The 72,089-nt window shown below is 42.8% G+C and overlaps 1 protein-coding gene across 1 annotated transcript; it reads left to right on the forward strand.

The window, feature by feature from the left end:
• Positions 1-7,680: 7,680 nt before the first annotated feature.
• Positions 7,681-40,733, forward strand: ctsl.1 (cathepsin L.1). Its single transcript, XM_052036413.1, has 9 exons — positions 7,681-7,797; positions 17,051-17,148; positions 22,246-22,388; positions 27,235-27,426; positions 29,647-29,838; positions 33,095-33,260; positions 35,442-35,547; positions 38,899-38,994; positions 40,492-40,733. Exons 1-9 carry the CDS (start codon positions 7,736-7,738, stop codon positions 40,496-40,498), a joined length of 1,062 nt encoding a protein of 353 aa, XP_051892373.1. The 5' UTR covers positions 7,681-7,735; the 3' UTR covers positions 40,499-40,733.
• The last annotated feature ends 31,356 nt before the right edge of the window (positions 40,734-72,089 follow it).

Below are 72,089 nucleotides of genomic sequence, written 5' to 3' on the forward strand. Positions count from 1 at the left end.
CCGTAATTGCTGATTTTCTGAAAATGTTGTAGTCCCGAGAGCTGTCATGTGCCTTGTTGGAAGATGAGGTGCTGTTCCTTAAGCTTATGGCAGGCTTTGTTGGAACGATGCTTTCATGGCACTTCTCATATTATCATTTATTAAAAAGATAAATATATTCTGCTGCTTAATGTTTTCTTCATAAAATGCTATTAAATCATACCCTTTACATTTCGTGAAGAAAGGCAGCCTCAGGTTGATTAACAACTGAATTGGCTATAGCCTTCAGCTGGGGGTCTATTCAAGCATAAAGTCTTTGTTTTGTGTTTCAGTTATATAACAATTCCATAAATGAAAATACAGACTAATTAGGAGAGGTGAATGAAGTGCTGCCATCGAGGCTGTGCATATACATGCTCACTCTGCCATTTACTCATTCATTGGAAATTCTTTTCCTTTGCACAAATGGTTTAATGTCATCAAGGTTGCCAGGAAAACATGTGAGAATTCGCAATAATGACCCTCAGGATCCCTGAATGAGACAGAGGTTAGATGTAGCTGGAAGATTTGTGTTATGTTCTACTTGTGGCTGGCGAGGAGGGGGTGGTAGAGGCTGATAAATGCAAGTGTGTCCGGGAGAGACATAAACAGGACGACATGAATGAGTTTACTAGAGGGGAATAAAAACTCTCAGTGCTGGAAATGTGAAATTCAAAAGCTGGAGTCGTTGCTGAAACTGAAGTTTTTAATCCTGAGGGCTGCTATGTTACTTAGCCAGATCTTGTGCTGTTGTTCCCTTAGCTTATGTTGGAACAGTGTCTTCAGAATACTTCTCTTCATTTATTGAAGAAATAAAGATAAATAATTGTGATCTTGTGAATTTTTGCTGTTTACAGCTTTCCTTTTAACCATAGTACTAAATCAATCCCTTTACATTTTAGAAACAAAACTAATACCTACACTTAATTACTGTTATCTTACTAATCACTCACCCAGGGTTTAATCTACATCTTCTGATAACATCCCTGCTGTAGTACTGAAGACCTGCACCCCAGAACTAGCTGTGCCTCTAGCCAGCTGTATCCATTCTGTTACAACATTGGCATTTACCTAGCAATGTAGAAAAAATGCCCAGGTATGTTCAGTTCAGCCTTCTGCTGCCTGAGTGGTCTACTCTCAACCATCAGCAGGGTGATAGAAGCTGTCACTGACAGTGCTAACAAGTATTGGTATTGGTTTATTATTGACACTTGTACCGAGGTACAGTGAAAAACTTGTCTTGCATACCGGTCGTACAGATCAATTCATTACACTGTGCATTGAGGTAGTACAGGGTGTAAACAATAACAGAATAGCATTCACCAACCAATATTCCACTCACCAATGCACCAGTTAGGTTTCACCAGGACCACTTGGCTCCATTGCTTGCCATAATTTTCGTCCAAATTTGGGAAAACCCTCTGATGGTTGGAGTCATATTGTGCACTAGCAAAGACGGTTGTTGTTGTTGGACATCGATAGTTTCAACCCTGAGACATCAGTGCAGGAGTCTCTCAGGCCAGTGTCCTTTGCCCAACCATATTCAACTGCTTCATCACAAGGTTGAAGTGGGGATGTTTGCTGATGATTACACAACGTTCAATTCCATTTGCAAATCCTCGGCAAATGAAGCGATCGATGCTCAGTTTGACCCCGACAACATGGGACGATGAGTGTCAAATAACATCATCCGGCATTTCTGTGGCATGAATGATCCTTGTCAACAAGAAAAAGTCTAAACACCATATCAAATTCCATTACCATTGCTGGATGCCCTTCATTGACATCTTGAGGGTCATATAGTCCAATTTCAAGTTGAGTTTATTGTCATCTGCACAAGTACGCCTAGGTACAGGTACAATGAAAAACTTGCTTGCAGCAGTATCACAGGCACATAGATTCAGACAACGCACAGAATATAAATTAAACATAAATTATACAAGTGAAGAGGGGAAAAAAAGAGCAAAACAAGACATTAGTGCAAAAAAAACAATCAGAGTCAATGGTAGTGCAAGAGCTGATCCATAGAGTTCCATTGCTGAGGTAGGGCTAAAGTTCAAGAACCTGATGGTTTCAGGAAAGTAGCTGTTCTTGAACCTGGTGGTGTGAGACTTCAGGCTTCTGTACCTCTTGCCCGATGGTAGGAGGCATATCACTGGTCTTTCGTGGTTGCTGGGTCTAAATTCTCAAACTCCAGCCCCAGCGGTACTGTGGGTGCACCTGCACTACTGCCTCAAGAAGGCTGTTCACCAGCAGCTTCTCAAGGGCAATTAGTGCTGGACAATCAATGCTGGTCTTACCAGCAGTGTCCACAACCATTAATGAATAAATCACAAAAAATATTGATGGGTTCGACAATTCACACAAGCCGAGGTTGTGGTTTTGCCAGCTGAAAGCTTTTTCAGTCATTTTGTTCTCTTCAATTCCTCCACCAAAGACACCCCCAGTATCAGGCAAGGCACATTGTTGAGGATCAGGAGTGCTTGGAAGTGCAAGTTGGCCAATGCAGATCCACAAAAGGTAGATACATATTTACCAGAGGTGATTGTGGGGAACTTGCCATTGGCAGAAATACATGGTCCTTCATTACTGGGCTCCTGCACTTTGTACAAGCAGAAAATTCCACCTTAACTCAAGTTTTGCAATTGGGATAACTGCAGCTTACTCAGAACAGCATATAAACACACAATATAATTTAACACACAGTGTACGCAGTCTCAATGGCTCTCCACTTGGATTTGGAGCACCGAGACAACAGCAAAACATATGTCAGGCTTCTATTTATCGATTGCAGCTCGGGGTTCAACGCCATCATCCCCTCAATACTAATCAACAAGCTTCGAAACCTGGACCTCTGTACCTCCCTCTGCAACTGGATCCTCGACTTCCTTATCAGACCACAGTCATTGCGGATCAGTAACAACATCTCCTCGCTGACAATCAACACAGGTGTACCTCAAGGATGCGTGCTTAGCCCACTGCTCTACTCTCTCTACACTCATGACTGTGTGGCTAGGCACAGCTCAAATGCCATTGATAAATTTGCTGATGACACCGCTGTTGTTGGCAGAATCTCAGATGGCGAAGAGGAGGTGTACAGGAGTGAGATATATCGGCTGGTTGAGTGTTGTCACAACAACAACCTCGCACTCAACATTAGCAAGACCAAGGAATTGACTGTTTACTTCAGGAAGGGGAAGCCAGGTGAACACACACCAGTCTTCATCAAGGGGTCAGTGGTGGAAAGGGTGAGCAGCTTCAAGTTCTTGGATGTTAGCATCTCAGAGGACCTCTCTTGGGCCCAACACATTGATACAATCACGAAGAAGGCACGCCAGCAGCTCTACTTCATTAGGAGTTTGAGGAGATTTGGTATGTCAGCAAAGACTCTTGCAAATTTCTACAGATGTACGGTGGAGAGCATTCTGACTGGTTGCATCACAGCCTGGTATGGAGGCTCCAATGCGCAGGATCGCATGATACTGCAGAGGGATGTAGACTCAGCCAGCTCCATCAGGGGCATAACCCTCCCCGCCATCGAGGACATCTTCAAGGGCCGGTGCCTCAAGGAGGCGGCATCCATCACTAAGAACCCTCACCACACAGGACATGCCATCTTCACATTACTACCATCGGGTAGGAGATACAGGAGCTTGAAGACCCACACTCAGCATTTTAGGAACAGCTTTTTCCCGTCCGCCATCAGATTTCTGAACAGTCCATGAACCCATGAACACTACCTCGTTATTCCTCTTTTGCACTATTTACTTATTTTTGAAACTTATAATAACTTTTATGTTGTGTGCTGTACTGCTGCCGCAAAACAATACATTTCACAATATATGTCAGTGATAAACTGGATTCTGATTCTGAACACAATGTAATCCTCCGTGATATAATCTTGGTGCTTTCCATTAAATTTTTTGTTATGTAGTGTGGAAGTTGAAAATATAAAGTAAAGTTTCATTGCTATCTAGATGCACACATAATGAGTCTCGAGATTAACAGCATTGACAAGTGTTATGAGAGCTAGTTCTATTAGTTTGCAGCTTCAAGTGCAACATGGATTTCTGTTGTGAAACTGAAACGATGGTGCCCTCTGGTGTCAAAACCTTGTTTAAACTACTCACAAAGCCAGATTTATCAATGTTCAAGGGCTCCACAATGCACAAAGTGGTGACCACCATTACAAGTAATTATGTTTACAAGCTAAGATTATAAGTAGGATGTGAATCTCTTCAAAAAGTATCTGAATATTACCATGCATTAAGTACACATAATTCATTATAACCCACGTTAACAGACCTCTTATTAGTGACAATAGTCACAGAGAGTCATAGAGTACTACAGCATGGAAACAGGCCCGTCGGCCCAACTTGTCCATGCTGACCATGGTGCCCACCAAGCTGGTCCCATTTGCATATAGAGTGTTAATCTTGCGTAAACAATAATCTTGTGTTTGGCTTCATTCTAGGAAAGGACTAAGAACTTTTAGGACCTAATAATGTCCCAACGGACAAGACTACTTCACATTCCCATTGTTGAGGATATTTTAACTAAGGGCTATATAAACACTTGTTTTCCATGAAGTGTCGTAATCTTCCTTTCTCTGGTTTATTCATTCATAAACCATGCATCATTCCTAGCAGGGCAGCCAAGTGTCATTCTGTAAGCACAGAAGAATGAAGTCGGAGTGGGTGTGTTTCATAAAGTCCTTTGAGCCTGCCCTGCAGTTCCATAAGATCACGGCTGATTCTGCACCTCGCCTACTTTCTCGACTGAACCCCATTTATGCAAATTCCCTTTGTGACCAAAAACTCATCAGTCTCAGTCTTCACTGGGCTCTTTTCTCTGGAGCGGCAGAGGCTGAGGGGTGATCTGTTGGAAGTGTATAAAGTTATGAGGGACATAGATAGGGTGGACAAGCAATATCTTTTTCCCATTATTAAGTGATCCAATACCAGAGGGCGTGCATTTAAGGTGAGAAGGGGTAGGATCAGAACAGACGTGAGGAGTAAGTTTTTGACTCAAAGAGTGGTGGATGCCTGGAATGTGTTTCCTGATAGGGCGGTGGAGGCAAATTCATTGGGGGATGGGCACATGAATGAGAGGAAAGTGGAGGGATATGGGTATTCTGTAGGTAGAAGGGATTAGCTATGTTGGCACAACATTGTGGGCTGAAGGGCCTGTTCTGTGATGTATTGTTCTATGTTCTATGTTCACTGGAGTCTGTAGGCTGGACAGCACTGGATCCAGCCAGTGCCTCGTTGTCGCACTTCCCATCTTCCACTGAGGGCAGCCCCACTAACCTTGTGTGAACATGTGGCTCCTGGGGTCCTACTGGCCTTGTTGCCTGGGGTGACCCATGTAGTAGACTGCATGTAGTGACTGGGCTTCAGGCAGCTTAAACAGAGGTCTAGCCCCAGACCACCCTGATGGTCTTCTGAGAGCCCAAATCCCCAAAAATCTTATTACAGTTTCTAAATGGAAGACGTGGAAACATTGAATATTACTCACATGATTAACCATGTTGGAAATTACTAATAAAATAATTAAAATTATTAGTAAAAATATAATAAATCTGCTGAACAGATTTATTATCAGACAAGTTAATTTAAAATCATTGATTGTAATTGAAATAAAGTGAAAAAATAAACAAACCACTTACTTCTATTTACCTTCCTAATGAAGGCTAGTGATCCTTTCAAATATTTCTCTAACTCCCCGAGCTGAAACATTAGTTTTAAATCATTATATTCACATCAACATAATTCACTTTTCAACTAGCTGATTAGTAAAGATACCATGCTCATTGTTCCGGAGGAATATTATACGCATCTCGTTTAAAAAGCTAAAATACACCATGGATCCCAATGGCACGGTTATGTAAAGGCACTAATCTGCATTGAATCATGCCTTGAAGGGCAGGATTTGGGACTGGGATTGGGATTGGGATTCCTGATCTGAATTTCACTGGATAATCTCATCTGATGGAGGTAGGAGCTGTTTTCTCTATCTCCAGACCTCCACTTTGGTCAAGGCTCAAATGACCTCTGGTGGAAGCAGTGGGTTTTCAGTAAAACTGGAAGATGCCTGAGACATTAGCCTTCAATGGTCCATCAACATAAGATCTAGGCAGAGCAGCCATTGGATTAGATGGTGAAAGGCAACCGCTCTATGCAGAACCAAACTCAAACGTTTTCAGGGTAAGTAATTGCATCTAATCTTTCAAAGAATAAAGCAAGACTAATGGTAATATGATAACAACTTTACAGAGGATTATGTAGGATGCATAGCACAGAACCAGGCCATTTGGCCCAACCAGTCATGCTATTATTTTTGCTCCACTCACACCTCCTCCAATATTTCCTCATTTAAATCTATCCGCATGACCCTCTTTCCAATGTCTCTCATATGCTTGTCCAGCTTCCCTGAAATGCCTCTGGATTTCTGGATTTTAATAGAATCAAGGGCTCTAAGGATATTGCAGGAAAATGGGACTGAGCTGAGAGATCAGTCATGATCTTGATAAACAGCAGAGTGGGCTCAAAGGAACAGAGGGCTAACTCCTGCTCCTAATTCTTACATTCTCATGTCATATTCGTGCCTCACTCACTCCATGGGGAGAGTGGCTTCCACAGTCACTCTGCTCTTTGGATAAAGACATCTGTTCTGAATTCCTTGGATTTCTTGGCTTCTAACTAGATCTTTATAAAATCAAATGAAATAAATTAACATTGGATTTTGAAAAGCAGAACTGAATGGGCTGAATTTTAACTCAGTCATGAATGAGTTTTAAGCAGGCCAATGAGATTTCTTAAATCTGTTGCTATAAATGTACAGGAAGCCAAAAAGGAAAGAGATGATTTCAGCCCATCTTCGTAACATGTTGTATTGTAAAACTGTCATTTAGAAAAAAAATTGTGATCAACACAAGTAAAAACATTAATTCCTCCACAACTTGCAATAATTAGGAATGAGTGCATGGGCAATACACCACCTTGTTTAATATTTGTAAGAAATGATGGTTTTAGACTTAGCTTTTAATTTGGAAAGCAAAAACTGTTATTGAATAATTATGTGATGACTTTGAACTTGTGCAAACTGAAACGGATTGTGCAAGATAGGCTGTTCAAAACATGTCACAGACTAGCTAGTAGACAACAACACTTTATGTTTGACCACCTTGTTGGTTATCTGATCCGGTTACACTGGAATCATGGGCCACTGGAACACCAATTCTCAGGAGTGTTGATGAAATGTCTACCTACTGCAGCAAGGAACAAACTGTCTTCTTGCTTGAGGTAACACACACAAAATGCTGGAGGAAGTCAGCAGGTCAGGCAGCATCTATGGAGGGAAATAAACCTGCTGAGTTCCTCCAGCATTGTGTGTGTGTGTTGCTCCAAATTCCAGCATCTGCAGAATCTTTTGTGTCTTCTTCTTGCTTGAGGTGTTCTGCATCAAATGTAATCACTTCCAGGAACTGAAGGATGGTCATCAGACAGTCAGAATCTGGGTCTGCTTCAAGGGTTGTGTAAAAGAAAAAGGAACAAGAATGACAAATTAAGTTCAAGAATTCTTGCTGAGGCACAGCGATGAGCAACAGTGTAACTTGATCAAGAATCAAGTTACAAAAGAAAGATTAGGGGAAATAACCTTCCACGATAAAAGAGGAAACTAAAATGAGGGAGTGAAAGTGGAAGCTGAATAGAAAATGCTAACAACACTCAACAGGTCAGGAAGCGTCCGTGGAGAGATAAACAGAGAACGTTTCAGGTTGGTGATCCTTCATCAGAACTAGGAATATGAGAAAGCATTAGTTTTAAGTTGCAGATTGGGTCAGGGGAATGAATGAGACAGAGGGAATATCTCCTAATAGGGTGGGCTAGGGTTGCCCGGGTGATCCAGTTATTACTGAGCCATTTGGTAAATAAAGTAGAGCTAGTTAGGTGGATTCAAAATTGGCTCGGACGTAGGAAGCAGAGGGTGGTGGTTGAAGGTTGTCTGTCTGATGAAGCCGGTGGCTTGTGGTGTGCCGCAGGGGTCGGCGTCCGGACCCTTGTTGTTCGTTATTTATATAAATGATTTGGATGTGAATGCACAAGGCTTGATCAGTGAGTTTGCGGATGACACCAAATTAGGAGGTGTTGTTGATAGTGAAGAAGGTTATCGTAGATTACAGGGGGACCTTGATCAGTTAGGGAAGTGGGCCGAGGAGTGGCAAATTGATTTCATACAGATAAGTGTGAGGTGATCCATTTTGGAACATCAAATCAGCGTAGGACTTATACTATGAATGGTTGGGTACTCGGGAGTGTAATAGAACAGAGGAACTTAGGAGTACAAGTGCATAGTTCATTGAAAGTGGCATCACAGGTAGACAGGGTGGTGAAAAACACATTTAGAATGCTGGTCTTCATCAGTCAAGGGATTGAGTATAGGAATTGGGACGTTATGTTGCAGTTGTATAAGTCGTTGGTGAGGCCGCACTTGGAGTACTTTGTACAGTTTTGGTCACCCTGTTATAGGAAAGACGTGGTTAAACTGGAAAGAGTGCAGAGAAGATTTACAAGGATGTTACCAGGACTCGAGGGCCTGAGTTATAGGGAGAGGTTGGCCAGGCTGGGTCTTTATTCCTTGGAACGTAGGAGAATGAGGGGCGACCTTATAGAAATGCTTAAAATTATGAGAGGTGGACGGTAACAGTCTTTTCTCTAGGGTAGGGGTGCCCAAAACTAGGGCGCATAGATTTAGAGCGAGAGGGGAAAGATTTAAAAGGGACCTGAGGGGCAACTTTTTCACACAGAAAGTGGTGAGTATATGGAACGAGCTGCCAGAGGAAGTGGGTGAGGCAGGTACAATAGTGTCATTTAAGAAGCGCTTGGATAGGTACATGGAGGGGCGGGGCTTGGAGGGATATGGGCCGAACGCAGGAAATTGGGACCAGCTGGGGGGGCACCGTGGTCGGCACGGACTGGTTGGGCTGAAGGGTCTGTATCTGTGCGGTATTACTCGATGACTCTATGACTATAAACTAATGAGGGCAGTAATGGAGAGAGAAGATATACAAAGGGACGTGTTAATGCTTTGAAAAGCAGGTCAGAGCTTGTGCTGAAACTCTGAAACCCAAAGGAGAATCTGGAACTGCAGAGCAGATCAGGAAGTATCTGTAGAGGAGTTCATGTTACAGATGGTAACCTTACAGCAGGACTGGGAAGTTCAGACACCAAAAGCAAAAGCAAAATTATCTGAAATTGTTGAACTCGATATTAACTCCCAAAGACTTCAACTTGCTGAGTTTGAAGATAATGTGTTGTTCCTTGGGCTTATGCCAGGCTTTGGAGACATGGGAGACTGCAGGTGCTGGAATCTGGAGCAAGAAACAAAGTGCTGGAGGAACTCAGTAGGTCAGGCAGCATCTGCGGAGGAAAAGGGATAGTCGATGTTTCGGGTCAGGACCCTGCATCACGACTTGTGTCGGATTTTGTTGGATCAGTGCAGCAGTCCTTGGACAATTGGCTGAGTGGGAGTGGGATGAGAGTTGAAGTTACAGGAAACTGGGAGCTCGGGGATAGGAGTTAAAATGGTTTCAGCCAATCCACTCCCTACAGTAAACATTCAAAACTCAAATTGCCTAAATTGAAGCTGGTACATTAATATCGAGGCAGAATTTACTTTTATAGAAGATCATTCACTGATTAGATTTGTAACCGGTGAATGCCGTTGAAGTAGATAAGCAGATATTTGAGGTGTAACATTAAAGACTTCTGGAGAGAGAAAGCAATGACTATGACAAGGTAGCATTCATTTCTCAATACAGTAACAAACTGACGAATGGCTTCTCTATATTTCTACAATGTCCTATCTCTGAATCAGAACAGTCAAAGAAAACATATACAGTATGTTTCCAGACTAATGTCTTGTTTCCTTTTAAGCAATTTCTCACTTTTTGATGCAAAATAGAGGAACCATTTCAGTATGAATAAGTCAATTATAAGAACAGTTTGCAGACCTTTCCACTGGTACCTCTGTGTACATCAAAGTGGTGAGTCAGATTTAGATATGGCTCTTTTGAAGTTTCCTGCACCATATCTGAAAGGTATTCTACAAATTTTTTCTCAAAATTTGGTAAGCACTTCAAATATCTTCCTCAAACTGACACACTAGCATATAGAGACAGGACAAGAGACCTCCTATATATCAGAACTTAAGGTGACCAAAGCTGCCAAATAATTATTAAAGAAACTATTCTTCAGACATGACCCACAGGAAGACTGCTCCAGATGGCCCTGAAGTAGAGGTTTCTTTCAACATGTTTTGGAGTTTCTTTTGCACTCAGACATGCCTCATGGTTAACTCGAGGGTCATTCCTAGAGACTGCAGATATGTTGTTTTAAGGCAAACATTGAGAGTCCAAACCCCCAGCACTATTGGGCACAGGATGGAAAAGTTTGACTCTTCTACTGTTATTTTTAATTCTCCTTTTGTTTCTTTCTCGGCCTATATACTACCCTCTGCATGTGCTCCAATAATACATGAACATTGAAATCCCATTAATTTGCTCCAGTACTCGGCATTTTAAACCAGGTCCATCAATGAAGAGACCCACTGGGGGTCTCCGTCATAAAATAATATTGTTAAAACGAGAAGGGGGTTATACGACCCACTGTGTATTTGCCATAACTCCGGTCCAATTTCAAAAATTCATGGGAAAATGTTAATTTCACAGAATCACAGCACAGAAGAAATCCATTCAGCCCTCTGAGCTTGTACTGTCTCTAATGTGAGACCAATCCAACCAGACCCTTCTCCCAACTTCTCCTCATTACCCCTGCAAGTTTCTTTTCCTTTTGATACTCGTCCACCCTCCCCTTTGAAAACCACAATTGAACCTGCTTCCACTATTTCCCCTGGCAGTGCATTCCAACTTGCTGAATAGTAAAGTATTCTCTTCATATCACTTTTGTTCTTTTGCCAATCACCTTCGCTCCATGTCCCCTGGTTCTAGGCCCTTTCTATCAATGTGCACTGCTTCTCTCTCAAGTTATGCAGAATTATTTTAGTAAACCTCTTCTCCAACTTTGACAAAGCTTTCACATCTTTCCTTAGCAGTGATCCCCAAGAACCAGACACAGTCCACCAAATGTGGCTGAAGCAATGTGGCAAAGTTGTTGGTGACCTTTAATTGTGCATGTCAGTCCTTTAAGATGAACTTAGCTAGCAAGAGTCTTTCAATTTTAGGTCAAATGACCCTGCACCCACAGCCTTTGGGAGAGAGAGTTCCTGATTACTGCTGCACATTATGTGGCAAAGAACTTGTAACTTTTACTCTTGCAATGGTATGGCTGTAATTCCAAGGTCATGTCCACTTATTTTGGATCCCTTTTCAGGGGAGAGTATATTTTATTTAACTTACTCCCTCAAATAGTTTTGTCATTTTCATTGCCTTAATTAAATCATCTGAACTCAATCAAATAAAAGTCTAGTTTGCGCTAAAGAAGAAAAATGCCTTTATGTAACCCCTGTGGCAGGTCATAGGTCTGCTGCCTCACAGCGCCAGAGATCCAGGATCGATCCTGACCTCGGGTGCAGTCTGTGTGGAGTTTCCGCGTTCTCCCTGTGACTACATGGGTTTCCTCCAACATCCCAGTGATGTGCGGGTCGGTTGGTATATTGCCCCTAGTGTGTAGGTGAGTGGCAGAATCTGGGGGAGGGGGGGGAGCTGATGAGAATGTGGGGAGAATAAAAAAAAATGAGATTAATGCAGGATTAGTGTAAGTGGGTCATTGATGGACTCGATGGGCTGAATGGCCTGTTTCCATGCTGTATCACTCTATGACTTTAGGCACTTACAAAATGGGCATACGGGAAGCTGGGCCCCCCAACTCTGATCATCTCAAAATTTAGTATAAAGTGAGGTTATGGACATACATGTATGTTGACACTAACAGTAAAGATGTGCATGTATGCCCTTCCAAAGTCTATTGTCTTTCATGACCTCTGGTCATGCCAGACTACTTTATCGTATGGTACATTTAAAATTAAGTCACTATTGCCGAACGTTTTATACATGGCAAGTTCCCACTAACAGCAATCGATCACATACTCTGCATCGTCTTGCTGATTGATGGATAACCCCCGCACTCCTTTTCAAAGATGATCTACCAAATTCTTTATGCCCATCTGAGAAAGGAGACAGTGCCTTGGTTTAAAATCTTATCTGAAAGATAGTAGCTCAGACAGTACAACTCTCGCTCAGTACTGCGCTGGAAGATCAGGCTAGATTATGCTGCTCTAAATCACAACAGCAGCCAAACCATGGAGGAAGTGTGCAGAAATTTAAACAAAAAGTGTACTGGCTTTGCAGAATAATATGTGTTGGCTGTATATTTAACAGCCCAAAGGCAAAATACTGCAGGTGCTGGAAATCTGAAATAAAAATAGAGCATTGCCGGAAATGTTTAACAGCATCTGCAGAGAGAGAGAGAAAGAGGCAACGTTTAATCTGATGGATGTTTAACAACCCTACTGCCCCATGACCGGACTACCCATTCAGACTTATATTACCTCAGAAAGTTTTTTTCAGTGGACCATTTCAATAACTCCCTGAACATGGAAAAGTGTTAAACAGTAAATCCTATTTCACCATGCTGAAAGTTTCTGGGTTTGATGGTTAACCATGGATTATTCATCAGTATACACCTGTCACATTCATCAAACAGTGGTGTCATTACTCTTCTTTAGGCTTCCTTTGGAGTTGCAGTCATCATGAGATAATACTTATGAGTGCTTGATGAATACTGAGGAGCGTTTGATGTTTCTGGGACTTTACTTGATAGAGTTCAGCAGGATGAGGGGGGACCTCATCAAGACCTACCAGATACTGAAAGGCCTGGATAGAGTGGACGTGGAAAGATGTTTCTATCAGTGGGAGAGTCTAGGATCCAAGGGCACAGCCTCAGAATAAAGGGACGTCCCTTTGGAACTGAGATGACAAGGAATTCCTTCAGCCAGAGGGTGGTGAATCTGTGGAATTCATTGCCACGGAGGGCTGTGGAGGCCAAGTCATTGGGTGTATTTAGGGCAGAAGTTGATAGTTTCTTGATTGCTAAGGGGGTTAAGGGTTATGGGAAGAAGGCAGGAAAGTGGGGTTGAAAAAAAAATCAGCCATGATTGAATGGCAGAGCAGACTCAATGGGGAGAATGGCCTAATTCTGCTCCTTTATCTTGTAGTCTTATGGTCTTATCTGAACTGTTGGACAAAGATCCCAGAATATCTATTTTTCATGAAAGTCACAAACCTTTGGAGGGACACTTGTGCACATCCTTACTAACAATGGCAAACAATTAATGTATGTCTGTAACCAAAATGATAGCCCTGTCTTAGACTAATGTTTTGTGCTGACCACTAAGGCCCACCTTTCTGCCTGCCACTGAAAGGTATTTTATTCATTATCATAAACATGTGTTGCCTTGTGTATGGGTGATTTAATTTAATGAAAATGATAAAGTATTTGATGGGATCGATAAAGGACATTCATGAAAATTCATTAAAAAACAAAGATAAATGTTCAATTCAAATTTTACTGTGTTTGAATCCTTTCTGCAAATGAAATTGGGAAATAGAAAAAGAATACTGGAGATATTCATCAGGTCAGGCAACATCTATGGATAAAGAAACAGAGTTAACCTTTCTGGCTGATGACTAGTGATTGAGACATGCAGAAAATAATAGAGAGCAAAATGGGAAAGCTTTAATATGGATTTCTTAAACATAAGATTTCATGACTGGATGCCTGTGATTATGTTTAGTTCATATTGTAATTGTGATGTGATTCACATAAACTTGGGACAGTTTGCTGGATGACCCCCAATTACAGAAGTTCTTGTGAAATCTCAGTGTGACAATCAGAATCAGAATCAGAATCAGATCTATTATCACTGACTTAAATGACATGAAATTTGTTGTTCTGCAGCAGCAGTATGGTGCAAAGACATAAAATTACTATAAATTACAAAAAATAAATATATATTGCGAAAAAAGGAATAATGAGGTAGTGTTCATGGGTTCACGGACTGTTCAGAAATCTGATGACGGAGGAGAAGAAGCTGCTTCTGAATCGTTGAGTGTGGGTCTTCAGGTTCCTGTACCTCCTCCCTGATGGCAGTAATGAGAAGAGGGCATGTCCCAGATGGTGTGGGTCCTTAGTGATGGATGCCACCTTCTTGAGGCAGCGCCTCTTGAAAATGTCCTCGATGGTGGGGAGGGCTGTGCCCTTGACGGAGCTGGCTGAATCTACAACCATCTGCAGATATTTCCTTCACACTTGGTGAGCAAAGCATTTCAAATAAAATTTGAAAGCTTTGGCCAAGGACCAATAGGATGTTATTTTGTCTCAGCATTTGAAAAGTCCACTAAGGTTGTACCCATGTGGGGAAAATTGGATCTCACTTCAGCACCAAGTGACGGGTGAATCATCTTCCACTGTAGATATCTGACCACCACTGTGGCAAACTCTCACATCCATCAAACCTGAAAAAAGTGAAAAGTGCAAACCAAGTAACCACAAGCCAATGAAGTTATTCATCCACGAACCTCTATGAAAAGGGTATAGACACTGGAGGGGTTGCCTGGAAGATTTACAAAAGTGAAACAAGAAATGTGAGGATGCACATTTCAGGAAAAGATGAACGGGTATGCAATGAGCATTCATTAGACTGGTTTCAGGGATGGCAGGTTTGTCTTATGAGGAGACTAGGTCTGTATAGTCTGGAGTTTAGGATGAAAGAGATCCCATTGAAACTTCCAAATTTCTCAGAACTCTTGACATGGTGGGTTGCAGGGACAATGCTTCCCCTGCCGGACGTGTCTAGAACCAAGGGTCACAGTCTCAGAATAGGGGTGAGCCATTCAGGTCAGAGATGAGGAGAGGTCTCGCCACACAGGGTGGTGAATCTTTGGAGTTTTCTATCTCCAAGGCCTGTGGAGGCTCATTTGTTGAATGGAATTCACACTGATAATTTAAGGTGAGGAAGACAGGGGAAACTCAAGTGTAGCTTAAACCCCAACATAGACTGGTTGGTTGCAATGGCCTGTTTCTGAGCTGCAATCCTATGTAAGCCAGCGTAGTGTGAAAATTGCTGGAATCCATTATCTATCACACCAAGTCAATATCTGGAAAAGAAAGTAGTTGGATTTCTTGTGGGCTGTTGTTTGGGATGGATTTTGCAGAAATCATTGTAAATTCCATGGGGTAATTTCTCACCCATCTTCCTTTATTTAATGAACAATGTAGTTGATTCGGAGGAAGTTCAGGAAAGGTTCACTGTGCCCATTGCCGGGATGAAGGAGTTGTCTTATTGGGAACAATTAAAAAGGTTGTGTTAATATTAAATGAAGCGGATATGGATGAGATGTGACCTTATTGAAAGATATACGATTCTGAGGGGATTTGACAGGGTGGATGCTGAGACCTTGTTCCACAATTCAGGAATGTAGAGATATATTTTTGGATTATAGGGCAACTAGAGGTTATATGGGCCAACTGGAGGTTATATCAAGCAAGGACTTGGAATTGCCAAAGGTCGGATCAGCCATGATGTTGTCGAATTGTGAAGCAGGCATGGAGGGGGTCATATGGCCATCATCTGCTCATACTTCGATGTGTTAATCTACTTGACATCAAGAAAAACATCAGGGACTTCACATTCAGCAATAGCTTCAATTTTCTCATAAACCGTTGTCGTGGAAAAGGATACTTTGGTTAGCCAAGTGTGAAATTCAGCTGCTCCTTGCTCGTAACAACAGACAAACGAAACTGCTTAAATCAGCAAAAGTAATTTCCTGGATTATGAGTTCTCGTGTTGTTTTCTCTAACCTCTTTCATGGGTTTTATTCTTGTGACTTTTTAATCTGTGAATAGTTTTGCTTTTGATATTATGACATGATTCATATATTTTTAATGCCCAAGGAATACAAGGTAGAAGTACAATGGAACATAAGAGTAAGAGGCCACTTAGCCCCTCATCACTATGACTGAAATGTGATCTAACTTCACAGAGCAATTAATCTCAATGATTTGACTAACAGTCTGGAGCACAGGTTCGAATCCCAGCATAGCAACGAGGGATTTAAATTCAATTAAATAATCTCTGGAGCTCCTCAGTCCTGATGAGGGTCTTGATCTGAAACGTCAACTGTTCATTTCCCTCCATAGATGCTGTCTGACCTGCTGAGTTCCTCCAGCTTTTTGTGTACTGCTCCAGACTTCCACATTTGCAGTCTCTTGTGTCTCCTAAATAATCTCTGGTTTTCTTTCTTAGTTTGTTTCTGCAATGGTGACCACAAACTATGGGATTATCATAAAATCCATCTGGTTCAATAATGCTATTCAAGCAAGGAAATCTGCCCTTTTGTATATCCAGACCCAATGCATTTTGGTTGACTTTCAACTGCTCTCTACAATGCCTATCTTTTTGTATCAACAACTGCACAGTTTGGAGGACTACTCTCAACATGACTGGGTGAATACAGTATTTTAATTAAATGTATACACACAGAGTAGAATTAATACTAATGCTTGGAATAAGGAAGTGCAACTAATGAGAAAAGCCTCATATTTGTATGAAACTTAGTAAAATAACATGTTATTGTTTTCAAGTGAGAATTCCCTCCTGCATTTCCCAAATATTTATTAGTATATATCTTGGAAATTGCTTGGTGATTCATACATTTCCTATCATCTTGTGGTTTGAACCAAATTGAAAAGAACCACCCATTTCCTCTTTTTTTAAACCAGCAAGCAAAAACCATAGATGGCAAGTGTGTGTGTATAAATACTTGACCTCTCTCGATTCCTGCACTTGGGATGTTATTTCAGCGACTAATCTCAGCAGCAATTTGGCTTACTTTTTACAGTAAACCTCGGGTGAGATTTACCTTCCACGTTCTTCTACAAACATCCAAACTCACATTTTGATGGTTTTTAAACTTCGAATGAAATAATTTGATTTTAATTCTTTAATTTAGAATGGAGTTTGTGATATTGGTGATGCTTCTAACATTGACAAATGCTGCCAGCTTCCCTGTTGAGGAAACAGAATGGCTTGCCTGGAAAGAAAACTTTGGTAATTATTCTGTCTTATTTTATGCTCACTTAGATGTTAAATAGTTGTTGCAATAAATTGTCCGTGCCTTGTGTGTTTGAAGTGTCTACTTCAGCTATGAGATGTGGATGGACACATCAAGTCATGGATTTTGAACAATGATAGCAACATGTTGATGAAAAGAGAGACCTTGGTATTCAAGTTCATAGTTTTCTGAAAGTGGCAACGCAGGTAGATGGTGTGGTGAATAAGTCAGGACGTTAAGTTGCAACGTTATAAAACACTGGTTGGGCCACTCTTGGAGTACTGTGTGTAGTTCTGGATGCCACATTTTATAGGAAGGATGTGATTGCGCTGGTGAGAGTGCAGAGGAGATTCAGCGGGATGTTACCTGGAATGGAGGGCTTTAGTTATGGGCAAAGATTGCAGCTGGGCTTGTTTTCCCTGGAGTGAAGGAGGCTGATAAAGGTATATAGAATTATAAGAGGCATAGATAGGGTAGAGAGTCAGTCTTTTTCCCTCTGTAGGGGTATCTAAAACAAGAGGGTGAGTGGAAGGAGTTTTAAAGGAGATTTGAGGAGAAAGATTTTACACAGAGAGTGTTGATATCTACCACTGCCAGAGGAAGTGGTGGAATCAAGTACAATTACGACATTCAATAAACATTTAGGCAGGCACTTGAACTGGAAAGGAATAGAACATAGAACATTACAACACAGTACAGGCCCTTCGGCCCACAGTGTTGTGCCGACATTTTATCCTGCTCTAAGATCTATCTAACCCTTACTTCTCTTATAGCCCCCTATTTTTCTATCATACAATCTTAAATGTCCCTAATGTATCTGCCCCCACAACCTCTGCTGGCAGTGCGTTCCACGCACCCACCACTCTCTGTGTAAAGAAACTTACCCCAGACATCCCCCTTATACCTTCCTCTAATCACCTTAAAATTATGTCCCCTCGTGTTAGCCGTTGTCTCTGACTGTCCACTCGAGCTATGCCTCTTATCAACTTGTACACCTCTATCAAGAAGGTTACAGACGTAATGTGGGCAAATGGGACTAGTATAAATGGGCAAAAAGGTCAGTATGGATGTGGTGGGCCAAAGGGCTCATTTCTGTGCTGTACAATTCTATAACTGACTTATTTTTGTATGGTAGCTTCAACACAGTAGCGTTGCGAGTGGAGTCATTGTCTCATCGTGCTCATGACCCAGTTTCAATCGTGATCTCAGACACTGTCTGCATGGAGTTTATACATTCTGCCTGTGGCTGCATGGGTTTTTTCTGGGTGCTCCAGTTTTCTCCCACATCCCAAAGACGTGTGGGTGGGGAGGTTAATTTGCCACTGTAAATAGTACCTAGTGGAGGTGTCTGTGGTAGAATCACAGAGAAGTTGATGAGAATATGTGGAGAATAAAGGAAAGAATTAATGTAGAATTGGTGTAAGGTTGTGGTTTATGGTTGGCACAGACTCTGTGGATCAAAGGCTTTGTTTATGTGTTGTAGGATCAGGATGCATCAGGATGATTCAATGACAAATCATCCTGATGTCCTTTGCAGGAACATTATCAATTAACTTTTAGCACTGAGCCACATAAAGACATTTAATTGTTTGTAATACAGTTTCTCTTTAAATATTATATATGTATTTTCTAGAAACAAAATATTATCTAATGTAGATGAAGATGGAGATAGGTCCACAGATTGATTCTTGGGATGGTGGGCTTCTCAAATGAGAAGAGTTTACTAGGTCTCCGTTCTGTCTGCAATGGCCATCTTGAGCTTCTGGTTATGTGTCACTTCAAGTCTCCTTCCCACTCCCACATCGACCTGTTTGTCCTTGACTTTCTTCTTTACTACAGAGAGGCCAAACACAAATGGGGTAGCTTGTAACCCAATTGTATGAACAATGAATTTTCCATTTTCAGGTAACCCGTCCCCCTGATGGTCTTCTCCCACACCCACTCACTTGTCCACCTAGGTTCCTTCTCCTGTTCATCTTTCTTCGTTTAGCAGACTCAGAGGTGATTCATCGAAATGTTCAGAATTCCTAAGGGGATGGACAGGATCGACATGGAGTTGATGTATCCTCTGGTCAAGATGTCTAGAAACAGAGTCTCAAATAAGGAGAGGTATTTTTCATCTTACAACTGGTAAACCATTGGAATTCACTACCTGAGAGGACCATGGAGTATATTCAATAGATTAATTGATGTTTAGATGTTAAGAAATGGGATTAGTGCAGAAAAGTGGTATTAAGGTTATAGATTGTAGGCTGAAAGGCTTGTTCCTGTCGTAGACCAGCCAGCAGTTCTTACGTGCTGGTTGAACTTCAGTCTCTCTGTAGTCATGAGTTAAAAGTTCAGCCAGGATGTAAGAACTGCAAACTCATTTGGAAAGCTAGGAGGGTAATCAGGGAATCAAGAAATAGATCACTGATCAAAGATAACAGTTGGCTTCTGCTATAACACTCAGGCAGAACGCACAGGGGAAGCTGTTGCTGTTAAGATGTGGTGAGGGTAACAGTAAGTCTTTCGACAGCCTTGTCCAGGGAGCAGGTGCATGTTGCTTCTGGATGTCTTGAAGTTCCTGCCTGTCCTTTATGAAACTGTCCCTCTCTACCTCATGCACCATTGACACGCATGGATCGTTATGGATTTTCCGACGTGTATGATAAACATGAACTAAACTGCCATAGATATTTAGGGCTCATAATTGGCAAGCTAAATAACTTCTAAATTGTGATGTAATGAATAACAACTGCCAAAAATTAACTGTTATAAATGTGCAGTCTATTTCTGTCATATTTTGAACCTTTCAGTGAGATTTTAAGTATGTTTCTTATGGTCTTTTTTCTCCTCTTAATCCAGCCTTTTTTTTGTCCCTTATTTGACAATGATTCCCTCCCCTACAATCTCGTAATTCATCCTCCACCTGAGTTTATCCACTGTTTATTTCTTACCCAAATCTCAATGCTTCAGATTGTTATGCAAATAATTTATCATTTGAAATATGGGTAGATTGTGTGATTTGACAAACCATTTTAAAAGTACCTCAAGTGGCTTACAAATTCAAAGCCTACTCCAGTTAAGGTGGAGGAACTAATCGAAAGGAATTATTTTACTTCTTACCCAAAATAATGGTGAGATCAGGGAGGGGTATGTTGATATTCTCAGACATGTTGATATTAAGATAGAGGAGGTGTTTGGTGTCTTGAAAAACATTAAGGTGGATAAGTCCCCAGGGCCTGATGGGATCTATCCTGGGATACTGAGTGAAGCAAGATCACTCATGGTAGGCTGGTCCAGAAAATTATGTCACATAGAATCCACAGGAAGTTGGTAAATTGGATCCAAAATTGACCTGACCATAGAAGACAAGAGGGTAAAGGTAGAGAGAGCGTTTTCTGACTGGACGTCGGTGACTAGTGGTTTTCCACATGGATCAATGCTGGGACCTTTGTTGTCTGTAATATATACTAATGATTTGGATGAAAATGTAGTTGGGCTGATTAGTAAGTTTGCAGGCGACAAGAAAATTGGTGGAGTTGTAGGTAGTGAGGAAGGTTGTTGAAGGATACGGCAGGACGTTGATCAGTTGGAAATTTGAGCAGAAAGATGGAAGATGGAGTTTAATCTAGACAAATGTAAGGTGTTGCATTCTGGGAGGTCAAATGCAAGAGGAAGGTGTACAGTAAATGACAGGACCCTTGGGAGCATTGATGTACAGATGGATCTCGGAGTGTAAATCCAAAGCTGCCTGAAAGTGGCAACAGAAGAAGACGGAGAGGTAAAGAAGGGCTACAGCATGCTTGCCTTCATCAGTCAGAGCATAGCTGGCAGGTCATGTTGCAGGTGTATTGAACTTTGGTTGGGCCACATTTGGAGGATTGTGTGCAGTTCTGGTCACCACACAGTAGGAAGGATGTGGGGGCTTTGGAGAGGCTGCAGAAGAGGTTCACCAGGATGCTGCCTGGATTAGAGTGTATTAGCTATAAAGAGAGGTTGAACAAACTTGGATTGTTTTCTCTGGAATATCGGAGGCTGAGAAGCGACACAAGATTATGAGAGGCATAGATAGGGTAGGCAGAGTTCAGGGCCCTAGTTCCCAGGCTGGAAATGTCAAATACTAGAGGGCATAAGGTGAGGAGGGATAGGAAATGTGCGGGGCAAGTTTTGGGCAGTGGTGGGTGCCTGGAATGGACTCCCAGGGGAGGTGGTAGAAGCAGGTACGATAGTAATGTTTGAGAGACATTTTGAGATATGGACTATGTGCAGGCAGGTGGGATTAGTTTAGATCAGCATCATTGATGGTGCAGGCATGGTGGGCTGAAGGGCCTGATCCTGTGCTGTACTGTTCTATGTTGTTTTATGAAAATCTCATTGCTTCCCCTGTTCTCCCATGTTCCAAACATCTGGAAATACAAGAGACTACATATGCTGGAATCTGGAGCAACAAACAATCTGCTGGAGGAACTCAGTGGGTTGAGCACTGTGATAGAGAAGGTGCAGATCATTTGTTGTTCTGGATATCCAGTTGCCCTGCTTGTACCACTTTCAGTTTATAACTTCAGCAACTTTGCTGAACAAAAATAATTTGAGCTGCAGAACTTAACTAATGTAAGATGCTGTTAAATTTCCTGCTTTGGCAAAATTCTGGCCCCTTGAGTACTTCCACAAACAAAAAATCTCAAATTTTATTGCATTGTAAATGGCTATATTTTTATTTATTGGAGATTTTTTTTCTGTAAGTTCTTAAGGGGCCATGATTTTTGTTCCTTTTATATTTAATGGGTAATATATTTCATATTATCACACGCCATTTCACACCTACATACATTTGTATCTTGTCAATGTGGTATTTTAGCTGTGTATATGATACACCAGAGAGAATCATCGTAGGTCAGTTCACTAAATGAAGTCAAGGTAACTCCTTAGTTCTGATACAAGGTCAGTGATCTGATGCATTAATTGTATTTCTTTCTCCACAGGTGCTGCCTGACCCGCTGAGTATTTCCAGCATTCTCTATTTTTATTTAGCTCCATTCGTCTTCACTCTGCCTCTGAGGGTACAGAGTGACTGGGCTTCTTTTGTAACCTTGTTCCTTTCATTCAAGGGAAGTCATACTCTTCTAATGAAGAGGAAGCCCATCGTAAAGAAATCTGGCTGACTAACCTGAAGACGGTTATAATGCACAACATGCTGGCAGATCAGGGCTTGTCCACCTACCGAATGGGAATGAATGCCTTTGCTGACCTGGTAATTCAACATTTATTATTTTCTATAAAGGTGCCTTTACGGCACGGAAGTAGATTGTGTGTTGAACTGTGTTCTTGCAAACCTAGAGTTGATGCTTCAAAAGAGAGAAGTGAAGGGATTGGAAGTTTGAATATCATTTTGGTTTAACACCCACACTCCAGTGTACTGGTAACGGACATGGTGGTTTCTCATGCTTCCTACAAATCTTTTAAGCTGCTTGTGCCAAGTCAGGAGTTGGCATAGAGTTGATGGATTGAATGGTCTCCAGTGTGTTTTGATTCTATGATTTTAAGTATACGATCCCCAACAAATTGAGTGGAGATGTGTGTGTACACTAATGGCTTGACAAGAGAATGGAGCTGCAGCTGTGTAGGTACAGAAGCCTGATGCCCCACACCACCAGGTTCAGGAACAGCTACTTTCCTACAACCATCAGGTGCTTGAACTGACCTGCACAAACCTAACCCTACCCCAGTAACAGAACACTACAGATCACCTCTTGCACTACCATGGACTTGTCTCCGAAAGGTTTTTTCTGCACTAATGTTTTGTTTTGCAGTCTTTTTCTTCACGTCTTGTATAATTTATGTATAATTTGCATCTATGTATTGTCTGAATCTATGTGCCTGTAATGCCGCTGCAAGTTTTTCATTGAATCTGTATCTCACCGTACTTCTGCACATGATAATAAACTTGACTTGATTAAGCTCGACTGATTCCAGGGATGAGGGACTTTAGCTACAAGCTGGGCTTGTTGTCCGTGGAGCTGAGATGGTTCAGTGGATATTGGCCAAAAGTTGAACAAGGATGGATCTGTTCAACTTCATTAGTTAAGTTAGTTGAGTTCTGCAGCTCAAGTTATTTTTGTTTAGCAAAGTTGCTGAAGTACAAACAGGGCAATTGGATACCTAGAACAATAAATGATCTGTACCCTCTCCATCGCAATCTGTTCAGGCAGCATCTGGGAGAGGAAATGGACAGTCAATATCTTGGGTCGAGGCCCTTCATCTGAACTTCTTTCCCCTCCTCCACTCACTCCAACTGCCCATCGTCCACACACTCCTCCCACTGGGTCACCTCACCGTTCAGTTCCCATCTGCCCTCCCCACCTCCCTTATTTGGTTCCATGCTTCACCTTCCTTTCCCACCAGATTGCATCATCTGCTGACCTCTGTTGACTCCACCTATCACCTCCTAACCTCAGTCACTATTTCCACTTTTCCTCCCTAATTCTGCCCATCACCCTTCTTCACCTGGATCCACCCATCCAGGTTTACACTGTCTGCACTTCCTGCTGCCTGGGGAAAGTGTGAGGGACAGTTTGTTTTTTTACTCAGAGAATCAAGGACCCCTCCCACCCTGGACATTCTCTCTACTCCCTCACCCCCCCCCCCCCGCCCATCAGGTAGAAGGTACAAAAGCTTGAGAACACACACCACTAGGCTCAAGGACAGCTTCTATCCCGCTGTTATAAGACTCTTGAATGAAACTCTACGCAATAAACATGAACTCTTGATCTCTCAGTCTAGCTCGTCATGACCCTTGCACATTATTTGTCTACCTGCACTGCACTTTCTCTGTAACTGTAACACTATATTCTGTATCCTGTTTTATTTCCTTTTGTACTACCTTGATGTACCTACGTATGAAATGATCTTGTCTGGATGGCATGTAAACAAAAGCTTTTCACTGTATTTCACAATGTGACAATAATAAACCAATTACCAATTATCTGTTGACAGCTCTTGCTCCACCCCTTCCTCTTGCCTCTTTATACTGGCTATCTCCCCTCTATCTCTCAGTCCAGATGAAGGGTCTCCACCCGAAATGTCGACTGAGCATTTCCCTCCACAGATGCTGCCTGACCCTCTGAGTTGTTTGTTGCTTCTTTAAAAGGGAATTGGAGGGGCACAGGACAGAACATTTGCAGGGCTACGGGGAAAGAGTGGAGGAATGGAAATGAAGGGTCACTCTGCAGGGAGCTGGCATGGAATTGATGGGCCACATGGCCTCATCCTGTGCTGGAACAATTCATTGACTCTTAAGATTATTTGTTTGGGACTGGCAGCAGCAGTGTGAGTGGAGTATTGAAGATTCTTTTTAACTGGCAAATAACAATCGAAATGTATTTAGTGTGAACTTTATATCAGCTCTGTTTAGATGGCTGGCTCCTTTGTCAAAGGCTGTGGGCATCCTATCTGGATGCATCACAGCTTGGTACGGCAACTGCTCTGTCCAGGACCACAAGAAACTGCAGAGAATTGTGGACACAGCCCAGCGCATCAAGGAAACCAGCCTTCCTTCCTTGGACTCTGTCTTTACCTCTCGCTGCCTTGGCGAAGCAGCCGGCATAATCAAAGACCCCGCCCACCCGGGTCATTCTCTCTTCTCTCCTCTTCCATCAGGTAGAAGATACAGGAGTCTGAGGGCACGTACCACTGGGCTTAAGGACAGCTTCTATTCCACTGTGATAAGACTACTGAATGGTTCCCTTATACAATGAGATGGACTCTGACCTCATGATCTACCTTGTAGTGACTTTGCACCTTATTGCACTGCACTTTCTCTGTAGCTGTGACACTTTACTCTGTACTGTTATTGTTTTTACCTGTACTACCTCAATGCACTCTGTACTAACTCAATGTAACTGCACTGTGTAATGAATTGACCTGTACGATCGGTATGCAAGACAAGTTTTTCACTGTGCTTCACTACAAGTGACAATAATAAACCAATACCAATACCAAGGAGATTTGAGTGTGGAAGTTTTAGCCACTGTCGTTCAGTACTGATGGAGTGCTGCACTGTCTTTTTGACCAGGCTTTAACTGAGACCCTGTCTGCTCTGTCAAGAGAATACAAAAGAACACAAAGCACTGTGTGCAGACCAGGTGGAGTGGGGGTGGGGGGGAAGGGGTTATTCCTGGTGCACTGGCCAGTATTTATCCCCAGTTACCCCACTAAAACAGATTGGCTTAGATATTAGGACATGTGTAACTTTTTTCAGTATTCGCTTATTCCACAATCCCTGCCTCTGCTATCCTTGATTCCCCATTCGAGACTCCAGTCTTCCTGCCACCTACCATCTTCAATGAAAAGCCGACCACCAGATCCGCTCCACCTTCCCCCATCCCCATAGGCCTTGATAGGGTACCTAACCTCTGCCCCCCACACCCTCTCCCCCCCACCCCCACCCCCACCGTTCTCTCCCAACTCCCTGAGCACAACCTCTGTCAAGAATGTGCAGCAGCCGTTCTCAGGTGCTGTTGATGTTTGCAAAGCAGTAGCTGGTGCAACAAGCCTCCACCTATCGCCTCCCAGCCTCTATGTCTCTATTTCCACTCTCCTGTCCTTTATCTGCCTATCACCACCCCCCTCGCCTGCATCCACCTCTCACCTGCCAGCTCTTCCTCCACCCCTTTTTTATACTGGCTATCTCCCCTCTATCTTTCAGTCCAGGTGAAGGGTCTTGACCAGAAACGTCGACTGTCCATTCCCCTCCACAGATGCTGCCTGACTCTCTGAGTTCCTCCAGATTCCAGCATCTGCAGTCTGTTGTGTCTCCAACAACTCTTTGTTCACCTGTTAAGGTGCATAACAGCTGATTGGTCTTTATCTGATCGGGGTACATTGTTATTTGGGAACCTTGCTGTTACAAGTTGACTGCTGCATATCCTGCATTACAATTGTGTCTAACTTTTAAAAGAATATCAATGACTGTGGAGATGAAAGATTGCAGATTCTTGAATCTAGAGCAAAAAACAGTTGGACTTGACAGCAGCTAGTTTTTTGTTATTGGCTGTAGTATGCTTTAAGGAATTGGAATTTGTTTATTATTGTCACATGTACTGAGGTGCAGTGAAAAACTTGTCTTGCATGCTGTTCATACAGATCAATTCATTACACAATGCATTGAGGTAGTATAACATAAAACAATACAAAATGCAGAATAAAGTGTTACAGTTACAGAGAAAGTGTAGTGCAGGTAGACAATAAGGTGCAAGGTCATGACGAGGTAGATTGTAAGGTCACGAGTCCTCTTATTGTACTAGGGAACCGTTCAATAGTCTTATAACAGCGATGCTGTCCTTGAGCCTGATGGTACATGCTTTCAGGCTTGTATCTTTGGCCTAATGGGAGGGGGGAGAACAGAGAATGTCCGGGGTGGGTGGGGTCTTTGATTATGCTGACTGCTTTACTGAGGAAGTGAGAAGTATAGACAGAGTCCATGGAGGGGAGGCTGGTTTCTGTGATGTGCTGAGCTGTGATCACAGCTCTCTGCAGTTTCTTGCAGTCACGGGCAGAGCAGTTGCCATACCAAGCTGTGATGCATCCATATAAGATGCTTTCTATGGTGCATCGATAAAAATTGGTGAGGGTCAACGTGGACATGTCAAATTTCTTTACCTTCCTGAGGAAGTAGAGGTGCTGGTGAGCTTTCTTGGCTGTGGCGTCTACATGGTTGGACCAGGACAGGCTATTGGTGATGTTCACTCCTCGGAACTTGAAGCTCTCAACCCTTTCAACCTCAGCACCATTGATGTAAACAGGAGCATGTACACCGCCCCCTTTCCTGAAGTCAATGACCAGCACTTTTGCTTTGCTGACATCTTAAGATCACATCAATTATTCCCTTTTTTTAACATTTTACTTTAAAAATAATCTACTAAAATTCTCTTACTGAAGGTTAATGATTGCATGTTTACACAAAGATAGCCACTAATCTCTCATCCTTGTCAATCCCATTCATGAATCTGGTCAAGATTTACCTGCTAAATGTTACCTTATCGCTAATCTATAAATATTAAAAGGGATCACATGTTAATAATTAATCGTTTCTTTTTCAGGATGATGGAGAATATAAAAAATTGATACTTGGTAATTGCCTGAAAACTGCCAATGCCACAAAATTCACTAGCTTCACCTCCCTGACCGATAAGAATGTTAGTCTGCCCGATACGGTTGACTGGAGAGACCAAGGTTATGTGACTCATGTCAAAGACCAACAACAGTGTGGTTCCTGTTGGGCATTCAGTGCGGTAAGTGTACGATGATTTGAATGCTTTTAGTTATACGTAAATGTTAGGCTTGGTCCAGATAGAAAACTACACTGAATATTGCATAGCCACTTGGCTAAATCGAAGCATGTAAATTTATGAAAGAAACTTTAGAAAGGGTGCAGAGGAGATTTACCAGGATGCTTTCTGGATTGGACAGCATGTCTTATGAGGATAGGTTGAACGAGCTAGGGCTCTTCTCTTTGGAGCGAAGGAGGGTGAGAGGTGACTTGATAGAGGTGTACAAGATGATAAGAGGCATATGTCGACTGGACAGCCAGAGACTTTTCCCCAGGGTGGAAATGGCTAACACGAGGGGACATAGTTTTAAGGTGATTGGAGGAAAGTACAGGAGGTAAGTTTTTTTACACAGAGAGTGGTGGGTGGGTGGAATGCACTGCCAGGGATGCTGGTACAGGCAGATACATTAGGGACATTTAAGAGACTCTTAGATAGGCACATGGATGATGGAAAATGGAGGGGTATGTGGGAGGATAGGGTTAGATTAATCTTAAAGTAGATTAAAAGGTTGGCACAACATCATGGGCCAAAGGGTCTGTAGTGTGCTGCAACGTTCTATGTTCGATGTAACTCCAAAGTACTTAAATCAGGACCTAATGTGATTGCATTAAATTTCCATCACACTTTGGAATTATTGATGTTCATATGTTGTAATACTGAAAGTATTTATCAGAATTTTGGTAAAATGTTATAAATTTGTCCATTGAGTGTTGCAATACTGATGGTAAGTAGTACGTCTTCAGTGTGATTTTGGCCTTCAGGTGAGCTCAGTGCTGAGAAAATAGGTGATTACTCTTTTGAGCTGGGGAAACACAGGGGAATAAGTTGCTAAAAAGTTCAGTTGAGTTTATTCCTTCCCAAAGACATCCTTTATTTTCAGGTCAGAGGCCCTTTGTATTCAAGGAGCCTTCTACACGGCCAAAGCTTGTGTGGCTGAGGTGGATTTGGAGGCTTGTTCAAATGACCTGCCCCTTTCCCACGACCACACTGGCTGCCTTTATCTCACCTTCCCTCCACTAAAATTCGAACTGGCAGGTTTGAAGTCCTGTGACAGGGGCTGTTACCTGAAGTGAGAAACAAAGGACTGCAGATGCTGGAATCTAGATGAAAAACACGATGATGCTGGAGGAACTCAGCAGGCCAGGCAGCATCCGTGGAGAAAAGCAGGCGGTCAACGTTTTGGGTCAGGACCCTTCTTCAGGACTGAAGATAGGAAAAGGCCCAATATATAGGAGGGAAAAGCAGAGCAGTGATAGGTGGACAAAAGAGGGGAGGCGGGGTGGGCACAAGGTGGTGATAGGTAGATGCAGGTAAGAGATAGTGATGGGCAGGTGCGGGGGAGGAGGGGAGAGCAGATCCACAGGGGGAGGGATCAAAGGTAAAGATAGAGAAAAAAATCAGGGTAGAAAAAAGAGACAGAGGCTGGGAGAGGGAAGAAGAAGCACGGTTGGATGGGGGTTGTGGGGAAGATGGGTGGGGATTACTTAGAGTGGGAGAATTCAATGCTCATGCCGTCAGGCTGCAAGGTTCCAAGACGTGCAGAAAAGATTCACGAAGATGTTACCAGGACTGGAGTGCTTGAGTTATAAGGAAAGACTGGGGCTTCTTTTCCTGGAGCGAAGGAGCCTGAGGAATGAGCTTATAGAGGTAAATACAATCAGGAGGGGCATAGATAGGGTGGATGGTCATGATCATTTTCCCAGAGCAGGGGAGTCTAAAATGAGAGAGCATGGATTTAAGATGAGGGGGGAAGATTTAAAAGGGAACTGAGGGGCATCTTTTTGATTCAGAGGGTCTTGGGTATACGGAACGAGCTGCCAGAGGAAGCTGTGGAGGTGGGTACATGTACAACATTTAAAAGACATTTAGGCAGGTACATGAATAGATTTAGAGGGAAATGGCCAAATGCAGGCAAATGGGACATCTTGGTCGGTGTGGATGGATTGGGCCAAAGGGCCTCTTTCTGTGGTGTATGCCTCGATGACTCCAGGAGTCTATGACCAACCCATATGTTTTTGGGAGTTACAAATCAACTGAGAGAACCATGTCTAAAGGAAAGACTGGTTGTCAGTCACTTATCATATTTAAATTCTCTGTAATATGTTATTTTTGATGTTTTAATTTAATGCTGTTTAATTTTGTTTGACCTGGACATGTTTGTGAGCTTATTTTTGTTTACAGACAGGGGCTTTGGAAGGACAGCACTTCAGAAAGACTGGAAACTTAGTTTCTCTGAGCGAGCAGCAATTAGTGGATTGCTCCACTGAATATGGAAATTATGGCTGTAACGGAGGGCTTATGAATAATGCATTTCAGTACATTATAGATAATGGAGGAATTGACACGGAATATTCATATCCCTATCAAGCAGAGGTTAGTCAAAATAATCTTGCTAATGCATCCCATGTTAAATTAATATTTCAATGTGAATTGACGCAGACACTTATATACACCAAGGATTGTAAGAACAGGAGGAAGTCATTCAACCCCTTCCAGTTATGTTATTCAATGAATTTATAGCTGACCTGGTATCTAATTCCATTTATATGTCTTGCCCCACATCTTTGCAAACTTTGGCTAAAAAAGTTTTAGATTTAACAATTGACCCATCATCAATTGTCCCTTGCGTAAGAAGGTTCTGCATTTTTACCATGGAGACACAAGAGACTGCAGATCTTGGAATCTGGAGCAGCAAACAATCTGTTGGAGGAACTCAGCAGGTCAACTTGCAGTTGTGATGCAGGGTTTTGACCCAAAACATCAACAATTCCTTTCCTTCCACAGATGTTTCTTGACCCACTGAGTTCCTCCAGCAGATTGTTTGATGCATTTTTACCATCCTTCACCTAATTCCATCTCTGAAAAGTCTGGCTCTAATTGCCATGAGCCCACCTCCAGGACCTTATTCTAAGCAAATGGTTGCTTTGCTTCCTAGAATATCTCAAAAACTTTGGACTAATCACAAGCTGAGATACTTTGTGCACTTTATCCTTCTGATTTACATTTCATGGTCCAGTTATCGGTTATAACGTAATGTAAAGTGAGAGCTTCTCACTCAAACATGCAAGTATGTCATGACTTTATCTGTGTTGAGTAATTCAGGGTACAAATAAACACTGTAGGTAGCACAGGAAGTCTCAATCTTACTCATTGTAATGCAATGGAATTAATGAAATCACATTGATATTCGAACATAGAACAGTACAGCGCAGGAACAGGCCCTTCGGCCCACAATGTTGTGCCAAACAATGAGATGGATTCTTGACCTCACAATCTACCTTGCACCTTATTGTCTACCTGCAATGCACTTCCCTGTAGCTGTGACACTTTACTCTGTATTCTGTTATTGTTTTTACCCTGTACTACCTCAATGCACTGTGTAATGAATTGATCTGTATAAACAGTACGCAAGACAAGCTTTTCACTGTACCTCGGTACAAGTGACAAAAATAAACCACTACCAATACCAAACTAAATAAATGGGCAATTAAATGTCTAACTAAATTAATCCCTTCTGCACACACAATGTCCATATCCTTCCATTCATGTGCCTACCTAAGAGCCTCTTAAATGCCTCTATTGTATCTGCCTCCACCACCACCCCTGGCAGTGCATTCCAGGCACCCACCACTCTCTGTGTAAAAAAACTTGCCCCACACATCTCCTTTGAACTTACTCCCCACACTTTAAATGCATGTCCTCTGGTATTAGACATTTTGACCCTGGGAATAAGATACCGGCTGTCTATCTATGTTTCTCATAATCTCACAAAATTCTAACAGGTCTCCCCTCAGCCTCTGCCATCCGTTTCCATATTGCTGCTCCCAGTAAACTTTTGGCAGGCTTTTTTACAGCACTTCAGTTACGTCGATTGCATTTCCTCTGTTGCACAGACTAAACGCTCAGTACATTGATTGCTATTGAAGATAATGGAACCAAGTTTCAGAAGCAATTTAATGGACGGTTACTATATATTGCATGTTTAGCACATACAGCAGAGGACTAATTTCTACCCTTGTTACAAAGGGTCAATCTCCCCTTCGTATAGGACAAAAAAACGTTCTTCTCTCTGAACTCTGTCAGACAATAGTAGGGGGTCCAATTTTATCCACTGCGCCAGCTAATATCAGGGGTGCAGATTATGGATTCTGGATGAATAATGATCCAGTTCAACTCAGTTCACCTTTGGCCCTCTTGGTGGTTGCAAGTGAAAACCATAATGAAATTAATAATAACAGCAGCCAATCTCCATCATGCTGTGATAGGGGCTTAAATTCAACCTTCAGCATCCCTGGCTTATATCGAGCAAAACCCATGGAATGAACCAAGATCCTGTGTTCCCATCCCAACTCCGGATAATTTTTTACTGGATTCTTTGGGTTTTGTCTTGCTATCATTGCCAGTTCTCACCTTTTAACTTTTGCTTTACTTTTACTTTCTTATTCCCATGGTGTGTATGGCACTAGGAGCATTGCATTAATTGTCTATTCTGATTGTCATAAGAAGAAACCTCAATATGAGTGAAACTGAGGAATAAGAAAGGGATGACTATGTTAGTGGGACTATCTTATTAATACAGTGGACTGCACAGTGAACAAGGGACTACACAGTGAATGACAGGGCCCTGAGGTGAGCGGTAGAACAAGGGGACCTGGGAATACAGATCCGTAGTTCCTTGAAAGTCTGTATAAAATTATGAGGGGCATAGATAGGGTGGACAAGTAATATCTTTTTCCTATTATTGAATGATCCAATACCAGAGGGCATGCATTTAAGGTGAGAGGGGGTAGGTTCAGAACAGACGTGAGGGGTACGTTTTTTACTAAGAGAGTGGTGGACGCCTGGAATGCATTTCCTGCTAGGGTGGTGGAGGCAAATTCATTGGGGGCTTTTAAGAGGGGCTTGGATGGGCACATGAATGAGAGGAAAATGGAGGGATATGGGCCTTCTGTAGGTAGGAGGGAATAGCTATGTCGGCACAACATTGTGGGCCGAAGGGCCTGTTCTGTGCTGTACTGTTCTATGTTCTAAGATGATGGATTTTATGCAGGATGGTTGGCTTGTTTCAGTGTCTCTGTCACTGCTACAGTCCACATAACATAATGGGTCCAGGCAGAGTGTAAATGTAAAGTGTGTTGAATCAGAATCTAGAAACCTATATAAATGCATTAATTATTAACATTGCATGAAGTCTTGAGGGAGAAAAGAGTAAAGGATAATTACAAGTGTCCTCTGCCTTAAAGGGGAAGTTAGGTCAAGTCGACTAACTGCAGCAAATCAAATGAGCTACTGCATTCCCAGTTGTAAACCTAATTTAGAAAACTTTGTGCCAAAGAAAACAAGTTAAACACTGGCAGTGTGGGTAATGCTTTCAGGAACTGTTTGAGTTTTCCTGGTTTTGCTAGTAATGCTATACATTTCACATCTTCTGAGGAGCCACACACACAAAATGCTGGAGGTACTCAGGTCAGGCAGCATCTATGGAGGGGAAAAAACAGTCGACATTTTGGGTTGAGACCCTTCATCAGGTCTCAACCCGAAAGGTCAGCTCTTTATTTTACGGATACTAAGTGCCCGTATAATCAGCGCAATAATGACAATCATGGTTCCTCTTGATTTGTTTACTTAGGACGGACCTTGCAGATTCAATCCAGGAACAGTTGGTGCTACTTGCTATGGAATTATTAATGTCCAAGAAGGAAGTGAGCTATCACTAAAGAAAGTTGTGGCAATGATTGGGCCAGTCTCTGTTGCTATTGATGCAAGCCATCCGTCATTCAGGATGTACTCCTCGGGTAGGTAACTGGATGGAATTTTCTATTTTATTTGTTTGCACATTCATGTGGATAAATTTTAGGATATGATGACACCAAAAATTGCCCTGAAGGACATACAAAAGGAATTTGGATGTAGAGTGGATTGGATTTGTCATTGGTACAAATAGATAAAATGTCTGAAGGTGTGCTTCTGTTGTGTAAAACATATTCCAGAGTGGATGTTCTAGAACATGGAAATAATTAAAAGATAAAAGATCATATTCCACCTAGTTCAAATTTTACCTTCCAGAAATGTTTATGGAATGTAGCAATTGACCTTTGTTACTTTGTCTCCAAAAAACCACAACGATGGAGATCTCATGTAACTATCATCTTAAATTGCATTCAGTTCTGGTTGCCCCATTACAGGAATGATATGGAAGCTTTGGAGAGGGTACAGAAGAGGTTTACCAGGATGCTGCCTGGTGTAGAGAGCATGTGCTATAAGGAGAGGTTGGACAAACTACGGTTGTTTTCTCTGGAATGTCGGAGGCTGAGTGGAGACCTCACATAAGTTTATAAAATTATGAGAGGCAAAAATAGGGGAGGCAGTCAGAATATTTTTCCCAGAGGTAAGTTCAAAGGAGATGTGCGGGGAAAGATTTTCACACAGAGAGTGGTGGGTGCCTGGAATGTGCTGCCTGGAGTGGTGGTGGAGGCAAATATTATAGAGGCGTTTAAGAGGCTCTTCGATAAGCACAGAAATGTGCAGAGAATGTGTGTAAGCTTCAGATCAATAGTAGAACCAAAAACATGAGTCTGAGGGAGAGACCCATGAAGTATCCCAGCTGGTGCCCACTGTCTCACTTTGTCTTGGCTGAGGCCTCGGTCCAATCTGTCGGCAGATTTGCAAGGCAAGTTTTTCACACAGAGAGTGGTAGGTGCCTAGAATGCACTGCCAGAGAGGTATTGGTATTGGTTTATTATTGTCACTTGTACTGAGGTACAGTGAAAAACTTGTCTTGCATACCAATCGTACAGGTCAATTCATTACACAGGCAGACACATTGAGTTAGTACAGAGTACATTGAGATAGTACCGGTAGAACAATAACAGAGTACAGAGTAAAGTGTCACAGCTACAGGGAAGTGCATTGCAGGTAGACAATAAGGTGCAAGGTCACAACAAGGTAGATTTTGAGGTCAAGAGTCCATCTCATCGTATAAGAGGACCTTTCAATAGTCTTATCACAGTGGAAGCAGAAATGATAGTAAAGTTTAATAGGTCTTTAGAAAGGCACATGAACAGGCAGGGAATAAAGGGATATGGACCACGTGTAGGTAGATGGGATTAGTTTAGATTGGCATCATGGTTGGTGCAGTCATAGTGGGCCAAAGGACCTGTTCCTGTGCTGTACTGTTCTAAGTTCTGTGTCTACCTCATGGTATACCACTTCCACTGGGAGTGAGACTGGATAATGAAGGTTGGGTAGTGACACAGTGACTGGCCACATAGCTCAGATCTTCTACCTGGGCTGTCTCACTTGCTGACCAGCACACACCAATAGAGAGAGACCTCAAAACAGTTTCCCAGACCTGGGCTGCGGTGCTGTTTTCAGGAAGGGTGCACCTCCCTGAACACTGTCACTAACAGACGAATTCTACCTCTCTCATCCCCTCAGAAGGTGTTAACACTGTCTTTAAAATGAATCGGTTAGTACAGATCACATTTCATAGAGTTTTGTGTGATAATATAACAATTAAGTTAATTATGAAGAATGGATTTTGAACCAGTGGCTTCTCACCATGGCATTTGGGGAATTTAGAATCACTGGAATAAAAAGAGGCATCAGTAATGGTAACCCGATCGCCATAACAACTCATTTGATACATGAATGTCCATCAGGGAAGAAAATCTGTCGTCCTTACCTTGGCTGGCCTGCTTGTGAATCCAGACCCCAGCAATGTTTAAAGCAGCCCAGTAAACCACCCAATTCAGGGGCAATTAAGGATGGGCGATAAATACTGCCCTTGCCAGTGAAATCCAAATCCCGTGAGCAAATTAAAACAAAAATTGTAATAATTGTTAGGTAGCACAAGCCTCCTTATCATTGATCTCTAAACAACTCAAACTTGACCTTTGTAGGTTCCCCAGTAGTTCCTAATTTTTAATCTCTATCCTTACGGAATAATATTGGTCTTCCTCCTCCACTGAATTCAGGAATCTACGATGAGCCATTATGCAGTAGTGAATATCTCGACCATGCTGTTCTTGCCGTTGGATATGGAACGTTAGGAGGAAGAGACTACTGGCTGGTTAAGAACAGGTATCATGCAAACCCAGACCTTGTAAACATTGTATACAATCCTTAAAACGTATTGAATCCTACTGATCCCAGAAGAGGTAAAGTTATTTTCTTTCATTGTGTGTATCTCTGATATCCAGCTCTTATTGGGTTTCATTACAAACTACCAGATTATCTGTCTGGTTCATTTGCAAAGGTACAAGAAAGCTGATAAATAGCAAGTCTTGTGATTAATCATCAAGACACCAATTTCTATTCTTATCAAAGCAACCTACTAACAAGAAGTTTTTCTTCCGAACATTAGAATTTCTCATGTGGAAACTAAGGTAAGACTTTCCATCTTGAATGTACTCACTGATAATGATCTACGAGACCACAAACAGACATTTACAATGTACTTGTTGAAAACATTTCCCATAACTCAGCAAAAGATGGTATGGTGCTATCACTGTAGATAAGCCACTAGACTAGTAACCCAGGGATCCGAGCTCAAGTTTTATTTTGTATCCATTCATGATATTTTACCTGTTCATGACATTTTTGTGTCCATGAACTCCCACAGCTCTTGATAGTTCCAGTGCTTTCAGCTATCTGTTAGCAAGTTACTCTGTTCAAAGTGGATGACTTCTCATTTGCACATGTTGAAAACCACTTGACACAGTTTTGCCCATTTGCTTCCTCGAATAATGTCTCTTCGGAATTCAGTGTTTCACTGCTCATGGTGTGGTCTGTGTGATATCAGCAAGCGTTCCATCATCGTTTAAAAATACAGTGATTGGTTGTGGCTGACACTGATCCTTGTGGGACCTCACCAGAATCAGAATCAGAATCAGAATCAGGTTTATTATCACTGACTTGTATGTTGTGAAATTTGTTGTTCTGCGGCAGCAGGACAGTGCAAAGACATAAAAATTACTATAAATTACAAAATAAATAAATAGTGCAAAAAAGGAATAATGTTCATGGGTTCACAGGCCATTCAGATGTCTAATGGCGGAGGGGGAGAAGCTGTTTCTAAATTGCTGAATGTGGATCTTCAGGTTCCTGTACCTCCTCCCCGATGGCAGTAACGAGAAGAGGGCATGTCCCGGATGGTGAGGGTCCTTAGTGATGGATGCTGCTGGCTTGAGGCACTGCCTCATGAAGATGTCCTCGATGGTGGGGAGGGTTGTGCCCATGATGAAGCTGGCTGAGTCTAGAACCCTCTCCAGCCTCTTGAGATCCTGCGCATTGGAGCCTCCATACAAGGCTGTGAAGTAATCGGTCAGAATATTTTCCACCATACATCTATAGAAATTTGCAAGAGCCTTTGGTGACATACCAAGTCCTAACGAAGTGTGCCTTCTTCATGATTGCATCAATGTGCTGGGCCCAGGATAGATCTTCTGAGATGTTGACGCCCAGGAACTTGAAGCTGCTCACCCTTTCCACCGCTGACCCCTCAATGAGGACTGGTGTGTGTTCTCCTGAAGTCCACAATCAATTACTTGGTCTTGCTGATGTTGAGTGTGAGGTTGTTGGTGTGACACCACTCAACCAGCCAATCTATCTCACTCCTGTACGCTTCCTCATTGTCACCTGAGATTCTACCAATAACAGCGGTGTCATCGGCGAATTTATAGATGTTGTTTGAGCTGTGCTTGACCACAGAGTCATGAGTGTAGAGAGAGTAGAGCAGTGGGCTAAGCACGCATCCTTGAGGTGTGCCTGTGTTAATGCCAGCAAGGAGGAGATATTACTACCGATCCGCAGTGACTGTGGTCTCCCGATAAGGAAGTCGAGGATCCAGTTGCAGGGGGAGGTACAGAGGCCCAGGTTTTGAAGCTTGTTGATTAATACTGAGGGGATGATGGTGTTGAATGCTGAGCTGTAATCGATGAACACCAGTCACACCTTGACTGTTTAAGTACTCGTTTTAACCCTTGCCTTTGCTTCCTGTGGTTCAACTGATTACTCTCCAGTTCAATAACTTGCCTTCAATTCCATGACCTTCAACTCTAACTAACTTCCTTTTACAAGGGATTTTATAAAATGCATTCTGGATGCCATATAATAATATAATATTTCAAATTCATTGGTTCATGGTACATGGTAATGTAAAGGGCAGGCATGGTAGTGTAGCGGTTAGCGTAACGTTTTACAGTGCTAGAGACCCGGGTTCAATTCCGGCTGCTGTCTGTAAGGAGTTTGTATGTTCTCCCCGTGTCTGCATGAGTTTCCTCCCACATTCTGAAGACCTACAGGTTAGGAAGTTGTGGTCATGCTATGTTGGCACCGGAAGCGTGGCAACACTTGCTGGCTGCCCCCAGAACACTCTACGCAAAAGATGCATTTCACTATGTGTTTCAATACACATGTGACTAATAAAGATCTTATCATTCCAGCACTAGAATGTTAAACAGTAACTTCAAATATTCTGTTTCCAAAATATGCAGAATTAAGGAGGATACTGAGCTAATATAAGCAGCTATATAGTTAATGTAAAAATTGCAAAAGAGATGAATAAAATAAACCCTTTCTCAATAAAGTTCATAAAATGCAAACTTATGGAGAGCACAGGAATGCCCAGTATTTTGCAGTTTTTGCACATTTGCTTCATCAATGGTTAGGAGAGTGGTGCAACAGGTAGTGATGTCTTCTTACAGCTATAGGGACTCGGGTTCAATCCTAATCTCCTGTGCTGTCTGTGTGGAGTTTGCATGTTCTGCCTTGACAATGCCGGGTTTCCCCTGGGTTCTCCAATTTCTTCCCACATCACAAAGATGTGCTACCTGTTAGGTTAATAAGTCACTATAAATTACTTCTACAATAGTGAGGGGGTGTGATCATAGAGTCATAGAGCTATACAGCATGGAAACAGGCCCTTCGGCCCATCTCGTCCATGCTGACCGTTGCCTCACTGAGCTAGTCGCACTTGCCTGTATTTGGCCCATATCCCTCTAAAACTTTCCTATCCATGCACCTGTCCAAATGTACCATTTAAATGTCGTAATTATACCTGTCTCTACCACCTCCTTTGTCAACTCATTCCGCAGACCGACCACCCTGTATGTGAAAAAGTTGCCCCTCAGGTCCCTTTTGAATCTTTCCCCTCTCACCTTAAACCTGTGCCCTCTGGTTTTGGTCTTGCCTAATGGGGGGTGGTAGAAGTTGATGGGCATGTGAGAGAGAAAAGGTTGCATGGAAATAGGTTGAGAAATGGGACTGATGGAAATCTCTGCGAGCCAGCATAGGACTGATGAGCCAAATGGCTTCCTTCTATGCCATAAGATTATATGAGAATGTGAGATAGGTGGTCAATGAATTATTCCCACAATGTTGCATATTATTTGGATTTTAACTCTTCTTTAACTAATGTTTTGTTTTTCCTAGCTGGGGCACAGATTGGGGTAATAAAGGATACATCTACATGTCGAGGAACAAGGATAATCAATGTGGCATTGCATCAGCTGCCAGCTTTCCTACTGTGTATGTTGAAGTGTCTCTTCTTACTTGTCCAGTTTACTTTTGGGTGTATTTTGTGAAGAGGTTTATGCAGCAATGAAGTGAAATATAACAGCAACCGAAAAGCAAAAAATAAACTGCAGATGCCGGAAATTTGAAATAAAACAGAAATTGTTGGAAACACTCAGCAGGTCAGGCAGCAGCGGAGAGAGAAAGGCAAGAGTCAATGTTTCAGATCGATGACCTTTCATTAGAAATAAATCCATGTTTGGGTGGGTGAGGAAGGAGAGTGGAGTGGAAATTACTGACTGTGGTGCCTGTTCTTCAGGAATGAATGGGAGCATGGGTTCAGTCCCGACCTCCGGCACTGTCTGTGGGGAATTTGCATGTTCTCCGTGTGCCTGCGTGGGTTAGCAGATGGTGTGGAGGATGTGATGATTAGGAGCTTGCTTGGCCACTGAGAATTGCCCCTCGTGTGAAAGTGAGTGGTAGAATCTGGGGGGAGTTGATAGAAATGGGGGATAGAATAAAAGTCAAAGTCAGAGTCAAGTTTATTGTCATCTGCACAAGTACATGTATGCACAGGTGCAATGAAAAACTTACTTGCAGCAGCATCACAGGCACATAGCATCAGATAAGCAGCATTCACAAGAAAAACATAAATTATACACAATTTTTACAAGAAAGAACATAATTAGAACAAAAAACATGTCCATTTTAGTGCAAAGTGATCAAAAGTGGTCATAGCGTTGCTAAACTGTAGTGATTAGGGTTGTGCAGGTTGGTTCAAGAACCGAATGGTTGAAGGGAAGTAGCTGTTCCTGAACCCGGTGGTGTGGGACTTCAGGCTTCTGTACCTTCTGCCTGACAGTAGCTCTGAGAAGGTGGCGTGGCCCAGATGCTGGGGAATTTTGCTGATGGATGCTGCCTTCTTGAGGCAGTGTCTCCTGTAGATACTACCGATGGTGGGGAGGGATGTGCCCGTGATGTATTGGGCTGAGTCCACTACTCTCTGCAGTTTCTTATGTTCCTGCACATTCGAATTGCCGTCCCAGACCATGATGCAATCAATCAGGGTACCTTCAACAGGATTGTTGAGTAGGATTAAAATAGGATTGTTGTAGGGTTAGTGTAAATGGGTGTTTGATGGTTGGCATGGACTTGGAAGGATGAAGGGCCTGTTTCATACTGTATGGCTCTCTGACTCTCTGACAATGTGGTTCTGAAGGGAGTTCCAGGATTTGGATCCATCAATAATGAAGGACTAATGATATATGTCAGATTGCCATGCAACTTCGAGAGAAATTACAGATTGTTCCCTTAAAATCTTGAGTTAGCGTTAATGGATTGGGACGGGTCAGGTTAAGAGAGCAGGGAAGAGAGAAGGAGAGGGTGAGAGAGAGTCATAATAAATGCAACAACAGAATGTAAGAATGACCACACAATGATCTTTCCTATTCTGCCTGACATTTTGAACACACTAATTCCACCAACCTTAAAGTTCCTTGTTTTCTTTCTCAGATTTTGAAACTCTCAGCAAACTGAAGCAATTGTCCTGTGATCTGTTGAAGATACGTCAGATATCTTTGAAGCACTTTTAAAATTTTTATAATAAAGCATTATGATATATAGCTAATTTGTGGATAGATTTTGCTAGTTTAAATTTTCACACACTTTTAAGCTGGATTGTGATATGTGTAGTGATCCTCATCAATGGAAATTCGGAAATATAGTTTTGAATATACACACAAAAAGTGCTGGAGGAACTCAACAGGTCAGGCAGCATCTATGGAGAGAAATAAACAGTCGATGTTTCGGGTCGAGACCCTTCATCAGGACTGGAGAGGAAGCAGGCAGAAGCTCTGATGAAGGGTCTCGACCCGAAACATCGACTGTTTATTTCTCTCCATAGATGCTGCCTGACCTGCTGAGTTCCTCCAGCATTTTATGTGTGTTGCTCCAGATTCCAGCATCTGCAGAACCTCTTGTGTCTTAGTTTTGAATATATTTGTGTGTTGTCAATGATTGCTTTCTTTGTTATGCTTAGGATACACCTCACAGTCTGACATCTTCTGCACAGACATTTGGAATTTGCTTGTCCAGATATTGTTTACAACGCTAAAAATCTCTCACTTTTGCTTAGAACATTGAACGGTACAGCACAGGGACAGGCCCTCCAGCCATGGTGTTGTGCTGAACTAATTAAACTAGTAATTAAACACCTAACTAAACCCTTCTGTCTACACAAGGTACATATCCCTCCATTCCCTGCACATTCATGTGCCTAAGAGCACCTTAAGTGCCTCTATCATAGTAGCCTCCACCACCACCTCTGGCAGCGCATTCCAGGCAACCGCCACTCTCTGTGTAAAAAAAATTTGCCCCGTATATCTCCTTTGAATTTACCTCCTCTCACCTTAAATGCATGCCCTCTAAGCATTAGACATTGCGACCTTGGGAAAAAGATACCGGGGCTTCTCATAATCTTGTAATCTTCTAAACTTTACCTTAACAAATGTGGCAACTCATCATTAATGAACCATTTATTTGCAAATGAAGATGACATCACAGCAGCCATCCTTTAAGGTTGTCGGTTAATGTGGTTTCAATCACTGATCACACTACTCTTGCCTGAGTTGGAAATTTGTGGCCTGAAGTTGCACTCAACAGAGTTGAGCACAAAGTTGTGGATGTTGTTAAATTCTGCACGGCCAGGGTCTTGGATGAGGTGATAAACCAAACCTCTGTTGGCCTGATCATGTGGTTATAAATAATTGCAGGAGAATTATCATTGGTTACTTGCTCAACATCTAACCTTCAACCATGAAACTACCTAATCATTATCATGTTGCTGTTTGAGAGATCTTGCTGATGATTCATTTCCTATATGATATCAAGGCACTACATTTCAAAAGAGCTCCATTGGCTGTGGGATGTCCTGAAGAAGTCATATACAGGCAAATATTCATAAACAGGGAACCAGGAAACTTTTTAATCTTCATTGTAACCCTTTGTGAAAATTCTGATTAGTAATGCAACTTACTGTGGAAGGAAGTTTGAGATTACTGACTTGTCTTTCCTGAATCATTTTAGGGATTGAGGGAAGGCAATTGGATTATATTAAGGTTTAGCTTGTTGATGCTCATTTAACTATTGAGAGAGGAAGTAAAATTTCCAAAGCTTGTCCAAGAAGTGTCTGGCCTCTTGTTATTTTGTAATGACATCACACCCTAGAAACTGGATTTCATTCTTTCTTGATGTGCTAAACATCTTCAGTGTATCGTGCTCACATCCTGTGGTGTCCCCACTACAGCATACTAACACAGGAGACACAAGAGACAGCAAATGCTGGGGTCTGGAGCAAAAAACAAGCTGCTGGAGGAACCCAGCAGGTCAGGCAGCATCTGTGGAAGGAAATGGAGAGCTGGCATTTGTCAAGAACCTTCATCTGTACTTGATGAAGGTCTCAACCTGATACGTCAACTGTCCATTTCCCTCCACAGATGCTGCCTGACCCACCGAGTTCCTCCAGTAGCTTGTTTTTCCCTCCATACTAACATACGAATTAGGCCGCTCTAGCCTGCTCTGCCATTACATAGAACATAGAATATTACAGCACAGTACAGGCGCTTCAGCCCACAATGTTGTGCCAACATTTTATCCTGCTCTAAGATCTATCTAACCCTTCCTTCGCACATAGCCTTCCATTTCTCTATCATTCATGTGTCTATCATAGAGTCTCTTAAATGTCCCTAACGTATCTGCCCCCACAACCTCTGCCGGCAGTGCGTTCCACACACCCACCATTCTCTGTGTAAAAAACTTACCTCTGACATCCCCCTTATACCTTCCTCCAATCACCTTAAAATTATGCTCCCTCATGTTAGTCATTTTCATCCTGGGAAAAAGTCTCTGACTGTCCACTCAATCTATGCCTCTTATCATCTTGTGCACCTCTATCAAGTCACCTCTCATCCTCCTTCTCTCCAAAGAGAAAAGTCCGAGCTCACTCAACCTATCCTCATAAGACATGCTCTCCAATCCAGGCAGCAACCTGGTAAATCTCCTCTGCACCCTCTCTAAGGCTTCCACATCCTTCCTATAATGAGGTGACCAGAATTGAACACAACACTCCAAGTGTGGTCTAACCAGAGTTTTATAGAGATGCAACATTACCTTGTGGCTCTTGAACTCAATACCCCGACTAATGAAGGCCAACACACCATACGCCTTCTTAACAACCCTATCGACCTGCATGGCAGGCACGGTAGTGTAGCAGTTAGTGTAACGCTTTACAGCGCCAGAGACCCGGGTTCCTATTCCCGCCGCTGTCTGTAAGGAGTTTTTACGTTCTCCCCGTGTCTGCTTGGGTTTCCTCCGCGTGCTCCGGTTTCCTCCCACATTCCAAAGACGTGCGGGTTAGGAAGTTGGCGCCGGAAGCGCGGCGACACTTGCGGGTGCCCCAGAACACTACGCAAAAGATGCACTTCACTGTGTGTTTGGATGTACATGTGACTAATAAAGATACCTTATCTTATCTTAACCCTACGCTTAGAGCAAGGCATTGATGTCAGAGTGAAGACTCTTTAATTGGCACTTCACGGGGATTTTGGCATGAGCTGCTCCTGGTTCACCAAAGGTCAACGGTAACATTCAAATGCTCCTGATGGCCTCAACATCGATTTCTCTAACTTTGGGTAACCCCTTCCCTCTTCTCCCACTCCCTCCCCCCCTCGTCTTCCTTAATTCCCGTGGCCTCCTCACCACTTCTCTTCCATCACTCCCTTTCATCCCCCTTCCCCCACCCACCTACCTTCCCCCCTCACCTGCCAGCCTGTGCTCCTCCCCCTCCCCTGACCTTCCTATTCTGGCTTCTGCCCTCTTCCTCTCCAGTCCTGACGAAGGGTCTCGACCTGAAAAGTCGACTGTTCATTTCCCTCCATAGATGCTGCCTGACCTGCTGAGTTCCTCCAGCGTTTTGTGTCCAATTTACACCAGCTATTTAGAAAACACAGAGTAGGTGACTGTGATGTCATTAGGTGGGTGACTCTTAACAAGAAAACATCTGCTGAACTGCAGTGAATTTTGCAAGAAGCATCCAGGTCAGTCTCCTGATGGGTGTGATTTCACCCAGAAATGATCAACAGCTTAATCTTCCCAGGAATAAATCGTTTTTATGCACAACTCGCACATAAAATGTAGCTGGTAATGGATCCAATTTCTAGGCTCGTGACTTAACTGACGGGGTTGATATTTGCAGTGCAAAGGCAATTCCTGAGCATTACAATTTAAAGTGTCAGCTGGCCTCTTTATTACATTGCAGTCCATGTCCAAGATTGACAATAAAGTCAGCAAGATAGTTTAAGACTCTGTGTATCGCTGACAAGTTAACAGCTTTGAATAATGAGTCTATTGGGTATATTGAGAGTCTAATTCATTCCGTTTGTGCTGGCAACCTTGCAGTATAATAAAAATTTCAGGCCTTTTGTGACCTTGTCCTTCTGAGCCAGATTGGCAGAGTTGGCTTCTTTGCCTCCTTTATGAATGCATGGGCTGCCTTCACTTGATAAATCTTAGCCTAGTTAGACTCTCTTCTGCCATCTGCTGCTGGTTTTCTTTGCAACCAAACCCTGTTTTGTCATCAAAAACATAAGCTTCAATATCTACCGCAAGAGTAAGAAAGAGTGAAAGACCTTTTCTCCCTGTGACTGCATGAGTTTCCTCTGCTTGCTCCGGATTCCTCCCACATCCCCCCAAAAAATATGTGGGCTCATCCCAAGAAAACCAACCAACAGGAGACACAAGAGACAGCAGATTCTTCAGATTGGGAGCAACACACAAAAAGCTGGTGGGACTCAGGGGGTCGGGCAGCATCTATGGAGGGAAATGGACTGTCGACGTTTTGGGTCGAGATCCTTCATCAGGTCTGTCTATCTCCCTCCACAGATGCTGCCTGACCCGCTAAAATGTGTGGGCTGGTAGGTTAATTGACCACTGTATCTTGCCTGTAAAATGTTAATGTGTCAGTAGTAGAATCTTACAGTGGGATGGGTGGGTGAGGGGGAGGTGATGGTAGGACTGAGGGGGGGCTCTGATGGGAATGTGGGGAGAATAAAATGGGTTAGGGTACGATTAGTGTAAACAAGTGGTCAATGGATAGCCCAGAGTCAGTGGGGTGAAGGGCCTGTTTCTGTGCTGTATGACTCTTTATCAACGATAGTTATCAGCACATGCTCCACCAAACCCACATGCACTCCAGTTATCTGCCGATCAGCGCTTCTGTCTGCATCTTATGTGGTGTATCTCGGTTGTGAAATAAGAGCTGCTTTTGTCTCAGTTTCACCTCCATTATCTGCATCTTCTGAACAAATAACTTAAAAATAGGTTGCAGGAAATCTGAAAAGAAATGTCAAAATTTGGAAACACTCAGAAAGTCAGGCAGGTTTTTGAGTTTGGAGGACAAAGTTAACGTTTTCAGCCGATTGAATGTTCATCAGAACATAATTTTAGCTCTCCCTGATTAAGTTTAATCATGAAAGTCTGACTGTTGCTTTGACTTTGCAAGAATAGCACATTTTCCTGAAAACCAGCAATGTTACCCATGAGGTTAAACAGTGTATTTTTTTTAAACTAATCAAATGTTCTGTTTAAACAAATGGTCCCACTGATGGTAATGTGCCATTAACTTTTTTGTGGTTGAATCACAGAAAAGGTTTGCTTTTGATAATTACTAAAGCAAATATTACAAAGTTACTTTTGAACTAAAAACACAATAAAATACTGCTAACTTTGGTATTGGGAAATGCAGTCAGGTTCAAGGATGACTTTCCATGTATTAAAACTTCAGTCATTACTGCTCTAATCAACAAAAACTGCACTCATAATAAAATCAATTTTTCATTTTTCCTCAAGAAGGATTTATACAACCAAGATAAACAACCTAGCAAAAAGCAAGTCCCAACTGAAGCACTCAGAGTAGCTAGTTCTCAACTAATTCACATGAATATTGCATGTTCATTTATATTATTTAGATGTTGCAAAAATACATTTTAAAATGAACCTCATCTCACTTCAGTTTGCGAAAGTTTGGCCGTGCTGACGTCAGCTAATGGAGAGCATAAGAGTACTATAATGCGGTGAAACAAATTGACCGTGGCTGGCAGATCCAACAGAAACTATTCACTTTCAGGCATTCTCAAATGTGCTCCTGTGATTCTGGAATGAGCTGGGTGAGAGATGATGGAACATCTCTCCCTCTCTTCATCCATGACTTCACTTCACTAGTCTTAGAATCGTCATTCATTTCAACTTGGATCCCAACTTGGAAATTAGAAAGGAAAAGGTAGAACATAGAACAGTATTGGTATTGGTTTATTATTGTCACTTGTACCGAAGTACGGTGAAAAACTTGTCTTGCATACTGATCGTACAGGTCAATTCATTACACAGTGCAGTTACATTGAGTTAGTACAGATTGCATTGATGTAGTACAGGTAAAAACAATAACAGTACAGAGTAAAGGGTCACAGCTACAGAGAAAGTGCAGTGCAATAAGGTGCAAGGTCACAACAAGGTAGATCATGAGGTCAGAGTCCATCTCATCGTATAAAGGAAATGTTCAATAGTCTTATCACAGTGGGATAGAAACTGTCCTTAAGCCTGGTGGTACGTGCCCTTAGGCTCCTGTATCTTCTACCTGATGGAAGAAGAGAGAAGAGAGAATGACCCGGGTGGGTGGGGTCTTTGATTATGCCGGCTGCTTCACCAAGGCAGTGAGAGGTGAAGACAGAGTCCAAGGAAGGGAGGCTGGTTTCCGTGACACGCTGGGCTGTGTCCACAATTCTCTGCAGTGTCTTGCGGTCCTGGGCAGTGCAGTTGCCGTACCAAGCCGTGATCTTTGGCCCACAATGTCTGTGCCAAACACGATACCAAATTAAACTAAAGCTCTTTTGCCTGTACATGATTCCTATCCCTTCATTCCCTGCATATTCACGTGTCTATCCAACAGCCTCTTAAACACCACTATCTTATCTGTTTCTACCGCTGCACTTGGCAGCCCGTTCCAGGCGCTAACTATTTTTAGGGCAGGCATAGTAGTGTAGCGGTTAGCATAACGTTTTACAGTGCCGGTGACCCAGCTTCAATTCCGGCCGCTGTCTGTAAGGAGTTTGTACGTTCTCCCCGTGTCTGCTTGGGTTTCCTCCGGGTGCTCCGGTTTTCTCCCACATTCCAAAGACGTACAGGTTAGGAAGTTGTGGGCATGCTATGTTGGCGCCGGAAGCGTGGAGACACTTGCAGGCTGCCCCCAGAACACTCTACACAAGAGATGTATTTCACTGTGTGTTTCGATGTACATGTGATAAATAAAGATATCTTGTCTTACCTTATCTTTGTGTAAAAAATTTGTCCCGCACATCTTCTTTAAATTTTCCCCCCTTACCTTCAATGCATTTCCTCTCGTGTTTGATATTTTCTTCACTATTTTTAATTTTAATTTTTTATTATTTGTTAATGTTCTAATGTATTTATTCTTTTAAAAATATTATGTTTTAACAATTTAAGGCAGTTTTGCTTTCACCTCCACCCCTGGCAGCACATTCCAGGCATCCACCACTCTGTGTAAAAAAACTTACGCTGTACATCTCCTTTAAACTTTCCCCCTCTCACCTTAATGCTATGCCCTCTAGTATTAGACATTTCTACATTGGAAAAAAGACTCAGACTATCTATACCTCTCATAATTTGCCCATGACACTACTCAGATGCAAAATCTCAGATGGTGATGAGGAGGTGTACAGGAGTGAGGTAGATCGGCTGGTTGAGTGGTGTTGCGACAACAACCTCGCACTCAACGTCAGCAAGACCAAGGAATTGATTGTACACTTCAGGAAGGGGAGGTTGGGAAAACGCACACCAGTCCTCATTGAGGGGTCAGCGGTGGAAAGGGTGAGCAGCTTCAAGTTTCTGGGCGTCAACATCTCAGAGGATCTATCCTGGGCCCAACACATTGATGCAATCATGAAAAAGGCATGCCAGCGGCTCTACTTCATTAGGAGTTTGAGGAGATTTGGTCTGTCACCAAAGACTCTTGCAAATTTCTACAGATGTACAGTGGAGAACATTCTGACTGGTTGCATCACCGCCTGGTGTGGAGGCTCCAATGTGCAGGATCGAAAGAGGCTGCAGAGGGTTGTAGACTCAGCCAGCTCCATCACGGGCACAACCCTCCCTGCCATCGAGGACATCTTCAAGAGGCGGTGCCTCAAGAAGGTGGCATGCATCATTAAGGACCCTCACCACCTGGGACATGCCCTCTTCTTGTTACCATCATCAGGGAGGAGGTACAGGAGCCTGAAGGCCCACAATCAACAGCCTCTTCCCCTCCACCATCAAATTTCTGAAAGGTCCATGAACCCATGAGCATTACCTCATAATTCCTCTTTTGCACTATTTATTTATTTCTGTAACTTATAGTAATTTTTATGTCTTGCACTGGACTGCTGCTGCAAAACAACAAAATTCACAATATGTCAGTGATAATAAACCTGATTCTGATGATTTTATAAACTTCTATCTGGTCTCCCCTCAGCCCCTGGTGAAGAAATTTCTTCTTGCTAGCACCTTATTTTGTGACCGTGTCCTGGCTCTAACTTTCCCAACCAGGGAAAAATTTAACTCTGCATCTATCCTGTCAAGCCCCTTAAGAACCCTGTACATCTCAATTAGATCACCTTTAAATTTTCCAAATTCACAGAAATACAGTCCTAGTTTGCTTAATCTCCGCACATCCAACAAACCTGTTGTAAAGAGCCTGTTATATCATTGTTGTCAATGCAGAACAAATGACTCTCTCCACACTTCAATCCTTAAGATCCACATAGTTCACCGATAAGCAGCCACTAGAGCCCAGATGACACGTAATAATCCTTCACATCCTCTTCTGCAGGACCACCAACATTGATCAGAAAGCTGAATCCTTGATCCAATTACTGAAATGTCTTGCTACAACTATTTTCAGCACCCTGATACAATTTGAAGACGTGAAATTCATTTCTGCATTGCTCAGATGAGTGGGGATTATCACATCTGGAGGTGACAGCTGGAATCACCCCCTTCTTCTGACTGCACATGAACCATATCCCTCCATCCCCTGCATATTCACGTGTCTATCTAACAGCCTCTGAAACGCCACTATCGTATCAACTTCCACCACCACCCCTGGCAGCCCGTTCCAGGCACCCACCACTCTCTGTGTAAAAAACTTGCCCTGCACATCTTTAATTTTTTCCCCTCTCACTTTAAATACATGTCCTCTAGTACCTGACATTTCTACTCTGGGAAAAAGATTCTGACTGTCTACCCTATCTGTGCCTTTCATAATCTTGTAAACTTCCATCAGGTCTCCCCTCAGCCTCCAACACTCCAGAGAAAACAACCCAAGTTTGTCCAACCTCTCATTACAGCTCATACCCTCTAATCCAGGCAGCATCCTGATAAATCTGTTCTGCGCCCTTTCCAAATCTTCCACATCCTTCAACCAGAAACATAAAACGTTTGATAACAGCATCTTTAGACTGTAGGGAGCGTTTGGAAGGGGGATCTGTGGGTGGAATAACAGTGCTTAATTCATAGTGTTCTACTGGAAGCACTTGATAATTTCTGTGTGGAGCTGGATCAGAATGGACACACTAGAACTATAACCATCTTTCCATCAAGAGTATCTTATTACTGAATTTGCCACCAAGTTACTTAAATCATCCAGATGCCAAGATCTAGAAATCACTTCCAACTCACCCCCCTTAAAAATCACTGCATTGAAGAAGCTTTCGATCACCTGTGCTCTCTTTATTGAGGATAGAGTTAGTGAAACAAAGGTTTACTCGAATGATTCCAGTGGGACTTACATGTGAGAAGAGATTGGATTGGTGAGATTATATAAACTGCAGAGAGTTGTGGACACAGCCCAGTGCATCACGGAAACCAGCCTCCCCTCTGTGGACTCTGTCCATACCTCTCGCTGCCTTGGTGAAGCAGCCAGCATAATCAAAGACCCCACCCACCTGGGTCATTCAGCAGTAAGTGCTTGAGGCTGGACGAACTTCGGCTCAGAGTTGATGAGCTGGAGTCGCAGCTACAAACACTGCGCAGCATAAGGGAGGGAGAGAGTTATGTAGACACGGTCCATCAGGTGACAGTCACCCCCCCTTAGAGCAGGTACATCTGAGGTTCAGGATGCAGATAGAATGGTGACTGTCAGGGGAGGGAAGAGGAAGAAGAAGTCAGGCAGGCAGACAGAGCAGGGAACCCCGGAGGCTGTTCTCCTCAGTAACAGGTTTTCCACTTTGGAAGCTGTTGAGGGGGATGACCTGCAGGGGCCTAGCTGCAGTTACCAGGTCTCTGGCACTGGGGCTGGTACTGCTGCTCTGAAGGGAAGGGTGGGAAAGAGACATGCGGTAGTGATAGGGGACTCGATAGTCAGGGAAACAGATAGGAGGTTCTGTGGCAGTGAACATGAATCCCGGATGGTATGTTGCCCCCCAGGTGCCAGGGTCCGGGATGTCACTGATCAGGTCCACAGGATTCTTGAGCGGGAGGGACAGCAGCCAGAAGTTGTGGTCCATGTTGGCACCAACGATGTAGCTAGGAAGGGGGATGAGGTCCTGAAGAGCGAGTTCAGGGAGCTAGGCAGAAGACTGAGGAACAGGACCTCAAGGGTAACAATCTCGGGATTGCTGCAGGTGCCACGCGATAGTGAAGGCAGGAACAGGAGGAGGTGGCAGATAAATGCGTGGCTGAGAAGCTGGTGCAGGAGGGAGGGTTTTAGATTTCTGGATCATTGGGATCTCTTCTCGGGAAGGTGGGACCTGTACAGAGAGGACGGGTTACATCCGAACCAGAAGGGGGCCAATATCTTTGCGGCTAGGTTTGCTAGGGTGGTTCGGGAGGGTTTAAACTAGTTTGTGAGGGGGAAGGGAACCGGAGGGATAGGTCAGAGGAAGAAGGGGATGGGGAAAAGTTAGATCAAACAGGTAGAGAGGATTTGGGGAAGGAGAAGCAGAATACAGGCTATAAAAGTAGTAAGGTAGATGGACTGAATTGTGTTTCCTTAAATGCAAGAAGCGTCAGGAATAAGGGAGATGAACTGAGGGCTTGGATAAGTATGGGGGACTATGATATTGTGGCTATTACTGAGACGTGGCTGACGTCAGGGCAGGAGTGGATATTGAATATTCCTGGTTTTCGGTGTTTTAAGAGGGATAGGGAAGGGGGGAGAAGCGGAGGAGGGGCGGCGATACTGGTCAGGGACACTGTTACGGCTGTGGAAAGGATGGATGTTGTAGAAGGATCATCCCTAGAGTCCGTATGGGTGGAAGTAAGGAATAAAAAAGGAGCAGTTACTCTACTAGGAGTATTCTATAGGCCCCCTGGTAGCAGTAGAGATATAGAGGAGCAGATTGGCAGGCAGTGTTTGGAGAGAAGCAAAAATAACAGGGTTGTTATAATAGGAGACTTCAACTTCCCAAATATAGACTGGAACCTGCTTAGTGCCAAAGGTTTAGATGGGATGGAATTTGTTAAATGTGTCCAGGAGGGATTCCTGACGCAGTATGTTGATGGGCCGACTAGAGGGAATGCCATGCTAGATCTAGTTTTAGGAAATGAACCGGGACAGGTGAAGGATCTATTGGTGGGTGAGCATTTGGGGGACAGTGACCATTGCTCCATAACCTTTAAAATTGTCATGGACAGGGACAGGTGCAGAGAAGACAAGAAGATATTTAATTGGGGAAGGGCGAACTATGAGGCTAAAAGGAGAGAACTTGGGAGTGTAAATTGGGATGTCCTTTTTGAAGGGAAATGCACCATGGAAATGTGGTTGATGTTCAGGGATCTTATGCAGGATGTTAGGGATAAATATGTCCCGGTGAGGCAGAGAAGGAATGGCAGGGTGAAGGAACCGTGGGTGACGAGAGAGGTGGAACGACTAGTTAGGGAGAAGAAGGTAGCATACATAAGGTATAAGCAGCAAGGTTCAGACAGCCTGTGAGGAATATAGAGTAGCGAGGAAGGAACTGAGGAGAGGAGGAAAGGGCTGAGGAGAGCTAGAAGGGGACATGAAAAGGCGTTGGCTAGTAGGGTTAAGGAAAATCTCAAGGCCTTTTTCACGTACGTGAAGGGTAGGAGGATGGCTAGGGTGCAGGTAGGTCCGATTAAAGACAAAGGTGGGAGAATGTGCTTGGAGGCGGCGGAAGTGGGGAAGTTTTCAATAAATACTTCTCTTCAGTATTCACCAAGGAGAGGGGTCTTGATGACGTGGAAGGGAGTGCTGGTAAGGGTAATGTTCTTGAGGTTGTAGATATCAAGAGAGAGGATGTGTTGAAGTTGTTAAATAATATCAAGACAGATAAATCTCCGGGGCCTGACGGCATTTTCCCCAGGCTGCTTCGAGAGGCGAGGGAGGAGATTGTTGAACAGCTGGTAAGGATCTTTGTGTCCTCGTTGTCCACGGGGATGGTGCCGGAGGATTGGAGGGTGGTGAATGTTGTCCCCTTGTTCAAAAAAGGTAGTAGGGATAGTCCAGGGAATTACAGACCGGTGAGTCTCACGTCTGTGGTGGGTAAACTGTTAGAAAGGATTCTAAGGGATAGGATCTATGAACACCTAGAGAATCATGGACTGATTAGGGACAGCCAGCATGGCTTTGTGAAGGGAAGATCTTGCCTCACAAGCCTGATAGAGTTCTTTGAGGAGGTGACGAGGAAGATTGATGAGGGTAGTGCGGTGGATGTGGTCTATATGGATTTTGGTAAGGCGTTTGATAAGGTTCCTCATGGTAGGCTTCTTCAGAAGGTCAGAGGCCAAGGGATCCAGGGAAGCTTGGCTGTGTGGATTAGGAATTGGCTTGCCTGTAGAAAGCATAGGGTTGTGGTGGAAGGAGTGCCCTCGGATTGGAGGGCAGTGACTAGTGGTGTCCCACAGGGATCGGTTCTGGGACCTCTACTTTTTGTGATATTTATAGATGACTTAGATGAGGGGGTGGAAGGCTGGGTTAGTAAGTTTGCGGACGACACTAAGATCGGCGGTGTTGTGGATAGTGTGGAGGGCTGTCGGAGCTTACAGAGGGATATTGATAGGATGCAGAGCTGGGCTGACAAGTGGCAGATGGAGTTCAATCCAGAGAAGTGTGAGGTGGTACATTTTGGAAGGACAAACTCCAGGGCAGAGTACAGGGTAAATGGCAAGGTACTTGGCAGTGTGGAGGAGCAGAGGGATCTTGGGGTTCATATTCACAGTTCACTGAAAGTTGCCTCACAGGTGGAAAGAGCAGTTAAGAAGGCCTATGGGATGTTAGCTTTCATAAGCCGTGGGATTGAGTTTAAGAGCCGCAAAGTGACGATGCAGCTTTACAAAACTCTGGTTAGACCACACTTAGAGTACTGTGTTCAGTTCTGGTCGCCACATTATAGGAAGGACGTGGAGGCATAGGAGAGGGTGCAGAGGAGATTTACCAGGATGCTGCCTGGATTAGAGCGTATGGAATATGAGGAGAGGCTTAAGGTGCTAGGGCTTTATTCACTGGAAAGGAGGAGGATGAGAGGAGACATGATAGAGGTATATAAAATATTGAGAGGAATAGATAGAGTAGACAGTCAGCGCCTCCTTCCCAGGGCACCAATGCTCAACACAAGAGGGCATGGCTTTAAGGTTATGGGTGGGTGGTTCAGGGGAGATGTCAGAGGGAGGTTTTTCACCCAGAGAGTGGTTGGTGCATGGAATGCACTGCCTGGGGTGGTGGTGGAGGCAGATACATTGGACAGGTTCAAGAGTTTGTTGGATAGGCATATGGAGGAATGTGAGATAGAGGGATATGCGGGAGGAAAGGGTTAGATAGTGTGAGGGTGGTTTGATGGACGGCACAACATCGTGGGCCAAAGGGCCTGTTTTGTGCTGTATGGTTCTATAGTTCTATGGTATAGAGTATACCCTTGTTGTGTCCTTGCACCTTATTGCACTGCACTTTCTCTGTAGCTGTGACACTTTACTCTGTACTGTTATTGTTTTTACCTGTACTACATCACTGCACTCTGTACTAACTCAATTTAACTGCACTGTGTAATGAATTGACCTGTACGATCGGTATGCAAGACAAGATTTTCACTGTACCTAGGTACAAGTGACAATAATAAACCAATACCAATACCAATAATGAAATCCTTCCTGAAGCTGGCTGATCAGAACTGTGCACAATACTCCAAGGGTGGTCTTACCAACGACTTGTCCCATTGTAACTTTGTGTAAACTTCAGTTCACAATAGTGTCCATTGCAATGGTTGCTAAACACTGTCACATTCACTCTGCCCTTTAATACCATCAGATTAGATCGGGGAAGATTAACAATGCATACCTTTTGTTTCAAGGAGATATTTGACAGAAACTGGTCCCAGTTACTGTATAGTAATCCTTATAAATAAACCATTAATTTCAATAGCACTATCAGAGCTGAAGTTAATAAAATGCAGAATAATAAGTAATTTGTATCCTGCTTTGCATGTTTTTATAGGTTTCATGCAAAGTGTTGCAGGAAATTCAGAAAACAGTGAACTTCACAAGATGACAAAACTGTTGACATCACAGAAGCACTTAAGGTGCATTTAACTGTTTGATCACCAGACATCATGTTTAATCCCCACTTCATTCTGTAGCCTCAGTCCTCCAGCGATCCCACATAAAGTACCTCGTTCATAGCTTTGCAAATTGGAGTACCTCAGATATTGGCAGCTTAGCTGCAGCGTTTATTGAATGAACTGCAAGGCTTCTGAGTGAGGGCAAAAACAAAGAGAGGAATGTAAAGCAAGCTCTGTTCCATCCGCTGAACGGAATCTTTGTTTTCCTACTTTGTTGTGATTTTGCTCAGGCAGTGGCAGCCGGTGTCTGGCTCCTTCTGCGCACCTCAAAGGATTAACGATTGCAGGGACATTCACGAAGCTCTCCAGCTTGTTTCTGTATCGAATCTGGCAACAGGGAGTCAACAGATTCCTTGTGTTCTCAACTGTAGCCTTTAATATTTGCAAAATCAAAATGAAATCGCAAGCCATACATCAGTTTTTTTGCTCATTGGTTGTGTTCTTATTTGGTAAGATGATCCAATGGTGGTGAATCAGCAAGATTCACTGCCTTGTGTCAGGCTGTGAAAACAGCCAGGAATGAGACAGCAGATCAACGTCAGTGGCCATTTCAGGAACAGAATGGTCACTTTAATTTAACAATTGATGGGCTTAACATCAATGTCAGTAGACATTTAAAAAAAATGCCTTTTGTGGCAATCTGTACAATAACAGATAATTGTTTCATGAAGAGGGAGTTCAAATTTATTTTTCTGTTGACCCTATTACCCTATTACCAATTAATATAAGAGACTCTCGAACTAAGCTTTAGTACAACTAGTCTTTATTAGTACTTGTTATTTAGACATGCTGGTGTACAAGTAATTTTCAATAACTCCACATTTGATTCACTGTAATAACTTAACACTCATTACACTAAATCTCAAGACTCACAGCTTGGAGTGTTAGGTGAACTGGCCAGGTTCACTCCGATGGGGGTTGTAATCCGAGCTCCAGACTCAGAGTCTTCCCTCTGCGAAGGTTATTGTCATTGATGTCCTCGATGGCCCCTCTTTTATGCGGTTTCTTCAGATCTGCCAGAAGGTTTGTGGATACACCCTTGGTTAGGACCCTCGTGACTCTGAGGTCATTTGTTCCAGAGTCAGGTATACAGAACACATCCGTTCTATTGTTCTCCTTTCCATCCTTAATTTAGTGATCTGGATCTCTATTGAGGTTGAGCAACCCTTCACAATCAGCTTAGTTAGCTGAGGTAGCTGTCTAGTTCCACTTCTTCTTTATACTAAGCAAGAGTTCACATAAAAGTGACTCCTTTATCCACCATACACAGAAAGGTTCAGTTGTTAGCCATACAGCTACATTCCTATTTCCCGATTCTTCAGATTATATGACTTTATTTTGAATGGTACAATTTTAAAATAACTCGTGATACAATTAGCCTTTATGTTCCTGTTCTAGGTAGCAAGGAAACAAAGATTCTCTCAGTCTAAGTTACAATATTGTAACTCCTGCTGGTGATTGCATATGTGCCGGGACAGAATGGGGCTCAGATGCGAATGCACTTTGCCACTCACAGTGCAGGCACTTGGGGAAGTATTAACACTGAGGAAAGTGTGGTAGCAATGGCACTTCCTCCAGAACCGAAACAGGTGTGCGTCTGTTTTTGTCTGTGTCAAGGGGAAGGAATAGTATTACTACAGAAAAGCCATTGTGAAACATCCGCTCCGAATTATATTTATAATCAATTCACATCTCGCTGCAGGATTATCATTTTGCTGAAATTAAAACCCACTGAATGTCAAACCAATCATGCGGCATTAGGCTGTTCTAGTTAATCTATAATTGCTGGCTGAATCAAAGAAGACAGCCTACAGTGATGATGAGAGACAACTGCTGTGAGTGTAGCTGGGGGAATCATTAGCTTGAGCAGCCGATGCAGTACATTATTAAAGCTGAATGCGATTCTTCCCAGTGGCCACTTACAGAGGGCTTATTAGCGGGTAATAATTAGTTTTATTTTCAGATTCCAACTGTGTGATAGATAATGGCTAGCTGGCTCGACAACAAAGAGTGGTTTCCAGGGTAGTGGTGGCTTTATTCCGCCTAGCAGGACGAAGGTACTCGGAGCATGGAATGGGATAGCAGCCAATCGAGACTATTTTATACAGTTTGTAATTATTGGAAAACATGCTTTTAATTTACTGGCACTCGACTTTCTGCTAAAATGATTGCAAAAGAATGTATGTAATAAATGTTCTTAACGAATGATGTATTTAAAGCAGCTCAAATCCAAACATATTTCACCATTATGTGTAATACTGCACTGCATGGAACATGTTACCATATATATTTTTAAGTGCATCAAATATCTGGTGTCTAGCACCACTGTCATGAATTCAGAATGAAGGTTGATGGTAATATCTGGGGACTAGATTCATAAAAGCTCCTGTGATCATCTCTCCCTTGTGCCAATCTCTCGCCGTTAGCATTTTCGCTTTGACATTCTGAAACTCTCTTCAATTGTTTCTGCCCAAATAGAGCAACAGTGGGCATCCTCATCACTGATGTTACAATGCAATGATTTGCAGTCTCCTCGGTGCCAATTGTGGACAATGATTTGGACTTCAGCAATTTGATGAATCATGAGTTAAAAAAAGCACATTTGTTTCATCCATTTCCCTGCGTTTGTGTTAGCAAATTACATGAACGTGTTAAGACTGGAGAAAACACAATCTATTCCTGAGTTTTTAAACTGCAGAGTCATGCTGGTTCAGCACGATAGAGGGGGAAGTGCCCCAACACAATAACTTGCAATGGTAATATTTACAAAAGGTGTAAATATTAAATCCGGAGACACAAGAGACTGCAGATGCTGGAATCTGGAACAACAAACAATCTGCTGGAGGAACTCAGCGGGTCTTTTGCAGGGTTTCGACCCGAAACGTTGTCAGTTCCTTTCCTCCCACAGATGCTGCTTGACCCGCTGAGTTCCTCCAGCTGATTGTTTGTTCCTAAATATTAAAAGTTATTCACAGCACTGAGTCATCACCATTTATATCATTAGATGTTTATTTTCCCATACTCAGGGAAGAAACAATATTACCAATAGATTACTCCTTAATGATTAGCTGCCTAACATTGAAAGAGTCATGAATAGCAATTGGACTGGATCATACCAATGACTAGCTGGTGGTTCTGTGGAGCAGGGCTGGTGAGCTGCAATGATTGCATCATTGCATTCCAGAACTCCATGCCTGTGCACAACAGTATGGAAGTACGGAATGTGGTGCACACACCTTCTACTCCACCGTTGGACTCAGTACTGGGCTCAGCAGCAGCTCCTGATTGTACCAAGCGAAAGGTCTGAATGCACTTTGCAACCATTTCTTTGCATTTGCATTAGCAAATTACTCTGGCATGTCATGACTGGAGAAAGCACAATCTATTCCCGTGTTTTTAAACTGCAGAATCATGCTGGTTGAGCACAAAGGCTAGAGGGAGCAGTGCCCCAAACACAATCTTTTGTAATGGCGATATTTAAAAAACATGCAAATATTAAAGCTATTCATACACTGGGTCATCACCATTTACACAATTAGACATTTCTTTTCCCATATTCAGGAACGGAACAATATTATCAATAGATTGCTTCTTAATGATTAGCTGCCCAATGTCCTTCAGCTTTAGCCCATCGTAACTAGTGCATCCAACATCAGCCCATTCGTTCAAATGGGGTCACCGACCTTCACTTAAAATATCAGTGAGGGTTAATGTCTTTGTTTCTTAACTTATGTATGTCAATTGAAAATATTAATATCAGTCAAACTAAAGTTAAACGTGGTTTAAAATAAATCATTTTTACATATAATAAAATCTTTTACTTAGTTAAATATAGTACAATTGTTTCTAAATGCCTCTGATCATCAAACAGATTTAGGAAGAGAGGAAAAGGCCTTGAGTAGAAATGAGCTGTCGGAAAGCCATCAGCATAGCTCAGAAGTGGAGCCTCACTCTCCGCCTCCTGGAGCCCAGTTGTTGCGGGCGGATTGGCTGCAACAGTGAATCCAGGAGAAGCATGGTTGCAACAGGTAACTGTGACAGCAGGCATCTGCGAGAGGTCAATGTGAGGCCTGCGGCAGGTCCAGTGAAGTTGCCCCTGTTATGTTTGATCTTCATCAAGAGACAAACTTGGCGAGGGTTTAACATCTGAACATTTTTATTAACCAACACCAGGCTGGCTTGCTTTCTCTCTCTTTTTACAGCCTCTTCCTGTTCCCCATGTGACCCCTTGCATTGCCCACTGGGAACTGTAGTTTTTTTATTATACCTACATAATAACACATTATAACACAACCCCAGTGCATTTCACGCAGGTATCATACTGTGTATGTCATTTTCATATCAATCCAGACGTATGGTGCCTGTACACTGTAGTGAGTGCGTCATACTCTGAATCACTTCTACTTGTCTCGACAAACTGGATCACTGAATACGGAATGGGACAACTCTTTGTTGTGTAGATCAACCTACCCACAACCATGCCAGGCACATACTCCCCATGGCAATACAATAAATATATCATCATGTTACATCATAGGTTTTCTTAAAGCTACAGGCACTTATGCAGCAACTGTATGCATCACTTTTGTATTGATCTACTATTATTGTTAAGGAGGTACGGTTTGTCACCAAACACTCTAACAAACTTCTATAGATGTATTGTTGAAAGAATCCTGACTGGTTGTATCGTGGTCTGGTACGGCAACGTAAGAAGCTGCAGAGAGTAGTAGACTCTGCCCAATACATCATGGGCACATCCCTCCTCACCATCGCTAGTATCTACAGGAGATGCTGCCTCAAGAAGGCAACGTCCATCATAAAAGATCCCCACATCCGGGCCATGCCATCTTCTCGCAGCTACCATCGGACAGGAGGTACAGAAGCCTGAAGTCCCACACCACCAGGTTCAAGAACAGCTACTTCCCTTCAACCATTTGGTTCTTGAACCAACCGGCACAGCCCTAATCACTACAGTTTAGCAACACTTTGAACATTTTTGATCACTTTACACTAAAAGGAACATTTTTTTGTTCTAACTGTGTTCTTTCTTATAAAAATTGTGTATAATTTATGTTTAATTTATGTTTTTCTTGTGAATGCTGCTTATATGATGCTCTGTGCCTGTGATGCTGCTGCAAGTAAGATTTTCATTGCCCCTGTGCACACATATACTTGTGCTTATGACAATAAACTTGACTTTGACATTGACTTTATCCATCTTGTACAGGAAGCAGTAAGGCAGTGCACTTGATGAGGTTTATCACTGCTAGGAGGGATGAATCCAGGGAGAAGACCTATCCTCTAGTTCCCTGGCCCCTCACACTGTTTCACACTCCTACCACAACAAGTAGACGTTGCTACAAGAAAGTTCCAGAATTGTCAAAATCGCCGCTGGTCTTTTGAAAATGAGATCCCAATTCAGCCTGAGGAAATCCCATGATACACACCCAGCTGTGTACCCTCCAGGCACGCTCGCCATGAAATATCTGGTAGTTTACCCCCACCCACTCCCGCTGAAGACGAACGTGTCGTGTGTGCTCCTTGGAAACATAGCCAACCAAATCCAGCCACCCTAAGTCATTTAAAGACAGGTACCACAGGAAGAGTAAGATGCAAATCCAGAGTCTGAAGCAAAAGAGCCATGAACTGAAGAGCAACGGGAGCAAGAGGACTACCAGGGGAAGTCTCCGCTGAACAAGAACAGCCTCATCTCCCAGTGGAGCAGAGGAGGGAGTCTTGTCCGTGTAGAGCATAAGGGGCTCCCGTAGAGAGAGATGCTTTTCAGAAGGACCATTCTATATCATCAACCCACATTCAGACAAACTGACCCTTGCTGAACTCCAATTCTTAACACCAACACACTTTGCCAATAATCAGTCAGGAGAGCCCAAGAGATGATTATTAATCCCTCACACCCTCAGTTCCAGGAACATACCCACCCTGCTCATAGTCCCCTGATCCTTTCCCTGAAGAGTCTCTCCACAACTGGTTTCAGACATTTTTTGTGATTGACATGAGAAATCTATTTGTGAATTCATAGACTCATAGATTCACAGAGTTATACAGCATGGAAGGAGGCCTTTCAGCCCAACTATTCCATGCCAACAAGATGCCTGTCTGTGCTAATCCCATTTGCCTTCCTTTGGCCCATATCCCTCTCAACCTTTCCTATCCATGTATCTGTCCAAATGTTTCTAAATGTTATAACTGTACCTGCATCTACCACCTAATCTGACAGCTCACTCCATATATCCACCATTCTCTGTGTGAAAAACTTGCCCCTCAGATCTCCTTTAAACCTTGCCCCTCTCACCTTAAACCTATGCCCTCTAGTTTGAGACTCCCCGTCCCTGAGAAGAAGACTGTGACCATCATCTCTCAGCCTCCATCGCTTCAGGGAAAACAGTCCCAGCCTGTCCAGTCTCTGCTTATAACTCAAGCCCTCCAGTCCCAGCAACATCCTTGTGAATTTGTCCTTCACCCTCTCTAGTTTAATCACATTGCCTGACTGAGTAGGGGTTCTTACACCAGGAGGAGTGAACTCCTGCTAGGTTCTTCCTATAGATGCCCTTGGTAGGTCTCCTGCCCTCCTTTAGTACACACTAGATCTAAGGGCTCTTTCCCTCCCTGTCTTCAGCAGCTTTAGCCTCTGGATCATAACGTGCGTTGTTGGTATCTGGCTGTTATGGAGATTGTGCCTTTAGCAGACGATCTTCTTCTCCTTCCCAGATTAGCGCACATTATGTTGCCAGAAACTGCATTCCATTGAGCCTGATCCCATCGGGAACCACACATATCGAAGCCGAAATCAAAGTCAAGTTTATAGTCACGTGCACAAGTGCACATATGCACAGGTGCAATGAAAAACTTAGTTGCAGCAGCATCACAGGTGTTAGAGGCACAACATTCACAAGAAAAACATAAATTAAATATAAATTATGCAAAGCAAATCAGAACAAAAAAATCCATTGTAGTGAAAAGTGGTCATAGTGATTAGGGTTGTGCCGGTTGGTTCAAGAACCGAATGGTTGAAGGGAAGTAGCTGTTCCTGAACCTGGTGGTGTGGGACTTCAGGCTTCTGTACCTCCTGCCCCATGGTAGCTCTGAGAAGGTGGCATGGCCCATGGTTCCTTTTTATGTAAAAATTTTGTTTTATTTATTTGTGGGCAGTGGCAGTACCAACATTTATTGCTATCCCTAATTGGTCCTGAATTGAGAAGGCAGTTAAGAGTTTAGAGGCTGAAAGACCCCCCTGAAGGATGCCAGCGAGCCATGTGTGGTTTTATGTATCATGGCCAGCAGTTAATTTTACTTCCAGTCTTATTTAATTATTTGAAGTTTAGTTTCTGATGGAATTTGAACATGATTGTATGCAAAGGTCTAGAACTCTGCCTATAAACCCAATAACTTATCCATTCTCCTCTACAATTTCGAGTTGCACGTTCCTGTAGTGTGCTTATATACTTCTTGTCAATTGTGAGAAATTTAATTGTGTGTTAGCGTTAAATGCAATGTATGTTTAGTACACCAAAAAAGGTGAAAACCAGTTCCTAGAGAATTTTACATCCAACCGTTTTGTTTTTCTGCATTATAGTCAGAAACTATGTTCATAGTTTACACTCTAGATGGCAGCAGCAGTCTAACAAGAGACTGATCATACCAGACATAGAATGAAGTTGATTGGCAACAGAGCCAAACGCAGCATGAGGATAAATTGCTCTATGCAGTGATCTGGAATGTACGCAGGGGTGTGGGTAGTGGGTGGGGAGTGGTAATAAAAGCAAATTACATCATGGTGTTGAAATGGGAACTGGACAAGTGTAATTTATCCTAACGTGGAACTTGGGCAGTGTTGAAAAGCTGATGAGTTCTATTTACAATAACAGTTGCGGGACACTGGAGCTTTGATTACTTTGCAAGGAACACCTTAAATGTGGTACTTACGTCGTACATACATGTGATGATGGCATTATGTCCCCTGACCACAAAACTGCTTTATATAATGCATAAATTCACCACAATTTGTACTTGAAGGGAAATAAAAAGGCAATGGGGAGCTATGAGGAGAAGTTGGGGAACAGAACTAGTTGAATTACTCTAGCATTGATCCAACACAAGCTGGATTGACTGACAGGTCTCCTTCAATGCTGCCCATGGTTATGTAATTCTGAGTATATTTCCTTTTAGCCACTGAATAAGGAGCAAAAATAATGCACTGTGTTACGGTAAGTCTTAAAGAAATTAATTACAGTAAAGGTAAGATGTAAAGTTGATCTTACTGATTGTACAGCATTTTAGTTGCTTAAGTATAATAGAATCACAGAAGTTCCTTAAAATAAAACCTTTAGACCAAGCTTTCAGTCATCTGTTCTAATAACTGCTTCTGTGGTTCAGTGTCAAATTTTAATTGAGAAGGTTCCTGTGGAATTCACTAGAATATAAAAATACAAATGGTTGAGATTGAGCAGTGCATAAAAGGTAAAATAACATTGCTTAAACCATACAGTGTGTTGTCCTGGGTGGGATTACAAAATGGGTGTAAGCAAACTTTCAATCCAACTAACACTGCTCCATTTTCCTTTAGGAGGAAGTGTAGTTTATACAGGCAATTCACTAGCACCCATTTTCCATTATGTCCTAAATCTTGGGTATTACCCTCATAAATTCCAGGCATTGATTTTGGCTCAACTATTGTCAACTGCAGCTCCTTCTGCAGACCGTACAAAACAGAAAAATGTACTGAGTTATTGGGATTTGTACTTCTGTACCCCGAGGATTAACTAACCCATCAACAACATGGCCCAGGTTTTCCAGTAAGAACAACAATCAGACCTTAGTGCTGGTGTTATTATAGGATAAACCTGTCAGCCAGGTCTGATGTTTGCCTGTGCACAGTTAAACACATGGATCCAGAAGTTGAAAAAGGAGATACTTTGCTTCTTCAGTAGATGGCCTGCTTCCTTCCTTAAATACACCCAACATTTTTTTCCCAAAAATAAACTTTATTCATAAAAAATATCTACAAGAAATACAAAACAGAAAATCATTCATCGTGTTCTCCACTCCTTACATTCATAATATCAAGTTAATACATTCTATGTACAAAGCACCAATGTCACTCATGTGGCCTCTTCTAACAATACACCCTTCCGGTGTTTGAGAGGCTGTTACACAGGACCCAGCCCCTCAGTGTTCAGTGGAAACAGGACCTTAGACTGCAGACCTTTCCCACAAAGCCTTTGTGTTGGGTGAACCAAGCTTCAGTGGTCCCTCAGCACGGACTCCTGCAGCCTGGAATGTGCCAGACAGAAGCATTCCCTTAAGGGCAAAGAGACACAAGAGACTGCAGATGCTGGAATCTGGAGCAACAAACAATCTGCTGTTGGAAGAACTCAGTGGGTCAAGCAGCATCTTGCAGGGTTTGGACCCAAAACATCGACAATTCCTTCCCTCACACAGATGCTGCTTGACCCACTGAGTTCCTCCAGCAGATTGTTTGTTGTTTGCTTAAGGGCTTCTCATTGTACTGGAGGACCAACCAGTTTTGTAACTGGTTGTTCTTTCAGTAGTTTTGCCTGCACGAGTTGATGATCTTCCAGTACTTGATCCTCTGAGTTCCCTAGCAGATTGTTTGATCTTCCAGCAGTACGGTGTTTTGTTTCGGCAGGCATCCCTAGGAATAGCCCATAGTTCAGAGAGACCTCTGTTACACAGCTATATGGGACAACCCTCACCAAGGACCCTTGCATCATTTTCCAGACCTTCTTTGGAAACACACCGACCACAAAGAGGTGGACAACTGTCTCATCCTCATTGAAGCTACTTTCAAGGGCAGCGTGGATTGGGACTGAGACTCAAACAATCCTATCAGCACTGGAATAACTGCACCAGCATAAACTCGTAGCAATTACCAACTATCACTGTGCTTAAAGACAGCTAAAGATGTGTGGGATTACACATTAAGGAAAAAGTGAGTTTTAATAAAAGTGCATGTGTTAATTACAGCAGTGTGCCCTCTCTAGCGATGAGATGTTATGCTTGAAGGCTCACTCATTCAGAAGAAATTTAAAATAAAACATGCCTGCACTTTTTCTGTTTCAGCTTTTATCCCACACTTAATCCTACCTGACTTTTCAAACCTTTATTTTGCCAGCTAAACATGTTTTAAATGTCACCTATATTTCTTGCTTTGTACTTTAGAATCTACTTATCTCACATCAATCTGATTGTTTGAAGAGCTTCAAGGCTCCTTTATTTGTTTGCAGATCACTTGCAGGTTGGCGCCAAGCTGGATCAATCACTGGATTGGAGGCAAACTCTTACTGAAAATCCCACAAAGTCTGTTGGCAACTGAGAACAAAATCTGAGACATGACTTTCTGCTGCTTTTTCATTTCTCAACAAACAGTCGGCTGGAGAAACTCAGCAGGTCAAGCAGCATCTATGGGAGGAAAGGAATTAAAGTCACAGAGTCATAGTGTCATACAGCACAGAAACAGGCCCTTCGGCCCAACTCGTCCATGCTGACCAAAATTCCCATCTAAGTTAGTCCCAGTTGCCCTCATTTGGCCCATATCTTTCTAAACTTTTCCTATCCATGCACCTGTCCAACCGTCTTTTAAAAGTTGTTATTGTTCCTGCCTCAACCACTTCCTCTGACAGCTCATTCAATATACTGACCACCCTCTGTATAAAAATGTTGCCTCTTGAGTTCCTGTTAACTTTTTCCCCTCTCACCTTAAACCTATGCCCTCTAGTTCTTGATTCCCCAACCCTGGGAAAAAGACTGTGTGCATTCACCCTGTTTGTATCCCTCATGATTTTAGACACCGCAATAAGATCACCTCTCAGTCTCCTACACTCCAAGGAATAAAGTCCCAGCCTGTCCAACCTCTCCCTATAACTCAATCCCTTGAGTCCTGGCAACATCCTTGTAAATCCTTTCTGCACTCTTTCCAGTTTAATAATATCTTTCCTACAACCGGGTGACCAAAACTGAACACAATACTCCTGATGCAGGGTTTTGACCTGAAATGTCAACAGTTCCCTTCCTCCCACAGATGCTGCTCGACCCGCTGAGTTCCTCGAGCAGATTGTGTGTTTCTCCAGATTCCAACGTCTGCTGTCTCTCGTGCCTCCATTTTCACTTTTCAAACAAGTTGTGTACCAAAGGCTAAGACTTGTATTAATTTTTCTCAAGCGATAGCGCCATTAATGGTCATATTTCCTGTGCCAGTCCTTTATTAGGCGGATATGGGGTTTTATAGGGCAGGAAATTCATATGCACATGAAATTTAAGGGGACATAGAAATAGCAGTGGTCACTGCAAATTGAGGAACAGAATCACAAAAGAAAATTTGTGAATATTCAAAAGACATTGGTGGCTTTTGGCAAATTTGATGAGTTGAAGGTTTAATTGCCTGTCTCTGTCCTGTGTTCTGGTTCAGAGGTGTTTGTAAGCAGTAGATGTCCTTACAGCAAATGGCTTTGCCCTATCATAGAGTCAAACACAGCAGGGAAACAGATCCTTTGGTTCAACAAGTCCACGCCAGCCATTAAGCACCCACTGGCACTAATCCTATGCTAATCCCATTTTATCACCCCTCTACATTCCCATTAATTCCTCCAGCTTCCACTTACACACAAGTGAGTAGGTACAATGGCCAATTAACCTACTGACCCGCATGTCTTTGGGATGTGGGAGGAAACTGGAGCACCAGGGGGAAACCCACAGCGTCATACGGAGAACATGCAAAGTCCACACAGACAGGACCAGAGGTCAGGACTGAACCTAAGCCCCAGAAGCTGCAAGGCAGCGGCTATACTAGGTGGGCTGGTGTGTCACCCTGCATCCGGGTTTATTGATGCAGCTCCTATAAAGGCTCTTCCTAATATCACAATGCTGTGGAAATTGCTGCAAATACAGTGGGAGAGGCTTAGGCATGAGCTGTCGTGTAGCTTTGTTCTGTGGAGATTTTTCAACCATAACTGGAGTAACCTCATAATACTGTGTCTACAAGAGGCTGGGTATCCTACAATGAGTGACTCACTTCTTGCCACCCTGCAGCTTTTCATTCACAAGGCAGAAGCCCGGAATGTGATGGAATACTCTCCACTTTCCTGGATAATTGCAGCTCCAACAGCTCTCAAGAATCTGGATACCATCCAGGACAAAGCAGTCTGCTTGACTGGCACCCCATCCACTAACCTAGATATCATTCCCTCTGTCAATGGAACACATTGGCTGCAGTGTGAATCAGCTACAAAATGCACTGCAGTTACTCGCCTGAGCGACTCTGACAGCACTTCACTGACCTACCACTTAAGATTTCAAGCACAAAGTAACACCACCACTTGCAGATTCCCCTCCAAGTTGCAGACTATCCTGACTTAAATATATTACTTGTCCTTCATCAGTGCTGGGTCTAAGTCCTGGAACATCCTCCTCAATGATACTGTGAGAGCACCTTAATTGTACACATCGCAGTGATTCAAGAAGGTGTATCCTCAAGGGCAATTGGAGATTGACAATAAATAGTGGGAGCACCAGAGAAATCTAGATCTCTGGATGAATTTATATCATGATAAAGGTTCTTTAGTTGAACTATTCATTATAACAGTGAATAGTGAACGATGAACAGTGAATGAGTGTGTCTACCACAGCTTACAGTGAGGTGAGCACGTTGCTTCTACTGAATTTCCATGAGTTGAGGTCCCATGACTGGGAAATCTGAGCACCAGTTTGCCTGGCTTCTCTTCAGTGACATTCCTCTTCTTTCATCGCAACGGATCGAAGAATTCCCTTCGGACGCATTGAGGGGCAGTTTCCTGCGTTATTCTATGTTGGTGGCCAAGCCAGGAATTTGTTGAGGTACAGAGTGGTATGACTTCAGTGAGATCTTGGACTTCATGAAGATCTTTCACTGGAAGGAGCGCACTGCTTCCTTCTGTCCTCTCTCTTCAAAGAATCATAGAATCATTCAGCACAGAAGCAGACCCTTTTGACTCACCTTATGACAACCATAAGGGAAGCTCATCCCATCTACCTGCATTAGGCCCGTATCCCTCTATGCCTTTCCTATCTCTACCTATCCAAATGCCTTTTAACCATTGTAATTATATCTGCCTCAACAACGTCCTCTGGCAGCTCGTTCCAGAAAACCACCACCCTCTGTGTGAAAACACACCCTTCAGATCTCCTTTAAATTTCTTCCCTCTTAACTTAAACCTGTGCCCTCTAGTTCTAGCCTCCCTTGCCCTGGGAAAAAGGCTCTGACTTTCTATCCTATCTACGTCCCTCATACTTTTATAACCCTTAACAAGATCACCCCTCAGCCTCCTACGTTCCAGTGTGAATAAACCCAGCCTATCCAATGGTATGATGCAGGGAGATATGCTTCCAGGAGGACATGTTTCACTGATCAGCACTTGGGAGGGATGTATAGCAATGTAGATTGGAGATAGTTAAGTGTTTGGGGCAGGTGTGATCAAGGCCCCCTGAGGATCTTTGGGGATAAGGGAGTGAGATCAATGCCCCGGAGGGATCAGGGGGCAGTTGTTGCCAAGGTGATGATCAGGGTTGGGGACTATAGGGCTAAAGGGTTAGGTGGGACTATTCTCTTTGAAAGGAATGAGGTGTCATTTTAAATCTGAGTCTGGACATACCATCGTTTACTCTATAGTGATTTGAAAACTGATTCACACATACAGCAGTGCTTCACCATCACAACTCTTGATCACAGTCTTTAGATCATCAGATTATTTGTCCAGGTCATGGATAAGCAGAAATTTCCTACTGGATATTGGGAAACTGATGTCATTGTCCTCATACTCCATGGATGGGTTAAGTTGGGACTACATGCTCCTTTTCTACAGGAGCACACCTCTTTTCTCCATCTCTTTGTTACCTTTGGATTTGACCATTCCAATGGATTCCTAGTCAGACTCCCTCATTGTACCCCCTTCAAAGTCTAACTGCCCATGTCCTCATTACCCCATCATCCCAATATTCATTAACATTGTTTCTGGTTCAGCAATAACTTGATATTAAAATTCACATCCTTGGGTTTTGAAATTCCCTACCTACTTCTGTAAGCTCCTTCAACTTTACAAGCCTCTGAGATCTTTGTGCTCCAATTATGGTTCCTTGATCATCCCTAAATGAAATGGCTTCACCATCAATGTCTTTTCCTTTGTTTGCCAAGGTGCCAAGTTCTGGAACTCACTCCATGAACTGCAACAATATTAAAGACATTTCTTGAAACCTATCTCTACCACAAAATTTCATTTCGTTCCTTTATATGACTAGGTGTCAAATCTTAGATTTAATAACAAATGGCACTTGTTGACTGTTAGAATTGTTTATGATTGGAAAGGCAAAATGTAAATGCAAATTGAGTTGGATAACTCAATTCATCTGTAGAAAAAGCTTTCTTAATAAAGGGGGAAAGAATCCCATATGTACTATGAATGGTAAGGCACTAGGGAGTGTAATAGAACAGAGGGATCTTGGCGTACATGTGCATAGGTAGTTGAAAGCAGCATCATAGAGTGGTGAAAATGACATTCAGAATGCTGGCCTCCATTAGTCAGGGGACTGAATACAGGAGATGGGACATTATGTTGCAGTTGTATAAATTGTTAGTGAGGCCACATTTGGAGCACTGTGTACAGTTTTGGTCACCCTGTTATAGGAAAGATGTGGTTAAACTGGAAAGAGCACAGAAAAGATTTATGAGGATGTTGCCAGGACGAGAGGGCCTGAGTTATAGGGAGAGGTTGGCCAGGCTGGGTCTTCGTTCCTTGGAACATAGGAGAATGAGGGGCGACCTTATAGAAATGTTTAAAATTATGAGAGGCATAGATAAAGTGGATGGTAACAGTCTTTTCCTCAGGGTAAGGGATTCCAAAAGCAGGGGGCATAGGTTTAGGGTGAGAGGGGAAAGATTTAACAGGGACCTGCAGAGGTTCACGCAGAGGGTGGTGAGTATATGGAACGAGTTGCCAGAGGAAGTGGTTAAGGCAGGTACAATAGTGTCATTTAAGAAGCATTTGGATAAGATAAGATATTTATTTATTAATTACATGTACAGCAAAACACAGTGAAATGCATCTTTTTGTGTTACGGAGAACGTGCTGGGGGCAGCCCGCAAGTGTCGCCACTCTTCCGGCACCAACATAGCATGTCTGCAACTTCCTAACCTGTACGTCTTTGGAATGTGGGAGGAAACCGGAGCACGTGGAGGAAACCCACGCAGACACGGGGAGAACGTACAAACTCCTTACAGACAGTGGCGGGAATTGAAACCGGGTCACTGGCACTGTAATAGCGTTACGCTAACCGCTGCACTACCATGTCACCCAAGGTACAGGGAGGAGAGGAACTTGGTGGGATATGGGCTGAACGCAGGAAATTGAGTCTTGCTGGGTGGGCACTGTGGTCGGCATGGACTGGTTGGGCCGAAGGGTCTGTATCTGTGCTGTATTGCTCTATGACTCTGTACCATAAGATCTTGAGTAAAATAAAGGCTGATTGAATGTGATCATATAATAGGTGACAATATTGTGCCACCACCGTGTAGTTTTCCAAGAGGAAAAAGACCAGAGTCAAAAAGCAAGTATCATCACTGAAGTAATGATTGTTTAGGAAAGTAACTGAAGGATTAATAATGTCTCTGGCTCAAGCAAATCATTCTATCCAGGCAGACATATTACCAAAAGCAGATCTTCTTCTTTATGCTGCATTGCCTCAAGTGATATTTAGAACAGATTTTCCCTTGACATCCAATTAATGCATAAAGTTAGTTTTTGTTAGTGCAATTAGCCATCAGCTATTTTTGCTTGTTTTTTTTTACCCTTAAATAGCACCTGTTTGCTGTTTAGTTACTTCTTCTCTAATGAGTCTGTCAAAAGCACTGAGTGCCGGGACTGAGTGTTTCACTGGGGGATGTCTCAGTGCATCATTTACAGATTGTGCAATTTAGATTTATGACAGGATTATTGTCCTCAAGGCAGTAAACTGAAAGCTGAGCTGTTTAAAAAAAACTCCGCAGAGGTTCAATAGCATTTACATTTTCCTGCAGTTCATTCCGTAAATCAAAGAAGTGGTTAATTGAAATCTATCTGGTGCTGATAGATTTTTGTTTATCAAAGTTGGAGGCGGTGAGAAGGTGGATTTCTGGCACCAAGTCATAACTCAGCACAATCTTGTTGAATAGTGGTTCAGGTTTGAGGAGGTGAATCTCCTCTTCCTACACCAAGTTTTTTATAGAACTCTTAATGCATAAATTCGACAGACTTCCCAAACATGTGAACATCTAATTTTCCGTCTCATCGATGCAACTTTCTTTTATTTGCTAAATGCCCATCCCTAATAGTCCTTGGAAAGATGATGAGCTGCATTCTTGGACCGCAACAGACGATGCAATGGCTGTTTTCAATACAATTCAGTGTCTTTATGGACCATTTCAGAGAGCGGTTAAGGTTCATATTGGGTTGTGACTAAGAGCTTCCTCTCCGTAATGTGTATTAGTGAATCCGATGCATCATTATAGCAACTTGATGACTTCATGGTCACTAGTTCCATTTAATTCCAGATTGATTTAATTGAATTTCTCAGCTGCCAATACAGGATTAGAACTCACACCTTCAAATCATTATCCGAGACTCATGATTTGCCAGTCCAGTTATACAGCCATTATGTGCATAGCACAACAGTGCTGTCTGACTGGAGTTGCAATGTTGGTCACACAGAATCTTACGGAAACATATTAGATTCTGAGAGGGCTTGAAAGGATATGTGCTGACTAGATGTTCCCCCTCATGGGAGCATCTAGGAGCAGGTGTATAGTTTCCACAGGGATGGGCAGCATGGTAGCGTAGCAGTTAGCATAACGCTATTACAGCGCCAGCGACCCGGGTTCAATTCTGGCCGCTGTCTGCAAGGAGTTCATACGTTTTCCCTAGGAGTTGTGGGCCTGCCATGTTGGCGCCGGAAGAGTGGCAACACTTGCGGGCTGCTGCCAGCACATTCTCAGAAATGCAAAAAGATGCATCTCACTGTGTGTTTTGATGTACATGTGACTAATAAATAAATATCTAAAATATCTGTCTGTCAATATAAGGCATTTAAGATAAGACGTGAAGAGGATTTTTTTCACTGAGAGGGTCATGAATTTCACACCGATAATGGTGGAGTTTTTATGTTTTAACACTGAGAGACAGATTATTGGACTACAGGACAATCAAGGTGTATTGGATGCTGGCATGAAAGTGGACCTTTGGCCAAGGTTTGATTACTATAAGCTTGTTAAATAGTGGAGAAGACTCCAGGGACAGAATTAATCACATTGCGTAGCATAGAGGGAGGTCAATTGGTCTATTGAGTCTGAACTAGTTCTATGTAAGAGTTATCCAGTTGCTCCCACAGCCCTGG

Source organism: Pristis pectinata, chromosome 22 (assembly GCF_009764475.1).
Source record: "Pristis pectinata isolate sPriPec2 chromosome 22, sPriPec2.1.pri, whole genome shotgun sequence".
Lineage (NCBI taxonomy): Eukaryota > Metazoa > Chordata > Chondrichthyes > Rhinopristiformes > Pristidae > Pristis > Pristis pectinata.

What these genes read in the sequence shown, in the direction of transcription:
- ctsl.1 (XM_052036413.1), top strand. Translation starts at nt 7,736, where the DNA reads ATGCTAACAACACTCAACAGGTCAGGAAGCGTCCGTGGAGAGATAAAC. An exon ending in TGAATGCCTTTGCTGACCTG is followed by an intron (nt 22,389 to 27,234) that starts GTAATTCAACAT and finishes TTTCTTTTTCAG; the next exon opens with GATGATGGAGAATATAAAAA. An exon ending in CATATCCCTATCAAGCAGAG is followed by an intron (nt 29,839 to 33,094) that starts GTTAGTCAAAAT and finishes TTGTTTACTTAG; the next exon opens with GACGGACCTTGCAGATTCAA.